Source organism: Megalops cyprinoides, chromosome 16, assembly GCF_013368585.1.
Source record: "Megalops cyprinoides isolate fMegCyp1 chromosome 16, fMegCyp1.pri, whole genome shotgun sequence".
NCBI lineage: Eukaryota > Metazoa > Chordata > Actinopteri > Elopiformes > Megalopidae > Megalops > Megalops cyprinoides.
Window position 1 is genome coordinate 6,139,973 of NC_050598.1, and position 60,948 is coordinate 6,200,920.

Sequence of the window (60,948 nt, forward strand, 5' to 3'; positions counted from 1 at the left end):
AAATACAAATATAAAACATAAAACCAAATATACTTGATTACAATCTCATTTTGTAAGAAAGCTAAATATTTTAATTGTGTTGTACAGAAGTCACTCACTAATGAAGCTGTGGACTAGAGGTAGGAGAAGATTCACTCATCTGATTTTACTGGAACCAAAGGTTGATGGTAGTGATGAAGTAAAGCTAAAATCATACACAGAACACTTGAATGAAGACTGGAACCTCTGAGTGTGACTCCAGTTCTGGCAAAAAAGGATTGGGTCCAAGGTTTCTGAGGACTAACAAAAAAGAGGCATTTCTAAAATTCACTGATTGGCACGTCAACAATACTGTTCCACACGGAATCTGCCATTCTGAGCGCCGAGGACTTAATTTTGTGAAGCTTGACTCGTCATGCTACTTAGATTTTTACTTGAGTAGAATTTACACAGTATGATACATTTAAATATAGTTAGAAATAAAAAAAGACATTGATAAAACACTGTCACTCGAAAGAAGTACATATGAAAACTGCACAGCAGTTTCTGCAGTCATATGTTATCCGTCGGTGGCCGCTGACCTCGGAGAGTCGACGCTACGTTCTCTTCAGGGATTCTAGTTCCCATCGTTCGCGTAGTCGCGTACACGACACAATCAGTCACGACACGCCCCTACCCCCTTCTGCGGATACAGATCAAAATACTAGGGTTTACTGTGTTATAGTGTGTACTGCCACCCAGTGGCATCTAGCGGAACTTTGCACAGCAGTTCAAAACATGAGAAAAGCATAACGAAAAGCATTACTCGCAGTTTTCTGGCAAGCCCAATTTATTTCAGCATGTACCCACTGGCTGTGAGGATATTGTTTCACATACAGACCTATTTGTGTAAATATAAATCTGGTTAAAAAACTGCCATGTATGTTAAAATAATAATTGTGTAATATTACGACTTGAGTCTTTGTACATGACACATGAGACCTATGTTTTTGTTGTATGTGCGTAACTGGAAATTTGGAGTCTTAGTACCATACTCGAAAATGATATTTCAGCCGATTTGACTGCTAGTTGAAGTTAAACTCGAGCTTACTTGTGCTTGTATGATACAGATTCATTCAGCCTGGCCATGTTGATATTTTGTGCAATATACACTGTAACAATAGCATTGTATAAGTGATAATGCAGGGCAAATGTGCCGCAGTCCATACTCGCTTTAGACATAAAATTACATCAGCAGAAGGCAAGGTGCGCATCAACGAAACTCGGGGAGTCGGGTACCCTAACAGGTGTTGAATGGGAAGTAGTTCCGGTCACTTGGTTGACAGTAGATTTTACATTTGCCAGTTAACTGGGCAAGAATAAGTTAATTTACACGTGTACTCTCGAGATTACTTTGAGAATCGTTTGATTATAAGATAGAACTATAAGAACCTTAAGAAGACTTGAAAAAAACAGGGCGTCTAAGATATTATGCATTTACAAATTCGCAATAAAACTGAGGAACAATATGCTCTTCAATTAGTTTGTCGGATATCGGAAATAAATTAAAGTAGCTTCTGCTGCTGCTGAAAATTGTAGTAAATTAGGCAGTTCGCTCGTAAGTTAAATAGATAATTCTGCCGGCAAGCTTTTTTTGTGATGAGGAAGCGGTGTTTCCCCTCTCTGACGTTGTGATAGGACAGCGTCGCTGTGCGTGGGATCCCTACGCGGCGAGCGAAAAGGAGAGAGTGCAGAAGTGCGTGAGTGTTCGCAGCCTGCTGGCTAGCTGGCACTCCGGGTGGAAAAGGATTTCCTCTTAGAAGGTGAGGCAAATGTCAGTTTTATCGCTGTTATAAAGCATTATGGCCCATTCTCTTTCTTAAGCGCCTATTTTGTGGAATAGGTAGCAGTTCCTCCAATAGTATCAAATCGGAAGTATGCGGTTCGCTAGCTTGCTAAGCGGTACGAAATCGATAGTTTCTGGGAACCACACAAGCTAGCTGGATAAATTAGCTAGCTGGCTAACAGGGGTTTTAAGGTTGGGCCTAAGGTGATGAAATTGTATTATCGATAACTGACATTGACAGTACTTCATAATTGTTCTCGCTGCCAGTCGCCCTGCTGTTTTTTTTGACGAATGTCAAGCTTAGCTAGCTAGAATACTTTTGTTTGGTCAGCTGATGTTTGTGCTCGTAACTGGCTCGCTGGTCAGCTAGAAAAACAAAATACCAACACCATGGCTCGCTAGCCGCCGCTGGTACTGACCACTGACGATCATCCCGCAGTTAACGGGAGCTACTGCAGCTTGTAAGTGTATGTAAGTGTATGCGGTGGATTCCGAGCTAACAATCTAGATTTGCTAACTAGCTAGCTGCGTATGTGGTTGGAGTAAATTAGCCCGCGAGCAAGTGTTGAGATCAACATTTATGCGTTTATTAGCTAACTAGCTGGCTGTTATTGGTATCTAGGTAGGTGCTGTTGGCTGTATGTGCGTTGCAGCTTGGATAGCTGGACTCCTAAACCTGTTTTGAATATACTATTTTATTTCCAGGTACATTTACCAACAGTACCCATGCCAGGAGCTCTATGATGATCGCCTGCCATTTAACCATATTTCGGTAGCTAACGTTGACGCCAGCTAGCTCACGGCTAACGAGCTGACTGAAGCTTTAACTAGTCGTGTAGGTAGTTGGCTAGCAGCTGATGTTATGTAGCGATAACAAGTATGCACGTTTCTTAATGGCGTCAGCGCTATGTAATTTAGCTAACGCATATGTGCTAATGTATTTCTGCTGGTGCATGCACTCGTTGTAATTTTATTTGGATTACCTAGCTGTCACAGCGCAGCATGTGTATGCGCGTTCGGACGGTGTCATACTGTGAATGGGCGTCGAATAGTGCGGCAAGACCATTCGCTGTAGGTAACGTGCCTGAGCTTGGTGCAAAACAGCAGGCTAGGTATCGTAGGCATCCCAGTCATCACGGGAAGATAACGAACTGAGATCGGTTCAATTAGTGAATCACAAACTGATTTATTTAGGATCACGTTCTGTCAGTGGATGGTGGTTTAAGGATGCGGCTGTGGTGCGCTGTCCATGGTGCGTTCCCCTTGGTCTACTGGAAAAAGCAGGCCCAAGCTTCTGGCATAAACTCGTCTTTCCACGTGTGTGTGTGTGTGTGTGTGTGTGTGTGTGTGTATGTGTAGCAGTGACCAACTGCCTCGCAACCATAAACGGTATGGTAGTTTTTGTTGCTGCCGTAATTGTCACTTTTACCGTATTTCAATCAAGAAGTAATTGTACTGACAGTTGTGTATGGGTTGCATGTTCTTGTTAGACAAAATGATCTCTAGGGTTTTCAGCTGTCTCACTCTGATGTTCATCACAAACATAAAAGCTGTCATTTCATTTGTAGTTGCTGCATAAATATACACTAAATGCACTTGCCAAGAAATATTTCTTACATCCACAGAGAGCGCATTTTCAGCAACGCAAAGCTAAAAATGCAGTTTTTTTTTCCCCAATGGCAGCGTTTTCATAAATGGAATCAAGCAACTCATACCGCTGTACTTTTCCTCTGATTCTCCTTTTTGCAGCTTTGATGACAGTTGTTATGAGCGACTGTTTAACGCCTGATTGTCGTGCCTTTTTCTTTCGGCGGCCCTGGTGTGTCGTTGCAGCTGTTTACGGTGCTGTGTGGCAGGACGCTGTTTTGGGAGTGCGCTCTCAGTTGTATTCCGTTCCCAGCAGAGTGCGCGCCTCTCTCATGAAGTACACCTGCGTTTGTGTCAGGGCCTCCTTTGATAAAGCATGCAGGCTTTCCTGTTTTTATTGGGTTTTTTTTTCCCCTTCTGCACAACTAGGCCGTTCTTCAGAAACATCCAGTAATTGCACAGAGTGATAATTTATTGAAACGGTGCCAACAGCGCATGTTGGAGCAGCAGATACGAACCTGTTGCTGTTCAAGGCTGCTGTGCGTTTGATGGAAGAGGTGTGCTGCTAGACTGGGATGAACTCAAACTCCTGTTTGTGTCGGTGGATATATACAAACCACTGTGTGGGGAATGGCGTGCGGAATCCTGAATCTGCAACTAATGTGACATACAGTAGTGGTGGGCCACATCAAGAATTTTGAACTGTGCAGATTTAATACTTGACTGTTATCCTAGGTGGATGATGCAGCCAAATGTAACTATTTTTGAGGTTTAAAAATCTGTCTTGTATTAAGGAAGTTATCGCATGTAGACACGCTGCGGTCTGGCAAACTGTGCTGTAAAAACTACTCAGTGCCCTCTTTGTGAACGTTAGGTGTTGGCGCAGAATGGATTCTGAGCTGCACCCATATCTGCTGCTGTAGCTATGTCTGCCGTGTCTCCTGGTGTGCTTATTTTAGCTTTCATTATTGTATGCCGTTGGAACAGTTGAGTCTGTCCACACTGTCTGCTTTGTGGACGAGGCAGGTTTTAAAGTTATGTTATGGACTTTATGTATGTAACTTGAGTGAGTTTGTCAAGGGTTGGATTGACTCCACTCCAGCCTTGGCTGTTGGGGATGGGTCAGTATTTACAACCACAAGGCACAGGCTCAGCCCAGGCAATGCCCAAGCACAGATATTCTGCTGGCGTCTGTGCTCCTGCTGTCCTCTGTACTTGTGTGGCTGGTAACAGAAGGCCCTGGCGCTGCCTGTGTGGCTGCACCAGCTGTGAATGCTCTGTTTCAGGCCACGCCCTGTCAAGAATGTTCGTAATGAGCCAGGAAGTTGTACAGCTTTGGCTGCGGGAGTGGCGGAGGTTTGTGCCCATTATCTTGTCCTATTGTAGAATGTCTGCGGCCCAAGAGTCTGTAGGTGGGTTTTCCTCTGAACCTCAAAGGCATCACCCACACGCAGCTCAGGCCAGCGTTGGAGCATTCTCCACAGAGGGCCGCACCAGTGTGGACGCCCCTCCAAAATGCCCCTGGTGAAGCCGGATAACGCACATCAGAACTGGCCTACGCCGCGGCTGGATCAGAAGGGGGGGGGCGCGCCTGGGATCCACGCTCTAGCGGTCCCCACGGGCCGGTCCATTTCTTTACACACGCAGAGGCGCTAATTAGCCCGCGCCGTCTCCAGGGCACGCGGCAGAGGCTATCCATAGCAAGAGCCTTTTCTGAGGCCTCCCGCTTGGTGACGGCAGGCACCGTGGGGGCTGGGGGCGGCTGCCCTCCAGGGAAGAGAGCTTGTTTTTGTACTGTGTCGAGGGAAAGGTTGGGGGGGGAGCTCAGTGTTGCTTGGGGAATCATCATTAGAGGTACGATTCTGCAGCACAATGTTTAGCGTGGGTGAAATTAGAGTGCAGAACGCTGACATTTCACCTGTTGTTTTTACTTTTCTCTCTGGCTGTTTTTTTTTTTTTTTTTTTTTAAAGAAGAAAAAATAAGCGATTACCGGTAATTTGCCGGCTCTGACTGGCTGGGGAGAGCGGCGGGCGGCGGGGCTGGGAGCAGAGAGCCGGCGCCGCTCGACCCGTCGAGCGCGGTGCTGTTTTGGCGCTCCCTGTGGCATTGATTTGACCTGTGAACAGTGGCGACGGAACGTCTCCTCTGATCGATTGGCCGGCGCATCGTGTCAGCATGGGGGCCAGCGTCAGGGAGGGAAGGGAACAGGGCTCCTGCCGCCCCCCAGAAAGCCCTGAGGCGGGCTGTCAGCGCTCATCAGGGCCACTTTGCGCCCCATAATCAATAAAGCCTTGACTGCAGCCTCCGTAACCTCCCCGGGCACCGCTGACGAGGTCCAGGAGCACTCAGCCCGGCCTTTCTCATGCACGTTTCCCAGGTGTGAGGCGATCCCACTTTTAACCCTTGGTTTCCTAAACCACCAAGCCACACAAAGGGAAAGTTGCTCACATTAAAGGTTTGCTTGTTCTCGTAAGAGCGGTGGCTGCCCTGTATATCCTTTGAACACAAAGCAATGTTTACCGTCCCCTGTGTCTAATTTGCATGAGAGCTTTAGAAAGGATTGTTAATCTTGCGGTTGTCACGACTCTCTGTCCCCAGGACCGAACACAGAGACACACACTGAAGCGATTTCGGTAGCCACCTTCAGGACGGACTTTCTGGTTACTGACCTTTTTGCAGGTGAGTATGAGGACGAAATGCCTATTTTGCCCCTCAGCTTTCAACTGTATAAATGGATAACATTGTAACTGATGTAAGTTGCTCTGGGTAAGAGCGTCTGCTAAATACCAATAATGTAATGTAATGTAATGTAACTGGATCCTCGCCTTCTGTATGGTAGCAGCTACGCTAATGTGGACGCGTGCTGCTGAGTGTCCTGATGGAAGGTGAATGAAGTCCCTCAGCAGTGGACACGGTCTCAGCCGTTGTCTCTCTTGGACCGTAGATGCCGGTGTTTAATTGGAGCAGCGTGTAGAGAGCAGGGCACCAGGTTCCAGCCATGTTCCCGCTTTGATGCGAACAAAAATACAGATACAGATAACAAACAAGGGAGCACCTGGTCCAGTTTGCTGCTGCATTTCATTTGATTTGCCTCAGATGTAGATCAGTGCCCCCAGGATTAACGGTATATTCACGCTTCACGTTGTATGGTAGCTGTTTTGATGTGAGCCCAGATGAATTAAGCAGAGGTAGGTGTATTTATTCAGTGTTATATAGTATATTGTGATAGCACAGTCAATATAGCAGCGCGCAACAAAAGATTTAAATTGTTAAAAGTAACCATCTGCTTCACCCAGAGGATGGATAAGTCAGACAGAAAATTCACTTTTTTAATGGAAAAAAGTATTAGTGGCGACCACATAAATAAGTAAGATGCTTAAATGTGCAGTCGGTTTGTTCTTGGGTTTTGATCCTCAGAAACTGACGACTCTCAAAAGGGCGGCATTGTTGGGAGAGTTTTAACAGGGATGGTGAAAGCCATTTTCAACCTCACTTATAGGGAGAATATCCATCTTTCGTCCTGCTTTTGTTCACTTCTTTCTTGAGTTCAAACCACAAATGTTCTTTTGTTTGATGTCTGGAGGTAGTGATGGCTGGGCAGAAACATTGATTTTTTCCTTTTTTTTGTCTTCACTTACCTCTTTGAAGATTTGTAGGCGTTTTATGGATCAGCTGTAATGCCCAGTTAGGCTTGTGCTTCCTGGTAGACGTTTGCCCAGAATATCCTGGCGCACGCTGAAGTCTGCTGCTCAAGGACAGCAGGACCAGAAGAAGCAAATCAAAGCAGGTCCACCTCCACATGCTGCACAGGGGTCAGAGTTCTTGTCAGCAGGTGCCTTTTCAGTGCCAGACGTAATGCTGCAGATCATGTCTGTAAAGCTCCGCCTTTGTTTCCTGTGACCATCAGACACCCCAGCCGCCCTGAGAAGCATTTTGGCAACGCATCTTCATGTTGAGTCCTCGTAAAGACGCTCCTTTATGGCAACTTTGAGATGAACACCGGATTCACACAGCTGATGTGGATTAGCAGCTTGTATTTTCATAGTGATGGACTTTAATGGAGTTGTCCAATATTTAACCTTGGGTTTTGAGTTGGCCTCCCAAAACATTTTTCTTACAGCATGTGCTGGGAGTGTCTCTCTTTACCAACAAAGCAACTGTCTCACTGGCCATGAGCTTCTGAAGGATGGTCACTGGGGGGAAAAGCTGGATTTAGATTGATTGATTAGTCATTACCCAAATTGTGGTGATATGCGGCTCTTTGCCTGGGGTTTTTGGCCAGTTCACTGAGCTAAGCCATGATGATGGCTGCTAGGTAAGAGCTTCCTTGCTGCTGTGGGACTTCCTTTTATGCCCCATAGAAATGGGTGTCCTTTGAATGCTTTTATAGGATTCCAGAAGCTTCCTGTGACTCTTGAAACAACTGATTAGTTTTGCAGGATGCTGTTAGGAGGCAGTTAGGGGATGAATCATTCTGAATAGGGTACTTTTTTCTCAAGGACATATCATTCTTTGGAAAACACGATGCTGCTCTTTTCAGAGTTGTTATTTTCACTGTATCTGACCCTAAAAAAATTCCACAGACAAGTTTTGTATTGAATCTTCTTTTTTTGTAATTTGTAAAAGCATTTGTAAATTTGTAAAAACAGTTTTTACAAAAACAAGACCCAACACAAAACTTGTTTTTTTGTGTTTATCTGAAGTACTTACTTCGGAGTACTTACAGAGTGTTTCTGATCTTTCATTTTTATGGCTGTGTCCCAATACTAAGTCAGCTGCCTGCTACCTGCATCCTTAGAAGTGAGCTCCCTTATAAGGTAGCATCCTAACGGAAAAGGAACCTCAAAAGGCAGCGAAATTGGGACACACTTTGAAGGCAGGATGACGTCATAGATCATTCGCATCCCTGGAGAGAAAATTAGTTTATCGTTTGTGTAACTAAATAACTAGCCACCAGATCAGTTACTTTTTTCAGTTTAATCAGATTGTCATGTTAAGTATTTCAGTAGCTGTAAAAGACTTCACCTTTGTTCAATGGACAACCAAGCTACCGCTACGTTAGCTAGATAGCTAGCTTGTTCTATTGGAAAGTAATGTGATTACTAGCTAGCTAGCTAGTTCACGGAAAGCTCACTGAGGCTTAAAAACATTACGCACATTATTCCAGTGTATTAAATAATTACAATGTATTTTTTTAGATATAACTGCAACAAATTGTGGAGTTCACTGTATACAGATTTATAATTTATAATGAGCTCCTCTGCTACCACCGAATTTACTGCTGTGGTGTTTTCAGCCACCATTAATTTAACGGAAGTTGAGAAGCCTGAGGTAATCACAAAGACTTATGGGATACCCTACTTGGTGAAGGATACATCGGATGCTGCCTTTAAATTTAACCGAAATAAGGCACCTTAGAAGGATGCATTTTATGATGACTTCGGTTTGGGACATGCCTACGAAGGGCAAGTGTGCAAAATTGTGAAGATAGTGAAAATGCTCCCTTCAAATGCTGCCTTCTGAGGCAGCTGGTTTCGTATTGGGACACAGCCTATGTCTGTTGTTCACTTTAGAAGGTAAAACACTTAACCACTGTCCCATTCTGTACACAGCATCCCCATATAATCAGCATCAATTATACTATTAATTTACCGAAAGCCGGAGGCAGGTTTAGGTCATACCAGAAAGGTTCTAAAGATGCTCCGGAATGAGGAACAATTAAGCAGGAAGTGAAGCTTGATTAGTTGGAATGTAAAGCATCAGGTTGGGTTGCATTTGACTGGTGAGCATGCTATACAGCTAAGCACATGCCACCAGCAGAGCACGGTGAAGCTTCGCGCTAGGCTGCTGAAAGACCCAGGACTTGTGTTGTACACTGGCCTTCATGCTATGACTGCCCCCCCGTTTACATATTGAGGAGTCATAGGTTTGGGACACTAACTCCCTCTGTCTTTCACAGCGGAATAGCGGAAACTCTTCAGCCATGAGCTCGGTAGCTGTGTTGACCCAGGAGAGCTTTGCTGAGCATCGCAGCGGCCTGAGGGACGAGGAGATCACAGGTGTGATGGGGGTGGGATTCTGGCGTTGGAGTAGAGTAGGGGGGTAGGGTAGGGAGAACAGGAGAGTGGAGGAAGGGAGCGGTGAAAAGAAGGGGGGGTGGAAGGTTGTAGGGGAGGAAAGGTTTGGGGAGAAAGGGAGGGTGCAACGTTTTAGGGGAGGATGGATTTGGGGCGAGAGGGAAGTGAAGAATGGCCTAGGGGAGGAAGGTGGGGGACAAGATTTCAGGGTAGGATAGGATGGTGTTCAGGCTACAGGGACGAAGGATTTTGGGGAGGAAAGAAGAGCAGAAAGGAGGGGAGGAATGGGGAAGGGGGGGGGCACAAGGACTTGGGCGGAAGTAAGGGCAGAAGGGTTTAAGGGAGGAGAGTTTAGGAGAATAAGCAAGGTTAGATGGAGGCAGTACCCTGCACACACTGGCAGTATCTCAGACACAGGCAGTATCTCAAACCTCTCTCTCAGGCGGCACCCCGGAGGATGAGGCCTACATCCCGACCTATCTAGAGGCCTTCCCCCCTCTCCCTGAGAAGGGGGCTCCGGGGGAGAAGTCAGGCGAGCCCACGGGAGCCTGGAGCAAGATACGCCCCATAAAGGCCTCTGTCATCACCCAGGTGAGCCACAGACGGGGAGTCTGCTCTAGCATGCCTCTAGCAACCGCTTCCCCTCTGGAACTGCTGCTGTTATTCCTCTTGTCCCTATGTCCCTGTAAGAGGCCTTTTCACCATCAGTATGGTGGACAGTTCACAAGCATAGGGATTGGATTTAAACTCAAGTCTTCTTCGCATGTTTTCCAATATGCTATGGTAATGCAGGTTAAGCACCTTGTTCAAGGAAGTGACACTGCTGTACTTACCCTGAATTGCTTTCAGTAAAGTAAATATCTGCTGCAGATGGGTATGATTTAAGCTACACAAACATTTGCTTGCATAAGGAGATAAAGGAGGGACAAATGCATTTCTTACCTCTTTTTCATTTCCGCTCTGTTTCATTCCCTCCTGCTCTTCCCCCATCTCTCTCTCTCTCTCTCTCTCTCCCCCGCCTCACCCCCTTCCCCAAAGGTTTTCCACGTGCCCCTGGAGGAGAGGCGCTACAAAGACAACAGCCAGTTTGGTGAGGGCGAGGAGGCCAAGGTGTGCCTGGACATCATGCAGCGGACGGGGGCGCACATTGAGCTGTCGCTGGCTAAGGACCAGGGCCTGTCCATCATGGTGACCGGCAAGCTGGACTCGGTCATGAAGGCGCGCAAGGAGATCGTGGCGCGGCTGCAGACGCAGGTGCAGTGCCTCCTTTTGCCACTAGGTGCCGTGTTCGTTGACGCCCCAGACAGCACCTGCTTGGTTTTTGTTTGAGTGGCGGCAGGGGGGTGTAACGGTTAAGAGCAGGGCTCATAACCGAAAGGCTGCTAGTTCGATTCCCACTGGGGCACTGCTGCTGTACCCTTTGGCACAAGGTACTTGCCCCACAATTGCCTCAGTAAATATCCAGCTGTATAATTGGATAAAATTGTAAACTATGGAAGTCAAAATAGGAGCGTCTGCTACTTGACAGTAATGTAAAATAATGGTGATCAGACAGCTCTTTATTCTCTGTCTCTCTCTCTCTCTCTGTCCTTAGGCCTCGGCCACGGTCACCATACCGAAGGAGCACCACCGCTTTGTCATCGGGAAGAACGGGGAGAAGCTGCAGGAGCTGGAGCTGAAGACGGCCACTAAGATCGCCATCCCGCGACCCGACGACCCCAGCGCCAACATCCGGATCACCGGCACCAAGGAGGGCATCGAGAAGGCCCGGCACGAGATCCTGCTCATCTCCGCAGAACAGGTGTGGGGGGCAGGTCAGAGGTCAGGTGTCAGGGGTCAGAGACAGCCAGAGAGTGACAGAACCCCATCTTTCAACGCGGTTTCTCATGTCCGAAGGAGAACCTCTTGTAGCGAACCCTGGAAAGTCTATACCTGATGGCTTTAACGCTATTAGTGTTTCAGTTAGATATAAATGTGATTATAAAACCCAAAACAATAAGCAGAGGATTGGTTTGCAGTTGTACATGAGAGTGTAGTTTTCATTTTTTATATTCACCAAGATATCAATGTTTACTTGTTTTCCAAGTTCAAGTGTGTTTTCATACGTGCAACAAAAAAGGTATGGCTTATAATAGAAGCCTTGGTTGAGGTGGGGAACAGGTGAACACTGTCCCCTGGTACAACCGTCATGATAGACATTATATTGTAGGGTAAGACTGGATAAGATTGATTGGCCAGGTAAGATGTGTGGAACTGGAATTCTGATGAACGAAATCAAGCTCTCTCCTTCTCCCTCCTCCTCTCTCTCGTGCTCTGTCTCTCTCCTCTCTCCTCTCCCCCAGGACAAGCGGGCGGTGGAGCGGCTGTCCCTGGAGAAGGCCTTCCACCCCTTCATCGCCGGCGCTCACAACCGGCTGGTGCAGGAGCTGAGCCAGGAGACGGGCGCGCGCATCAGTATCCCGCCGCCCAGCCTGCCCAAGGACGAGATTGTCATCACCGGGGAGAAGGAGGCCGTCGCCCTGGCCATCGCCCACATCCGAGCCATCTACGAGGAGAAGGTGAGGGGGAGGGGGCAGGGCGGGCCGGGGGTGAGGGTGGTAGAGCAGGGGAGCCATCTATGAGGAGAAGGTGAGGGGGGACGGGAGGGACGGGGCTGGGGAGAGGGGAAGATGGTTGAAATGAATTAGGTAGGGGTGCTTGGTGTCGCTTGTAAAGAGGGGAGAAAATCAGAGGAGACGTATATTTCAGCGTAACAGAACAATAAGTTAATATGGACCATGTGTGCTTGGAGAGGTACACACTGCACATACCCTCACATTCACCGCTGTTTTCCCTCTGCCGCTCCCCAGAAGCGCAAGACGACGACGATCTCGGTGGAGGTAAAGAAGTCGCAGCACAAGTACATCGTGGGGCCCAAGGGCAACACGCTGCAGGAGATCATGGAGAGCACCGGCGTCTCCGTGGAGATGCCGCCGCTGGACTCCGGCTCCGAGACCATCATCCTCAGGGGCGAGCCCGACAAACTGGGCCCCGCCCTCACACAGGTCTACGCCAAGGTGAGAGATCGGCCGACCAACCGATAAAATCAGCGATTTTTAACAGACCACTTTCCACGAGTGTTGAAATAAATGTAAGTGTAGTGTGTGCATAGTGTACTAATACAAATAAAGGGGATGCTGAGAGAAGGGGTGTCAGGAGAACAGAGCTGGTGGGTCTGGAGCTGGTTTTTAACGGGGTGTCTCTCTCGCTCTCTCCCCCTCTCTCCCCTCTCTCTCCCTCCTCCAGGCTAAGAGTGTGATGGTGGTGGAGGTGTCGGCCCCAGCCTGGCTTCATCGCTTCATCATCGGGAAGAAAGGACAGAACATCGGCCGCATCACGCAGCAGCTACCCAAAGTGAGGGAGGGAACGAGGCAAAAGAGAGAGAGAGGGAGGGAGGGAATGGGAAGACACGACAGAGGGGAGGAGAGAGGGAGCAAGAGGAAGGGAAAGAGGGGGGCAGAAGAGAGAATAAGAGTGAGAACAAGGCAAAAGAGGGAGGGAGTGCAGGAACGAGAAGAGAGAGAGCAATATAGTTATATACTTACATACTTATTTACTTATACTGTAAATTTATGACATCTGTGTGCCTCCTGCCTAAAAAACAGTAAACAAATGCTTGTCACATGCCATCACTGGGAAGGGATGGATGCAAAACAGCTGTCAGGGAAAAGAAAGGTAGAGGGAGGGGGAAGCACGCAGGAGGGTTAGTAGGAGGAAGGGGGAAGGTGGAATGACAAGCAGCTGACCCCTGACCCCCTCGGCTCCTGCAGGTGCACATTGAGTTCACAGACGGCGAGGAGAAGATCACTCTGGAAGGCCCCACAGAGGAGGTGGAGCAGGCCCAGGTGCAGATCCAGGACATGATCAAAGACCTGGTCAGTACCGTGGCATGCTGGGAAACACACCTATAGCTCTTAGTACAGGTCCAGGGCAGAAGACAAGCCATCACTAGCTCCTCTTACACTCCAGAGCTCCTTTCATCAGAGATACAGATATGTTGTGAATCTTTTTTTCTATCACTGCTCTGACTGACAGCGGATCCAATCCTCTGCTGCTCGTATTGCTGGGCTCCATTGCTGATCTCTCTTCCTTATTGCTCATATATCCTACAAATGGCTTCTTCCTGACTTACGTTTTCACTGCTTTTCTGCTGACATGGAAGTTCCTGTGTGAAAACCATGGAAATTGCTCTGAAAGTACTCATGAAAATTACCCTACAGTTGGTAAATTACTGTAAATTGCAGAACTAACCATGAAAATCTATTAAGGCCAGGCTAATGGCTTTGATGGCGGTAAACAGCTGGAATACAGTCTCTCAGCAGCTGAGTCTGATCTGGCAGTCTGAACATGCTGTGATTGTGAGTGGCTCAGGGGTCAGTGGTGTTGACTCTTTAAGCTCTGCCTGCTCACAGATGCTTAGGATGGACTACACTGAGGTGAACATCGACCAGCGCTTCCACAGACACCTCATCGGCAAGAACGGAGCCAACAGTGAGTGCACATACAGGCGTGCACACATACAGGCACACACACACACGCAGATGCACACATACAGTCGTACACACGCTGATGCACACATACAGGAACACATTACACTCATATACACATCGCTGCACACACACACACACACGCGCACACACACACACACACACATAAACACAGACACACACGTACAGATCAATATGCATTCACGGGTTCACATGCTGTTACAATATTAAAGGCAAATATGTGCACACACAGACAGATGTATGCATACAGACAAATATACAAACACACATAGACGTACATGCTCATATTCAGGCACGTTCTGATGCACACGGACGCATCGAGAAACACGTACACACACTCACACTCACTCACACACACACACACACACACACACACACACACACACACTCACACACACACTCACACACACTGATGCACTCATACACAGCACGCCATAAAACATACGCAGAACACGCGAGTGCAGCGCTGACAACTGCCAGCTCTCCCACAGCCATAATGGAAACATTGCAGAGGAGTGTAATTATGCCCCAGGCGTCTGCTGTAGTACAGACCGCGGCACTGATGACAGCAGCAGATAGGAGAGTGTGACTGTGAGAGAGCCACGGACTGAGCCCAGCGAGCAGATTATCGCTGCAGCGGCCCTGTGCTCTTCTGCCTCCGCAGTCAACCGGATCAAGGAGCAGTACAAGGTGTCTGTGCGGATCCCCCAGGACTCGGAGCGCAGCGGGCTGGTCCGCATCGAAGGGGACCCCCAGGGGGTGCAGCTGGCCCGCAGGGAGCTCATCGAAATGGCCCAGCGCATGGTGAGTCTTGGGACGGGTGTCAGGGTGGCCAAAATAAACTGCCCTGTTTAGCAAGGTTGCGTGTGGGGGTGGGGGGTGTGTTGGGAAGGTAGGGGAGGGGGGGCAGGGTTACACTGCAGTGTACAGGCTGCCCTACACCTTGATTAAATATGTTACATTACATTACTGTTACTTAGCAGGTGCTCTTCTCCAGAGCGACATAGATTACAATTATTCATGTATTCATCTGGATATATACTGAGGCTGTAGTGGGTTCAGTACCTTGTCCAAGGGTACAACAGCAGTGTCCCAGTGGGAAATGAACCAGCAGCTTTTTGGTTATGTGCTCTACTCCTTACCACTATGTTACACTGCTGACAGTTTTGCCATTGGAAAATGTCCTTATGCCTCTGCCTCTTTCTCCCTTTCCTCTCCTTTGTCTCTCTGTCTCTCTCTTTCCTTCTCTCACTGTCTTGTCCTCTCTCTCTCTCTCTTTCTCTCTCTTTCTCTTATCCCCGTCCTCAGGAGAATGAACGCACCAAGGACCTGATAGTGGAGCAGAAGTTCCACCGCACCATCATCGGGCAGAAGGGCGAGAAGATCAAAGAAGTGCGCGACAAGTTCCCCGAGGTACCGCGTTCCTCTCAAGACAGCCCCACCCCTGCTCCCACCCCGCCCCTGTCCGTCTGCCTCTCACGTTCTCTTTCTCTCTGTCTCTCTCCATCCCCCTTTCAGGTCATCATCAACTTCCCCGACCCGTCCCAGAAGAGTGACATCGTGCAGCTGCGGGGACCCAAAAATGAGGTGGAGAAGTGCGCCAAGTTCCTGCAGAAGCTCATCGCCGACCTGGTACGCCCCCACACCACCCCGCTGCAGCACTCAGCTTCTTTCCTCTGAGAAGCGCCAGCCGATTTTGACAGCTTCCTCTCTCCTCCCTCTCCCCATTCCGCCCCTCTCTCTTCTCCGCAGATTGAGAACAGCTACTCCATCTCCGTCCCCATCTTCAAGCAGTTCCACAAGAACATCATCGGCAAGGGAGGCGCCAACATCAAAAAGGCGAGTTGGCGCGCCTTTTCACTAGCATGAGGCTGGCGATTTTGCTGCAGCTTCAGTGCTGGAATATGTGCTGATCCGTTGTTTCATGGTCTCTCTCGGTGTCCCCGCCAAACAGATCCGGGAGGAAACGAACACCAAGATCGACCTGCCCACGGAGAACAGCAACTCTGAGATGATCGTGATCACTGGCAGAAAGGCCAACTGCGAGGCGGCACGCGACCGCATCCTGGCCATCCAGAGGGATCTGGTGAGAGAGGGCCTCATTACGTTACATTACTGTACATTAGCTTAGCTGATGCTGTTATCCAGAGAGATCTGGTGAGAGAGGGCCTCATTACGTTACATTACTGTACATTAGCTTAGCTGATGCTGTTATCCAGAGAGATCTTGTGAGAGAGGGCCTGATTACATTACATTACATTACATTGGCTTAGCTGATGCTGTTATTCAGAGAGATCTGGTGAGAGAGGGCCTCATTACGTTACATTACATTAGCTTATCTGATGCTGTTATCCAGAGGGATCTGGTGAGAGAGGGTCTCATTACATTACATTACATTACATTAGCTTAACTGGTGCTGTTATCCAGAGGAATGTGGTGAGAGAGGGCCTCACTACGTTACCTTACATTACATTACATTACATTACATTAGCTTAACTGGTGCTGTTATCTAGAGCACTGATTCTCAATCCTGCTCCTGGGGTCCCCCTGCTCTGCACATTTTCCATCTTTCCCTGCCCTACCTACCTGACTGAACTCATCAGTGGCACTTTTGATTAGCTGAGCACACCTGATTTAATCAAGAGCATGTTAGTCATTTCAATCAGGTGTGTTTGGAGCAAAGATAGAAGATATGCAGGACAGGGGGGCTCCAAGAGTAGGATTGAGAAATACTGTGATAAGAGAGGGCCTCATTACATTACATTACATTACATTAGCTTAGCCAGCATGCTTATCCAGAGCGATGTACATCATTTATACAGCTGGAGGTTTACAGGGGTTATTCAGGTTAAGTACGTTGCCCGAGGGTTCAACAGCAGAGGCCCAAGGGGAATCAAAGCGATGACCTTTGTGTTATGAGCCCTGCTCCTTACCCGCTGCTACCCACGCAAGCAGCCGGCCGTGGCGTGCACTCAGTGCCCAGAGCCCGGGAGGGGAGGGGAGGGGAGTATCGATTCAGCACACTGTGCCTGAAAGGACCGCTCACGAGAGGACCGGCTGCAATCAGCACAAGCCTTAGCGCTAACCAATTTCAAACCCCAGCAAAGCGCTCCCTCTAGGAGTCCAACGCCCTCACCAATCAGGGCAGGTGGGGAGTTTTATTAGCGGCGGGAGGTGTGATTAAGAGTTGTATCGACTGTTTCTCAGAATTTCTCTTGGTGTTTTTCCCAAAACAGCCTGTGTCTCTGCAGCTGCGGCAGTGACAGGGCTCACAGTGGTCTCTGCGCCGCAAACATCAGACACACCTCATCATATCTGTGTGATTCTCTCTCTCTCAGTTCAGTTCACTTCAGTTCCAGCTTTACTGGTGTGACAACCACATATTCACGTTAGAGACACAAAACAAACATTCTGTAATTTCTCCATTTTTTTGTCAGTTGCTGTGGTGCGCTGTCTTTTCAGGGCCAGATAGCACTGCATTTAATTAGTGCTTGAGTTTGTGCCCCTATAGATGAGGTGGCTGTGTATTTGTTGGGTTGTAATTTTGGTTGACTCCAGTTGATGTTAGTGATTTTCTCCTGAGGTGGTGAGGTATTACTGTGGGTTAATGAACTGAGATTCTCTCTCTCTCTCTCTCTCTCTCTCTCTCTCTCTCTCTCTCCCTCCCATGAGCAGGCGAACATTAAGGAGGCGGAGGTGACGATCCCGGCCAAGCTGCACAACTCCCTGATTGGCTCGCGGGGCTCCCTGGTGCGCTCTGTGATGGAGGAGTGCGGGGGTGTGCACATCCACTTCCCCTCGGAGGGGTCGGGCTCCGACAAGGTCACCATCCGCGGCCCCGCCGGTGAGGTGGAGAAGGCCCGAAAACAGCTGCTGCAGCTGGCCGAGGAGAAGGTGAGGGAGGGGGAGAGGGAGCGGGAGAGGAGGGGGGAGAGCGGGAGAGGAGGGAGGGAGGGAGGGAGAGAGCAGGAGAGGAGAGAGCAGTGGGGGAGAGCGGGAGAGGAGGGGGGAGAGGCAAGGGAGGTGGGAGAGTGGGAGAGAGCAGGAGAGGAGGGGGAGAGGAGAGAGAAAAAGAGAGATGCTGGTTGAAGGGGAGTCAGGGAGAGAAAGATTTTGAAGAAGGAGCCAGTTGCACTCACAGAGAGCACTGAGAAAGTGAGATGTACTTTTTCTCAGAGTGGAATTCCCACAATTCTTCCCCCTCCCCTCTGCTTCCTCTTGAGAGGAAGAGGTATTTCCATCATTCCTCTCTCGCTCAGATTTTACAAGCCTCTCTACGTCTTCACTCTTTCGTCTTTCCTGACTCCGCCCTTGCTTCGCATTCTTTGGTGCATCTCTGTCCCTCCCAGCAAATCAACAACTTCACGGCGGAGCTGCAGGCCAAGCCCGAGTACCACAAGTTCCTGATCGGGCGGGGCGGGGCCAACATCCGGCGCGTGAGGGACCGCACAGGGGCGCGGATTATCTTCCCCTCGCCCGACGACCCCGAGCAGGAGCTCATCACCATTGTGGGCCGAGAGGAGGCCGTGCGGCTGGCACAGAAGGAGCTGGAGACCCTCGTCAAAAACCTGGTACTGCTGGGGACAGGGGGAGAGGGGGGGGGGGGGGGGGGAGACGGGGGAGAGGGGGAGACGGGGGGAGGGGGAGACGGGGGAGAGGGGGAGAGGGGGAGAGGGGGAGAGAGGGGGGGGGGGCAGGGATGAAGGGAGGGACGGACAGAGACATCATTAGTGTTCCTTTGTGTAAAATGATTTGTTATTTTTATTTCTTAATTATCCGTTGTAACCCAGCATTGGACACCATTTACGTTAATGTCACTTCATGATTATTTTCTTGCAGTCGTGACTTGGCAATATGACTGTGTGCACATGTGTAATTGACAGTGAGGGGGGGGGGGGGAGAGGGGGACAAGGGCAGATAGAAGGACAAGGAGAGAGGTGGGAGGGGGAGTGGAGAGGGAAAATGGTGACATGTGATGGTGATGGGTGCTGGGAGAGTTCAGGGGAGTGTGGTAGAGGCTTGGTGGTGGGAGGGGGCAGTGTGGGGTCTGTGGTAGAGAGTCTTAAAGGGGGTGCGAAAGAGAGAGGACATGGAATGGGGAAAGAGGCTGGGGGAGGGTTAGGGTTAAGGTTAGACGAGAGTCTGTGGCCTCTGAGTGATAGCCATTCCCTCAGCCTCCCTTTTCCTCTCTCCGATCACTTGCTCTTCCCCCCGCTTGTCCAAATTCAGATTCATCTCAACTTCATTGCTGTTCAAATACGTCATGCTCTCAAAGCAGTTCACATTGCCAGCGTAACCCTGACAAAGCGCACCGTCAGTGGTACTGTTGGGATCCCAGGAGGAGAGAGGTTTCTGTCACGGGGCTGAGGTGCTGTCTGCAACACTAATGACCTGTGCCGCACTGTTTCGGTCTCGCCCTTGCTCAGGACGACGTGATCGAGGACAGCATGGTGGTGGAGCCGCGTCACCACCGCCACTTCGTGTGCCGCCGCGGCCAGGTGCTGCGCGAGCTGGCGGAGGAGTACGGGGGCGTGGCCGTCAGCTTCCCCCGCACCGGCACCCACAGCGACCGCGTCACGCTGAAGGGGGCCAAGGACTGCGTGGAGGGGGCCAAGAGACGCATCCAGGAGATCATCCAGGACCTGGTACGCTGCACGCCACTGTGTGTGCTTGTGTGAGAGAGAGAGAGGACAGAATTCCCATTTCTCTTTGTCCGACTACAGCGGAGTGAGGGTTTTTGCCGCAGTACCTCATCTCTTTGCCTTTGTCTCCCCCTGCTGGCGGCTGCAGGAGGCGCAGGTGACGGTGGAGGTGGCGATCCCGCAGCGGTACCACCGCGCCGTCATGGGCCCCAAGGGTTCGCGCATCCAGCAGATCACCCGCGACCACGAGGTCCAGATCAAGTTCCCCGAGCGGGAGGAGTCAGCAGGTCAGTCCTCCTCTCACCCCCGCTGCCGAGGTCTACACTGTGCTCTCATCTTTGCTGTCAAAATCCCCTTTCTCATTTAGTCTAGTGCGACACATTGGTTATATTAATTTTATTTTTTGGGATTTCTGCAATTCTGCTGTTCTGTTCTCTTCTGTTTTACTCTGAACCATTTCAGAAGCTGAAGAGTGATTCATTCGAATGGTGTTCACTCATCTGATAAATATAACACAGATTGAGAGGAAGTTCTTTTGTGGCCGTTTGGCTGTTGACTAACTGTGACTGTTCTGTTGTCATTTATGTGCCCAGGGGCAGAGCCAGCTCCACAGGAGAATGGTGAGGCCAGCCCAGAGGCGGAGTTTGTCCCACGCAAGTGTGACATCATCACCATCTCCGGGCGGGCGGAGAAGTGCGAACTGGCAAGGGCGGCCCTGCTGGTAAGAGCCCTCCCTCCCTGAAAGCCAGCTACCTTAAAGCCTTGTTTCACCCTCATCTGTCCCACCTCTCTTCCTGTCTGTCTGACCTGTTTGTCTGTCCTGTCCTCTTTTCTGTCCACTTGCCCTGTCTGTTTGCCCTGTTTGAATTTCTCATTTTCTTTCTGCCCGCTTTTCTGTGTCTCTCTCTCATCTTTCTCCCTCTCTTGCGTTCCCTCCGTTCTCCCAGGCTCTGGTCCCGGTGACGGTGGACGTGGAGGTGTCCTACGACCTCCACCGCTACATCATCGGGCAGAAGGGCAGCGGGATCCGCAAGATGATGGAGGAGTATGAGGTAGGGAGGGGCTCCATGCTCGTCTGCAGGCCTGCCATTGGCTCAGTGTCAGCCTGTCTGTCAGTGCGGCTTCAGAGGAGCAGAAGAAACACTGCATCTGTTTACTGCTCTTGTATGTTTGTGCAAGACACCAAGCCTGGATTTCCTCAGTAGAATATTCAGCTATATTAAAGAATAACGTAAAAAAAACAATAATCTATGAAAGTCACTTTAAGAGCATCTCCTGAGCTGATATAATGTGTGTGTGTGTGTGTGTGTATGTGTGTCTCTGTGTGTATGTGTGTCTCTGTGTGTATGTGTGTCTCTGTGTGTGTGTGTGTGTGTGTGTGTGTGTGTGTGTGTGTATGTGTGTCTCTGTGTGCGTGTGTGTGTGTGTGTACAGGTGAATATCTGGGTGCCGCAGCCAGAGCAGCAGTCGGATGTGATTAAGATCACAGGACAGGTGGCCAACGTGGAGCGCGCTCGTCTGGGCCTTCTGGAGAGGGTCAAAGAGCTGCAGGCCGAGCAGGAGGACCGGGTAGGACCACAACCACAACCACAACCAGAACCTAAAAAGCACAGCACGGGGCCAGGCTGGGGCAACTCATCGTTTCGTACGCATTAAGACACACACCGTAACACTGAAAAGTAGACCCATCAGTATGGGCAGGTCACAGTCATTAGGTGCTGTGATGTTAGTCTGGTGTCTGTGGCAGGACAGGCGACTCCAGCTCTGTCAGCATATTCCACTCCAGCTCCTCTCTCTAAAGCAGCATGTCAGGTAGGGCTACCATGAGCCTGTAACAGTGTGACCTGTTATACTGCGTACCCAGGTGCAGGTGTACTCCTCAGCTGCTGCTGAAAACTGGCAAATCAGTTCATTCTGGTGTGTATATATACTGCATGCTAATAGTGATTATTGACCTGGCAAGCTGTTCTTTGGAGAGTTATAAAGGTCTTCTGAGAGTGAGTTTGGTTTCTGCACACGCTCAGTGTATTTCCCTTCCCTGCCAATGTCCAGGCCCTGCGAAGCTTCAAGCTGACCATCTCCGTCCACCCAAAGTATCACCCCAAGATCATTGGCCGCAAGGGCGCCGTCATCTCCCAGATACGCAAGGACCACGACGTCAACGTGCAGTTCCCTGACAAGGGGGATGAGCAGCAGGTACTCAGACCTGTGTGTGTGTCATATACACACCCACCTGCTAATGGACTCATAGATTTTTTTAAACTAGTATCACATTATCACTATCTCTCTGTCTCTCCACTCCTCATTTTTCTTTATTTCACTTCATCCATCGTCCCATCCTCCCACTCCTCCTTCTCTCCCCCGATCACCCTCTCTCCCTCACCCCCCCCTCCCCCTCCAGGACCTGATCACCATCTCGGGGTACGAGCGGAATGTGGAGGAGGCGCGGGCGGCCATCGAGCGGCTGGTGTCGGTGCTGGAGGAGATGGTGAGCGAGGACGTGAAGCTGGACCACCGTGTGCACGCCCGCATCATCGGCGCCCGGGGCAAGGCCATCCGCAAGCTCATGGAGGAGTTCAAGGTGGGCGGGTCTGACTGGAACCAATCACACTGATTTGCTGTGGGCAGTAAAGACTTTTGATTGGTTCAGATAAGGTCATTGAGAGCGCACGGCAGCCCTAAAGATTACCAAGCCCCAGTCATCCACACCTAGCAATTTCATCAACATGAAAATGCTTTCAAAGCATAATATAATGGGGATATTTTTATAGATCAACAGGAGCAATAGCATTACTTCATCTTTTGTGTTTATAATTGTGTCTTTGTTCCCTCATAAGTTTACTCTTAACTTACCATGTCACAGTGAACTTCCATGGTAGATAAATCTACACTGCCTGAGCAAAAAAAAAAGTTGCCGTTTGGATTTAAATAAGCAAATGATCTGGGGTTGCTTCAATTGGTCAGGTCTAGGCTCAGCAACGTTATGTGGCAATAAAAATGAAGTCAGCTGAGTACCTCAATGTACTGAATGACCAGGTTGTCCCAACAATGGATTTTTTCCTCCCTGATGGCACGGGCATATTCCAGGACGACAGTGACAAGATTCATCGGGCTCAAATTATGAAAGAGTGGTTCAGGGAGCATGAGGAATCATTTTCACACATGAATTGGCCACCACAGAGCCCTGACCTTAACCCCATTGAAAGTCTTTGGATGTGCTGGAGAAGACTTTATGGAGTGGTTCGACCCTCCCGTGGTCAGTACAAGATCTCGGGACAAAAATTAATGCAACTCTGGAAGTAAATGTTGTGACGTTGCATAAGGTTGTCAAAACAATGCCACAGCGAATGCGCACCGTAATCAAAGCTAAAGGTGGTCCAACAAAATATTAGAGTGTGCCACTTTTTTTTGGCCAGGCAGTGTACTATGCAGTACTGTGTACAAGCATCTTCATGTTTACCCAGGTCTTAGCCTTGGAGTGTGAGAATATAGCCGGCTTTTGCATTAAAGGACTTTTTGACACATGTATTTTTTAGAGACAGTGTACTTTCAGAAGTGTTAGTTTCAGGGATAGCAGTGTGGAAAGGCTGAGCGTCATTTTCAGGGGTGTCATCCACTTTGGAGGCTTGTCTGCAATGCATCATGGGCATGTCTTTGTCATCCCCCAGGTGGACATTCGGTTCCCACAGCCTGGTTCTGATGATCCGGACCGGGTCACGGTGACCGGACTTCCGGAGAGTGTGGACAACGCCATCGATCACCTGCTCAACCTAGAGGAAGAATATGTGAGTGAAACATACTGAAAGGCTGCTCTGGCTACTTAACTTCATATTTCTGTGTATTTATTATGTATTTATCAGGAACTCTTTTCAATGACGAAGTACAACAACTTGCATCGTGGCAGCTTTGATGACTACATTATTCTTGTGTCTGGGGATGGGTGATTCTGTATTTGTGTGTCTGTGTGTGTCTGTGTGTGCAAGACCGTGACTCTGTATCAGTGTGTGTCGGTGCGTGACTGTGATTCTGTATCACTATATTTTACATTTACATTTATTTATTTAGCAGACGCTTTTATCCAAAGCGACGTACAAAAGTGCATACAGTAAGTATAGCGACAGTACGGGGACAGGATGTGTACAGTTCTACAATGAGACAGTTCTCAGCTGAGAGCAAGGTCTGTTTGAGGACACAGTACTATCAGATTTGTACAACTACAGCATATAGGGCAACTAATACGATACACCTTCAAACAGCAAACTTCAACAACTTCAAACAGCGCAATGAGCTTCAGGGTAAAGGCGGCAACAAGAAACAATTTAAAAAGCACAGCAATTTACGACAGCACTATATGTGTGTCTGTGTTTGTGCGTGATTGTGACTGTGTCAGTATGTGTGTGTGTACGTTTGTGTACGTGTGTGTGTGTGTGTGTGTGACTGTGACTCTGTATAACTATGTGTGTGTATCTGCGTGTGACTGTGATTCTGTGTCTGTGTGTGTGTGTGTGTGTGAGTGAGTGAGACTGTGATTCTCTGTCTGTGTATGTGTATCTGCGCATGACTGTGATTCCCTCTCTCCCTCCAGATGATGAGTGTGACGGAGACGGAGACGATGGCGGCCTACATGAAGCCGCCGTCTCGGGGGGGAGGAGGGGGAGACGCTGACAGTGGGGCACCGGCCAAGGGCTTCGTGGTGCGGGACGCCCCCTGGAACGCACCCGGGAACAAGGTCCGTGCAGGAGGGGGGAGAAATTCAGCTGTATCCCAAATGATGGGATACCCTCATTCATAATCATTAACTTTGACCTGCAAACAAAATGTTTTTACATTGTACAGCTGCAGAAAAATGCTGGTGGACATAACAAGTCATCCAGCTGTTCGGGTCATAATCAGAGAAATGGGAAGTCTATTTGAGGACAAGTATATTCCCCATATAGACATGTCAAACAGCCCCTTTAGGATTCTTTTTGCCCGGCAGCCAATTACACGTCAGTCTGAGACGTCTCCTGTAGAGAGGAGTAGATCCTGCAGTTCTGTACCCCCCTGCAGGGGGCAGCAGTGTGGCACTGTGGTAAGCAGCAGGGCTTGCAACCCAAAGATTGCCATTTCAGTTCCCAGGTGGGCCACTGCTGATTTTTACTCTTGGGCAAGGTGCCAGAATTACCTCAGCTGTGTAAATTGATGATGTGAAAACTGTAAGCTATGCAAGTCTCTCATGGTAAGAGTGTTTTCAAAGCAAAAATAATCTAATAAGGAAATGGAAGCTGAATGAGAGGATAGATCCTCAAGACCCACTATCCTCAATTACTCTCTTCCTTTGAATTCTTTTACTGGAAATCTTCGCTCAATGCTACCATCTAGTACATTATAAATGAGCATCTAGGCTTTCCAGACTGTTGTGAGCTAAAGCAAGCATGTGAACCAAGAACAAATAAAGGGCAATCGGCTAAATTTCTGGTCATCATCTGCCCTGATGTGAGGGGCCACTAAAAATTAGCCAAGCACTTGGCTAAACTGTCTGTAGTACTGGAGTTGTTATGATTGTGAACAGGCAGGGGCTCGAATCAGCTTCGGATCTGCTGCAGTGCATTGTTGGATTTGTAGTGTGTAAAACAGCCATTGGCAGTGTCCAGGTCACATGTTAGAGGATTGAGACCTCCTTCACTTCACTTCACTAAAAATAGGGAGGGCGTATAATCAAGACTTCCTGACATTTGGGCCATTATGGTCTGTCTTAAATTCTGTCCTGACAATAAGCTTGGGAAGAATCCCATTGGGTTGACTGGTCGATGAATGCTGCTCTGCACAAAGTAAAATGTCTCCATTTTGGTTCAAGCTTTCTGATCCGGCAGCACAAAACACAGTGAGAGGCCTCTGCTGTTAACAGAAATGTAAGCATTTCCTACAGCTGCCAGAGGGGGCAGGCTTGCACCAGGTCATATCCTTCATTTTTTCAAGGGTGGTGTGGAGGAGGGGCTGCAAGCCGATGCACAGACTTTTTCTACCTCTCTGTTATCATTATTGCTCTCATTAACCGAAGCGACATTAGTAGCAATTAAATCAGATACATACATTCAGGCTGGGGTATTCTGTTATTGATGCTGCCGTCATTATCAGCATCATTAAGATTTATATTGTATATTTCTGCACCAGCGGTGTAGTTCTGTCCCGCCATTGGGATCACTGCTGTCATTAGCATTAGTCATTATGTCAGATATTTTCGGGCTGTTTTCATGTGCACATTCATTTCTGTGTTTATTATAATGATTATTGTCCTATAGCATCATCAGTGTGGTTCTGTCTCCCCCCAGGCCCCTGATATGAGCAGTGCTGAAGACTTCCCAACCTTCGGGGCCGGTGTGGCCCCCAAACAGATGTCGGCCTGGGGCCCCAAGAAGTTCTGAGGCTCGGAAAGGGAGAGAGAGAGAGCAGAGGAACTGAAGATACCCCTGGCTCTCGGAACGCCTCCCCCCCCCCTCCTCCTCCTTCATCCTCCCCCTGCGTCTCTCCCTCTCTCGGGTGCATCACCTCACCGTGTCACTCAGGAGGCTAGAGGATGAGGTCCCGCCCTCTTTTTCCCCCCATCTCCCCCCCGCTGTGTTTCTGTCTCTCCTTTCAACACAGTGCCCCAACCCCCCCCTTCCTCTGTCACGCGTGCCAGAGAACCTGAGAGCTGTCAGAACTCTGTAAAGCAGGGCAGTCACACCCAGATCCCTCCCCTCCTTTTCCATTTTTTCGGGATTTTGAAACCACTGATGTGGGCAAACACGATCCAGCAGGCTCTAGAGCCATATAAGTCTCTGCCTACCTAGGAGGTGAGAGGGGCAGGCATTTTGGAATATTTAGGAAAAGATGAGGGGAGCTGGGCGAGGTGTCCCAAAGTCCCAGCAGTTTCCTGGGTAGAAATGAGGTACAATATTTTACTGTGTCATGAAAACTGATGGCGCCTAAAGAACAATGTCTTTCTAAGCTGTTATGTTGGTGTGGGTTTCGTCTGTAGCTGGTCCTTCCAAGCACATATTTCAGGGGGGGGGGGGTTTACTGAGAATATTGGGAGGGAGGGGAATGCTGTGTCTTCACTCACTGAAAAAAAAATGGTGTGTATAGTTCCTCTTTTTATTCATCTTTCTGCAGAGATGAGAAGTAGCACTTCAAGTAGAACTTTCATGATGGGTCTTAAAAAAAAAAAAAAAAAAAAAAGCTCTGAAATTGCGTGATGCTGGATCGCGGATAGCGAAGGGGTGTCTTTGTTTTACTGTTATTTATTCATTTGTATTTCGTCTCTTATTTATTTGGGTTTTTACTTTTTCATTTTTTATCCAGGCAGAGATTTGATTAGTTGGAAGGGTAGCTTTTTTTGGAGATTCGCTTAAACAATTCAAGAAATGTTCTCATTTTTAAATCCTGTATCTTGGTTTATTTGAAGGACTTGAATTTGTTGCTTTGTGTCTGTGAGAGTGTGTGTATGTGGGAGGTGAGTGTCAGCATTGGTCCTAATCATGCGCCCATGTCTGTTAGTTGTTTGCTGTCTTGTTTTTTCTTACCTCCTTTCCCCCTCTTCCTCTTTATCTCTTTTCCTCACTCATTTTGCCAGCTTGACTTCTGTTTACAGTTACAATGTAAGAGCTCTGTCCTGATGCTCAGTTTTACTGGCACTTTCAGGTTGTTCTTGGGGAAGAGGAGTTATTAACCCCAGCTCACACTGTTACGGCTGAGCGCGCTCGGCAAACGGGAGACGGGTTCAGTTTAGCCATGAGGAGAAAGTGAAGGAGTAAATCAGACTGAACCTTGAAGGGACACGTCTGACTGCATCAAGCCAAGCAGATGGGTCTTGCACTGCTCATTGTGAAGGGCGTGGTCCAGCCATTTATACATGATCCCTAGGTTTTCTCCTCAGAGTACTGACGCTGTTTACAGCCAGGGGTTACGTCCCGCTTAGTGTTAAAACTGCAGTCTGCAGGACAGGTAAACCGTGACCTGGCTAGCACGGCGGCACGTAACACAGAAGAACCTGACGTTTGAAGGAGCGGAGACACAGTTAATCTTCAGCTGTCACACGCAGACAATATTAGGGGGAAATCTATAATCCCATCAGTTTTGACACCAAATATCCGCACTTCCCAAGTCATTATCGTTTTTTCTCGATTGCGCACAGAAATCAGAGCTCCATGCGAGCGCGTAGCTTCGGTGTCGCGCTTACAAACGGACGGGTGAGAGGCGTGGGGAGACAGCGGGACGGTGCAGTACCGCGGGTCAGACATCCCAATCACCGAAGTCACAGTGGAGAAGATGGCAGCTATGGGCTTTCGCTCTGGCCCAGACTTTTGAACCCAGAACCCTGGGCTTCAGAATCACTTACCACAGGGATTGGCCTTTTTATAGTCAGTTATCATTGGCATTTTTTGGCGAGTTCATTTTTGTGTAGGTGGCTTATGATTTATGCATAGTTTAAAAAAATACAGTATCAGTTTGGATCTTTGGACCCACTGAAGGATCAGGAACAGCATAGTAACAGTCTCTGGTACTTGTGGGAGTGTGTGTGTGTATGTGTGTATGTGGGTGTTGGTGCGTTTTGTGGAGTGGGGGGTGTCAAAGGTCATTTGATTGCCGAATTCTTTCTTTCTTTCTTTCAATCCTGTGACAATCCAGATTTTGTTTTGCCTCCCCCCTCGGCTCGGGGCGGCATATACAAAAGACAGGATATGCAAACGGACGCAGAAACGGCCCCCTCCACTCCTCTCACTGTGGGCGCCCGCACGTCTGCGCTGGGGGCGTGTGCAAACGCACGTCATTCACACGGAATTCGCCCTCTGCGTCTCTGTCACGCTGCTCTCTGTCAACACTCGCATCCCTCCCTGATGGGAAATCCCTCCCTCATGGGGAATCTCTGAACTCTTCATGCTGCCCTGGGTGTAAGGAGTGCAGAGGTGAATCTCTTGATCCCGAAAGCATTGGTGTGTGCGTGTGTTTGTGTGTGTATGTCCAGGTACATACGCAAGTATGTACATGCGGTGTGATCATTGCTGGCGAGTGATTCAAACTATTGATTTTCAAACCAGTAGAACGCTATTGGCCTTAAATGAATAATAAAAAAATTGTTATAAAATATTTTGGAAGATGTGATTGAGTAAATATGCAACACTGCAATAACATGTCAGTGACTGGACTTTTCCTACTCCAAATAAAATATGAAAAAGAAACATAATTGCTCCGGGCATTTTGTCCTGAATCTTGTCAGGTGAGTGACTGCATGCATGAAGTGACTGAGGGCTGTTTCTTGCAAGAGGGTGAGTGTGGATCCTGCTAGCAGTTGACCATTGGTGCTGATGTAGGATCAGTCCTCCTGTTTATCTTCCAATGTGTAAGGTCAGAATTGTGGTTGGAGAAGGTGGTCTTAGATCAGAGATTATCAGAGATCACAATCTCCCGAGCAGAAGTGACGGTGTGTGTAAAGAATTTGTTAGAGCCAAATTGAAAAGGCAAAGCAAGACATGCTGCATATGATACTGTATTTTGCATAACAATAATCATCTGTGTGAAATGAAGAGGCAAAAGCCCACATCTTAATACATCTCCAGTCTGCTCAACTGCATTAAATGCACAAGTTGAAGCACCAGCACCACTGGATGGCTTTTCATTGGCTGATGCCTGTTGCTTTTGCTGCGTCATTGTTTTTACATTTCGTATCTGTCAGTTAATTGCTAAGGGTGATGAGATCTAGCTTATTTCCTGAGGGGAGGTCATATACATATATTTCTTGCCTGAATTGCTACAGAAGGGTAAAGCAGTCATTTTTTGGAATCTATATGCATGTCCTGCACCCAACAATGGACCCGCATTCTTTAGTGTGTCACCTACATTATAATACCCATGCGCATGTCTATCTGGAGAGGCAGGTTGTAGAAGTCTATGTGAGAGTGAGTTATAGTTTGTATGAAAATGTATGTGTAGAAGAGTAAACATTCAGGGTAAGAGTGCTTGTGACAGCGTGCATGAGTGAGTTTCTACATCTGACTGTACGAGTGCGTGAATGAGGATATTAATGAGGGGGAAAAAGTTGAATAGCTACACTAGAGTGACCGTGTGTGCAAGTAACTTGTATGCAAGCGTATATGTATGTACTGTGTGCAAACTCAGTGACTGTATGGGAGTGCCTGTGAGGAACTATGTATAACAACAGATGTGCACATAGTTATATGTGTTGAACAGTTTGAGAGTGCTTGTGTGATTAAATGTGTATGAGAGTAGTTTATGGATGTATGTTGAGTAATTGTTTCTCTGAGTCGTGTGCATGAGAGAGGGTGTGACTAATGGCATCGCTGAGAACACACATAGTGATACAGTAGTGTCCACTCATGACAGCTTTACTTGATCATTTGGTTTGATGCCAGTTTTCCAGTGACAGAAGAGAGAGCGGAGCCTGTATGTTATTCTCATCCAGACTGTAAAAACCAACATGGTGAATATTTTCCTTGTTTGGACTCTTCTTTGCAACCTCTATTCCAAACACAAAATGGAGAAACAAGAGGTAGCACTTACAGATACCCTATTTAGGCACTGGTTTTACACGTCTTCAAACTTTTCTTGAGGAAAAAAGGTCCCATGGGTTCACAGCTAAACTACTGAGTCTCCATCCATTTTCTGAACTTATCATTATCTCACCACCATTAATCAAAGTGGAATTAAAATGTGTTTGAACCGATTCAGTACTGTGAACAAACCGGGCAAAAATAGCCAGTGGGATTTCTCAAGTATCGAGAGCATCTGGTATTCCTCGACTGGGAACAGACAGGAAAAGGTTGCTTGGGGCACTACCTGAATGAAGAGGTGCCCTCTGGTGGACAGAAGATGCTCTCTGGCTATGAAGGGGTTTACTTTCACAAAAGACAGCGTAGCATGAAGACGGTGGGTAACAAAGACGCACACAAACGAGTCGCTAAGCGGTGTCTCATTCTACACCTACGTCACTGTGGTTCTGACATACAAAAGATGTATTTAGCTGAATATGAAACACAGATTACAGAAGTAAATGGACAAAAAGACAAACGGCAATAGACAAAACGGGACAAGACAGATAACCACTAATGTGACACACAGCATGACAGCGAAAACAAACAAAAAAACGGACCAGACACTACTTGATTTCATACAATGTGCATACTTTCTTTGTTCTTTACAAATCAGGAAGATATGATTTATGTAATGTAACAGTCTGTACAACATAACAAATAGAGAGAAATAAAAATAAAACAAGAACAAATAATACAAATTAATTCTTAAAAAAAAGCAGCGCTGGGCCTCAATAACCCACTTTTTCACATTTTAATTGGACATTGCAAGCACTTTTTATTTCTTTACCCCCCTTGCAATAAATTAGAGCACACATTCTCTGTTTGAGGCAACCAATTAAACTCCATTACCCAGACAACCCCACTTCTCTTCGACTGGGCTGACAATGGCATTGCCTTGAGACTCTTGGCAAGACCATGGGATTTCACATGTAAAATATATACTAATGTATATCAAATTGGCAACAAAAAACAGAATGAAAGACACAAAAAAGTGCGGTTTTAAATTAAGATATGCTTTGGAGATCAAGGAGGAGCATTCAAATTCCAGATACAATCAAAGTTTTAAAAGTGAAGTTTTGGAACTGGATCAAACTCTTGTAAATCTTGCGTTGCATGTCAGCAAATGGCATTAGTTAAACTGAAGCAGAATCAACAGACAGTATTGTACTCAAGTATTAGTTATTCAGAAACAAAAAATTGTAAACTCTAATATCAGGGCCACAATTCAAAAAGGACTCCATTTCCCAACATTCCTTGCATGTCAGCACCTAGGCACACCATTGGAGCCAAGCCTCCTCATCGTGCAACAATGACAAATGGACAAATGGAGACGCGGAGAGGAGGGCTTCAGCGCAAGCCTACAGTGTAAACGTATCAGGAATACAGGAGAGTGTGCAGATGTAAACGGAAAAGATGTAACCTGGCAAAGGTGCAAGTCTGATCTGGGATCAGTGAGTGACTGCCCTGCTTTAGACCGACCAGATCAAACCGCGGTGCAGTAAATGTGAGACAGTGAACCGGAAACAGCTGAAACGGCGCTCTGAGCCCCCTCTCCCAGAAGAGGGCCCAAACCAGAAAGGAACACTTGATGCTGACTCTGAGTAAGGTGCTGGAGTCTAATTTTACCTTACCTCCACATTCAGCGAAGGAACTATTCTGAAACTATTCTAGTCCTGTTGAGTTTGCAGTGTGAAAAAGCACCTCCAGCAATCCTTCACAGTTTCATAGCTTACCCTTGCTGTGTTTGAAAGATGCATATCTGCACATCACTAGTTTCCAACTCAGCTTTGTAACTGAATCACCTGACCTTCCCTCCCCAGATCTGGGAGTGTAGTGTTTAAATAGTCTGCCTAACAACAGGGCCAGAGTCGAGCTGGGCCACCCGATTTGCCCTACAGGCTTTGAGGCCCGCCAAGGACCAGGGTGGAGGAGCCCTGTTGAATTGCTGCCCACAAGGGTTGATTTGCCCTGCTGCAAATACTGAAAGGCCCCCCCCCCCTCAAGAGAGATGAGTCTGTACGAGTGAGGGTGTGTGAGCATGTGTCTGTGTGCGTGTGCTCTGTAACGGTAAAGAGAAGACAGGAGGGCAGAGACAACGCCGGCATCAAGACAAAACAAACTGGACACAAAAAACGCAAAACGACAAAACAGCAGTGAAGGCTGGGGGGACGGGGAAGAGGAGAGGGGTTTTTGCCTGTCCCTCCCTCCTTCTCCTCTGCTGTTCTCCGGTCTCCTCCTCATTTGAGCTTCGTACCCCCCCCAAAAAAAAAGTCTTTTGCTTTTTGTTCTTCATATCATTGGACAGTGTCTTGTATTCGATTGTTTCTCTTCCCCTGGTGAGAGTCTTTAAAAGGCCGAGAGTACGGACCGCGCTGAGTGAGTGGAGTTGATGGCATTTCAGTGTTCGGGCGTGGAGCTGTAGCTTCGCCTCTCTCTGCCACTCTCTCATTGGGGGAGGATGACAGATTGTGCCCTCAACCACAGAACGCAGCAAAAAAAAAATAAAAAAATAAAAGCAAAATTAGGAGCAGTTAAGTTTTTGGTGGGAGAGGACCAAGAGAGCAACGAACAGCCGGGAATGAAAGGGTGAAAAAGAGGACAGGTTTTTGGAACCGGAAATCCGAGGGAAGAGAGAGGAGAGAGGAACACTGTGGGGCGAGGACTGCGTGTGTGTGTGTGTGTGTCAGGAAGAGAGAAAAGAAGAAAACAGCAGGAGCAGTGCAGAAAGCGCAGTGGAGTATCAAATCGATGGAAAGTTTTAAAAATCGCCCCCTTGTGTCCAAAACATAAAGTGCAGGCAGTGTCTCTCCGGTCTGGATCCGCCTCGCTCCGCCCCGCCCCCGCCCTGCCCCGCCCTCCCAAAAAAAAAAAAAAAGTGTTCAAAGCGAAACAGTACGGGAACAAAGAAGTGAGAGAAACTTTGTCTTTGTTCGCCGACACCATCCCCAGCGAAGAATTCCTAAAAAAAGTCACAGGTTTCAGGGGAGGGGGTGGGAATTTTGGAATTTTGGTTGGTGTCAGAGCAGGAGGCCTTGGGGACCCCCTGCACCCCCCCCCCACCATCCCGTCCTTCACTCCACTCGGATGAGCAGGCCGTACAGCAGGGTGCCTCCCTTCTCCTTGGTGATCCACTCGATCTCAGCGTTGCTGAAGCGGGGGTCCAGGGACTCGCTCAGCCCCAAGCTCTGCGGGCCGGCCTTGTAGGAGCCCGGCCGGACGCACACCTGGAAGCCCACCTGCGCCTGGTGGTAGCGGTGCGAGCGAGGGTCCCGGAATCTGCGGAGAGAGCAGAGGCCGCGGCTGAGAATGGAGTCATACTGCATCACATTACATTCCCATCCACACAGTGAGGTACATAGGAACGTCTCATATTACGCTGCAATCTGCATGCTGGAGTGGATAGGAACTCGTTATATTTCCCCAGGGACCCAAATGTACTGTATAATGCATTCCCATCCACTCCGTCCTTCTTCTCCCTTGGTGGATGGGAATGTAGTCTTTTTTCATAGTGGGGGGCTGCCGTCTATCCAAATCCACTTTAACTCTCTGGTGCCATCACTCCAAACCCCTGTACGTTGTAAAGTGATGAAGTAGCCCTCAGCCCTCGATATGGACTCACCCTCTTCCCCCTCCACTCCTTATACCTCAGGGAACTCTGGGAATGAACATCTCCCATCCCATACCCCGCTTCCCGAACTCCTCCCACCTCCCTGTTCTTCGCCACCCCTCCCCGGGACTCACTGCACTTTGGGGGCGAAGGTCTCCAGGCCGGAGTAGCGCATGGTGGGAGAGAGCTGCACTCTGGGGATGTCTCTGTCGGGGGCGCTGTTCTCCTCCGGCCCGCTGTAGCCGTTCTGGCCCTCTGCCTTCACCTGCGACACCGAGAAGATGGACGACGTCCCTGTGGAAGACGCCAGAGCTGCCGTGAGACACACTGCGCCCAGAGGCTTTCTCATATCTCTCTCTCTCTCTCTCTCATGAGTGCTACTGATTGCAAGAACACAGTTCTTCATTACAACACGCCTTTCAACCAAAACATTTTTTTTGGTTTGGCCAAACTGGTCATCTGAGAAACCCACAGGAACCACATTCAGGGCCATGTTTTAAAGGCCTGGTATTTATTCCACAAACTGGCTGGATTTAGATACTTTTTTGCAGTTTGGGGTGGATGGGGAGGAAGTGAGGAAGAAGAGGTTAAAACAGGTTAAGTTAGTTTTGCTGGGAGGAATCATATGCTAATAATGCTGAAGTGGCCAGAGGTGGATTAAGGGAAAATACAGACAGAGAAATAAAGAATAATTTCTATTCTATGGAATTTGAATATTATTTTTTCTTAATTTTAAGCTCAGACTTCAGAGATATATTTCTCCATCAAAATAAGAAAAGACAAACTACTGGAAATTTACCATGTTTTTTTTTTCTTTACATCTTATATAAGTATATCTTACACAGATGTGTTTTTATACAGTGACTGTTGTGATATCAAAGAGGTATCTAACTGGAGCAGAGGGTTGTTAAGTCATGATGTTTAAATTACGATTTGTGTGGCACAACGTGAAAGAGGGAGAATGCAGCACACCACTGTCGTCCATGTTTTAAACACGCGTCCACATCCTACTGATGCAGTACAGACGCTGTAAGACTCTCTCCCACACTGTATCCATCCTTCCTTCCTTCTTCCCTTTCCCCTCACCCAATCGCACAGCTGCACACAGCAGGACGACACCTATGAAAGCGTCCGTAAGGAACGTCTGTTACGTGTCTGTTAGAAAGGGAATGTGAACGACCCGGCCGAGGCATCTCAGGGCTCTGTGGGTCGGCGGGCTCGGCTCCAGGCTCTGAGACTCCTACCTGACAGCAGCTGGCTGTGGTCCAGGGTGCGCCTCAGGTTGCCCACAGAGGTGCCGTGGTAGGCGATGTGCCACTTCTTCAGCGCGTTGGACACCTCGCAGTGCGGCTTTATCCTGCCAAGAGGGAAAGAGCCGTCACCCTGCATCTGCTGCTGGTGGCGATGCCGGCCAGGCTGCCATTCTGACGGGATTTTCTCGTGGCGGGCTACTCCCAGCCTCAATTGCCAGGATGACGAATGTTCTAGAAAGCAACTTTGGATGTACAGTGTGCTGTGATCTGAGTGCCAGATCACAGATAAAGATCAGAATCAAACCCTTGGCAGGACCTGCCCGGCTAAGCACATCAAAGGACAAACAAACTATTCCTTAATGACTGTCTCAATCCTACGTGGGAAATGCAACATTGGGATGTGAAGCTGTATCTCTAGCCTACCTTCCTCTCTATCTATCCTCTAGCCCTATTGTGTATTTTTTTAAAAAAGCACTCGACACTAGTTTAGCAGTTAACTCAGTATCTTACTGACCTCTTGTACTTTTTGATAACTACTCTTAGCATAGTGATGCACTTATTTGGAAGTCACTCTAGGTAAGAGCGTCTGCTAAATGACTTAATGTAATGTAATGAGTATTGCAGGGAGTCTGTGTGTGTGTGTGTGTGTGTGTGTGTGTGGGGTGTTGTAACCGACCTGAGGGCGAAGCGACACCAGCCGAAGGGCAGGGCGTAGTCCCGGGGAGGCTCCCCGCGCTTGTAGTATGCCTCATCGCCGCGCAGCTTGTGGCAGGACTCACAGTAGCACAGGTTGTACTTGGCGTCCTCATTAAAGTAGCCATCTGCAAGAAGGAGGAGAGAGCGAGGGGGGGGGGGGGGGGGGGGGGGGGGCATGGGGGGGGCAGAGAGAGCGGGCAGGGAGAGGGGGAACGGGTACAGGGGGAGGCAAAGAATGAAGGAAATAAAATGAAAAGTGAACACCTGGAACTATCAGCAGTACAGAGGGAGGAGGAGGAAAGGCTGAACCCACTTCCCACAATTCAACAGTTCCCTCCTCGTGTCTGAGGTAAGCGGACTCCCACAGCCTCATTCAGTGGTCAGGTTCATCATGATTGGCCAAATGAGGACACAAGTAGACGGGTAGAGTGGGGCCGGCGGAGAGGGCCACTGACTCCTGCATAGGATGCGTGCCTGGAAGAGCATGGCATGCTGGGAGTGGGAGGAGAGTACAGCCAGTGAGGGGCAGAGAGGGGACAGAGGGTTATGTGATGGGGTGTGGCACTCACCAGGCAGAGTCAGCAGGTCTTTAAAGCGGGCACAGAGCGCTTGGTACTCGCAGGTCTTATTTGGGTTGACTTCTGGAGGGGGCGTCCAACACACACTCTCTTTGATCCCTGGGGAGACAGACATGCATAGCCATCATTATTATTTTTATTTCATTATTTAAAAAAAAGTACTATTTTCTGTTATTCTGTTCATTTTTCTTTTGTTCATGTATGATGATGATGACGATAGCAAATAATAACAATAATAATAACTAATGTTATTTTTCACTCCAATTTGTTATTTGTTATTTTCCACATATGATTTGGCAGTTGAAGTGTGTATTTTTTCATGCCAGCGAGGCCAACTGTGTTGCACTGAGAGAGAAGGAGAGAAAGGAGGAGGAGATCAGGAGGGTGAAACGGAAAGACTGAGAGGAAGACAGAGCGGAGGAGGAGAGGAGGAGGAAGGTTAAATGCATCGTCCTGTGGAAGCGGGGCTAACAGTGCAGGCATTGTGTCTGCCTGTCTCCGGGACGCAGCCCACAGTCGGTCAGCTGACTCTCCCTGGCAGAGGAACGCCTCCCTCCACGCTGCTTATTAGTCACACAGAAAGAATGTGCCGGCCTCACTGGCGGAACGGCGCACCGGAGCACCGCTGTCCCCCGAAGCTGCACACAGCTGCCGAAAGCTGCCCTCTGACACACACAACGAGGGCCTGACTGGAGAAGCCCTTTCGCTCTGAACAGGACTTTTTTTCTTGAAAGAGGATTTTACTACACCAGAATACTATACTACACAATACTACACACGCAGAATAAGACATAACAGTGATAACACTATCATTATGTCCTGGTAACTGGAGTGGAAAAATCACTAGAACAACTATTATTAGCAAGAGCCTAAGTACTAGGAGTAGTATTAGTAAGAGTAGTCATGATACTGGTAGCATTACTGGTAGTAGTAGCAGTAGCAGTAGTAATAGCAGCTGTATTTGTTTCTAGTGCTTCACAGTCCTTATGTTACTACCACTGGTACTACTGAATAAAGATGTCTTACCATCAACCATGTCAGCCTTCTCCATGTCACCCTGGCAACGCGACTCTCCGCTCTCCCTTCCCACCGCTGGCACATCGTTGGTCACTATGGTAACCTGCCATGGCAATATGACAAACGTTATTCCCCCGAGATGAGGTGAGCGTCACACCATGTGACCTGGTCTGTTCGCTGCGGCGCGGGGGGATTAGGCCTGGGGTGCAGATTTGGGCTGGAGACCCGTCCCGGCGTGTTTAAGTGGGATTATGGGCGCTGACGCGGGGGTATTCTGGGAACGAAAAGCTTCCGGCAGCTTCAGTGTGACTAATGAATGCAGATGCACTTGCTCGCATGGTGACAAGGAGATTCTCAACTGACACTTCCTCCTTCTAGTTAATACAGGCTTAAAGCAATACCATATTAGCTCAAATATAAGGTACCATATTATTTTACCAGTTTAGGTATAAAAGCATGCCTTCATCACTCTATGTTTGCAAAAAAGACAAAATTATTAGCACTAATTGGCTGGGCGTCTAAAGGTGGCGCTGGTAGCCAAAGCAGCACCAATGGATAGCAAATGCGTTCATCAGATATGACTTATATAATAGCTCCTTCCCCTTTTCACACTGACGCTGACCACACAATGATGCTTATTCTGGATAACCCTCCAAAAAAATTCACCCACTGCCACTGGTTATTTTACACACTACAAGTCCCACAGCGCCCTACATGAAAGCCAGTGCCGATTGATAAATTTGGTGCATCTCTCGCTAGTGATAACTAAAAGGTGCCTGACAAAGAAACAACTGTTTTCACAAATGCTGAGGGACTTACTACTGATACTGATACTGTTTTTGCAAAACAGCTGTAAACCGTTTTGGGGGCATATTGTAATTTCAAACATTTTGATGTAATTGGCAATTTTCTATTGGATTACAAATCTCTTATAAACACTGGCTCTACCATATTACTCACACTTTCTGCTATTAGTAAAAACTGTTTTCCCCATTTATTGCTCAGATTTTTGGTTTGATTAAAGTGCATCTTTCTCTTCTTTTCCCCAAATTCTATTTCAAAATGGGTGGTCACCTTATAAGCAGGACATATTCCAGCCAATACGGTTACAGCCAAGTATAACCTGCAAAATCCTGATTGATAAAGAACAGTAACATTACGCTGTGAAATTGCTTATGTACTGAAATAAAAAGCAATGCTAACATGGTACATGTGTGCATCTGTAGCGGTTTCAGTTATCAGGGTGTTTGACGACAATTATGGATCCCGTGGCTTTGCTGCAAATCTGTGAGTGGCAGAAGTGTATTACTGTCTTGTAGGGGGCAACATTCAGCTCTTTCAGAGGAGATGTGGGGAGAGCACACAGGGCCTGCAGGTGTGTGAGCGGGGTGGTGCAGGCGTCCGGCGGGGGTTTAGAGAGAGGATTGATGGTTATGGCGCTCACCTGCTCGCACTGGCCGTACAGGTCGATGAGGGGGTAGCAGGGGCTGGGGATGTCCTGGGCTGCCACGCCCTGGTCCATCCCGTTGACGTAGAGGTGCAGGCAGTTGTTCCCGTCCACCAGCAGGCCCAGGACCGTCCCCTCGGGGCAGGTGTCCAGGTTGGGCCCGTAGTTCTCACAGATCTGTCAGAGAGAAGGGAAGTCAGACAGGTGTGTGTGTGTGTGTGTGAGAAGGAGAAAGAGAGAAGGATTTGTGAGTGTGAGATTTGAACCCACTTCTCTCGTAGTGAGGTATGGGTTCCGCTTACAGTAATAAAACCTGAAATTTCAGAATTCAAATCTGGAAAAGAACACTTTGGAAACACTTTAAAATCAGGAACCGCACTCCTTTTAACACAAAAATGCCAAAAAAGAAATTGTTGGTCCACCAGCCAGGGTTGCTAGTAGATGAAAAGATTTGCCAGCCAGTCAAATTTTTCATCAGGCAAAATAATTTACAGCAAATCAAGATACATTTCAATTAGATCTTGCAACAGACATATTTGTATACCATCACCGTACATTACTATCTAAAACAAACTAGCTAGCTAGTTAGCCATTGACCCTGCAGCTTTAACCTGCCAAAGAGGAAATCACCCTGCACTTGCAGGCTGGCAGAGGTTAATTTCAGACCCTGTGATCATAAGCCCCTTTAATGCCGGCAGCTGAGCCCAGAGAAGAATTTGCTCAGCTACCTGGTCCTAAAGCTCACTGCAAAAACCCACTGACGCCTCAGCACAGTAAGATTCAAACACGATTAATTCATATCGTCAGTGGCACAGGAACAGAGCTACACTACACGTCTGTCAGCAAATGCCCATGAAAACACAACATAAATTTGTGTGCTATCTGGTCCCACTCAGCTGGCATGCCACAGCTAATTATCTGACCACAATGGCCGAGAAAAAACACTGCACTTCATTAGAGAATGAGAAAAACACAAAAGTACTGAAGTATTGGCTTTAAACTACCCAGAGCTCCTTGCAGTGGAGGGCATGAAAAAACCATCCTCCTTGAGGAGGAACAGACATGCACTGTAGAGCAACCTGTCGCACACAGTCACAGTGGGAGACATACATAAACTACGGATACATGTGACATTAGCCCGATAAAGTGCCACTATAGTTTTATCCCATTTATTCCCCTGTGCCTCCCAGAGCGCCCAACTTCATGTTGTGTCTGAAGAGCTTGTTACCATTTGCCTTCTGTTTACTTTTCTGATCACCTTTCATGGGAGAAAAAGAGACCAGTGAGAGGGTACCTTGAGGGAGTTGTGGAAGAGGTAAGCGCAAGGGCGTAACTTTGGGTTGAATATTGGGGGGGTTGAGGTCTCCATGAATATGATTATTTGGGGGGGTTGTATTGGCCAGTTTTGATTATTGGGGGGGTTACAACACCCCCATCCCCCCCGTAATTTACGCCCATGGGTGAGAGAGTACCTTGAGGGAGTTGTGGAAGAGGTGAGAGGGTACCTTGAGGGAGTTGTGGAAGAGGTGAAAGGGTACCTTGAGGGAGGTGAGAGGGTACCTTGAGGGAGTTGTGGAAGAGGTGAGAGGGTACCTTGAGGGAGGTGAGAGGGTACCTTGAGGGAGTTGTGGAAGAGGTGAGAGGGTACCTTGAGGGAGGTGAGAGGGTACCTTGAGGGAGTTGTGGAAGACCGAGTCTCGCTGTAGCAGCCAGGCGGAGCGCTTCAGACAGCAGGCTGTGGAGGGGAAGTTGAGGCGGTCGGGGGAGTGGCCAATCACACCCAGCGACAGGGAGGACGTCCAGGATGGGTTCAAGCGGTCAATCTGAAACTGAACCCACATGACCAGGTCAGGACCACACAGCAATCACAATTAAACCACCTTCACTTCACACACACGCACAAACACACACAGATATACACACACAGATACACACACACGCACACCCGTGCAGAAACATGCACACACACACACACAGACACACACACACAAACACAGTGCTGAAATCACTGTACCTGGAAAAGCTGCTGTCGGGCGAGGGGCTGTGCTGTGACCAGCAGGCCCTGGTTGTAGCTGGACACCCGGGCAGCTGTCAGATTCTGATTGGACAGCTGGATATTCTTCCCATGATTCTCCAAGAAGGCCATGGCTGCAGGAACCAAGGCAGCCTCGTTCTCACACTGCAAAAAGAGTGGGGTGAGGGAGGGTGCACATGGTCAGAGGGAAAGACAGATGTTCATGCCTGTGCAAATTTTCTCTGTATGTGTGATGGAACAGACAGTAAATAACAATGCTGACTCTGAGTAATGTACATTACACCACTAAGTAGAAAAAGCTCCTTCCACCAGCTCTCCAGGAAGAACCCAATCCTCTCTTACCAGCCGGCACGCTCTCCCTTCCCTCTCAACACTGAGGCTGCTTCTCCCTAAATCTCCTCTCCTCTTTGCCCTCTAGCCCTCCCTTCCCCATTCCCCCACTCCTCCCCATTTTTTCCCTGACATCCTCTTCTACTCTCTCTCTGTCCATCCCTTCCATTCTCTTTTCCTCTCTCCCACCCTCATCCCTCCCTTTCTCTTGTCTTCTCTCCCTTTCTCTCCCTCCCAACCTTCCTTTTCTCTTTATCTCTCCCTCTCTCCCCCTCTCTCTGTCTCACCGGAGTGCTGTCGTCCTCGCCCTCGCTGCAGCTGTCGGAAGAGAGCGATGGGGCCTTGACGCTCTCCGAGTCCTCCAGCACCGTGGAGCTGACGATGGACACGGCCGTCACCCTGCCGTACAGGTCCAGCACCGCGTACACGTTCTGCAGAGGAGAGGGAGAGAGAGACGCTGCTCAGCTGCTGTCTGTGCCTTTGTGTGCCATTCTGTGTGCGCCTGTGTGTCAGTCTTTCTGTGTTGTGTGTTTGTGTGTAAGACAGTTTGAGATGGCGCATCCATCTGTGTGGATGCGTGGGACAGCAGGCACAGCTGTGTGACGTGTGTGCGTGTGTTAATGTGATAGATACGTGTGTGTGTACGCTATAAGGGACAGCAGTGTTTTAGGGCAGGGACAGGTGAGGGGTGTGTGTATGTGTGTGTGTGTGTGTACGCTATAAGGGACAGCAGTATTTTAGGGCAGGGACAGGTGAGGGGTGTCTGTGTGTGTGTGTGTGTATGTGTGTGTGTGTGTGTACGCTATAAGGGACAGCAGTGTTTTAGGGCAGGGACAGGTGAGGGGTGTGTGTGTGTGTGTGTGTGTACGCTATAAGGGACAGCAGTGTTTTAGGGCAGGGACAGGTGAGGGGTGTGTGCATGTGTGTGTGTGTGTGTGTACGCTATAAGGGACAGCAGTGTTTTAGGGCAGGGACAGGTGAGGGGTGTGTGTATGTGTGTGTGTGTGTGTGTGTGTGTGTGTGTGTGTGTGTGTGTGTGTGTGTGTGTGTGTGTACACTATAAGGGACAGCAGTGTTTTAGGGCAGGGACAGGTGAGGGGTGTGTGTGTGTGTGTGTGTGTGTGTGTGTGTGTGTGTGTGTCTGTTATAAAGGACAGCAGTGTTTTAGGGCAGGGACAGGTGAGGGGTGTGTGTGTGTGTGTGTGTGTGTGTGTGTCTGTTATAAAGGACAGTAGTGTTTTAGGGCAGGGACAGGTGAGGGGTGTGTGTGTGTGTGTGTGTGTGTGTGTGTGTGTGTGTGTGTGTGTGTGTGTCTGTTATAAAGGACAGCAGTGTTTTAGGGCAGGGACAGGTGAGGGGTGTGTGTGTGTGTGTGTGTGTCTGTTATAAAGGACAGCAGTGTTTTAGGGCAGGGACAGGTGAGGGGTGTGTGTGTGTGTGTGTGTCTGTTATAAAGGACAGCAGTGTTTTAGGGCAGGGACAGGTGAAGAAGTACCTTGGCCACCGCAGTGGCAGCGGGTCCCATGTCCTCTCCATCAATGAGGATGTGCATGGTGTCATCACTGCACCGCTTCACCCCGACGCGGTTCCCCACCTGAAACCCCCCAGAAATACGCACAGGCAACGTCAATACACAGAGCACATACCACCCTCATCTACAGAGCAGACCACACTCATATGCAGAGCACAGACCACACTCATACACTCACTACACACTCGCACAGTATCTGTTATTCTCAGCTGGGATTACTGCCTCATGCCTACCATACTCCCTTCCCTGTAGCATTTAAACCATCTGTCTTACCTCCTATCCAACATCCCGTGCTTCCCTTTCTCCATCCACCCCTCTTACCTTCCCTCCATCCATCCTACCGCTGTCTCTTCTTTCTCAAGTCTTTGCCAACACCCTCCCTTGACCCCCCTGCTTATTGCTGAGTTCCCTCCCTCCCTCTGCTGAGCCTACCTCGATCCCCCTCACTCGCTGTGTGACCCCCTTCCCCCACTGCCCCTCTGCCCCCCCGCTCTTCAATCAGACCTCCGAATCTCCCTCGACCCCCGACCCCCGCTCTCCCGGGTCTCCCTTGATCCCCTCCGCCTCCCATCCGCTTGCTCTCCCCTCTGAGCCCCGGATCCTCCCTCGCCCCCTGCCCCCCCCCCCGTCTCTCACCGCCAGCCGGTCGAGCGAGCAGCCGTAGTTCTGCCTCTGCAGCGAGCCGTTGCGCCGCACCTCGGAGCCGGCCAGCAGCCATGTGACCCTGGCCCTGAGCTGGGGCAGCGAGGGCGAGAGGCCGCCCATGGGGCAGGAGGGCAGGTCGGCCGGCTGCAGCGTGGTCAGGCCCACGTGCAGCGAGCCGGACCACTGCTCGTCCACCTCGTCGATCTTCACCTGCGCCAGACAGAGCCGCTCGCTAAATCATCAAAGCGCTGTACAGCTGCCCCTCGGCATTTCCCGATTCACATGGTGGGGTCAGGCAGCAAAACATCCTGGCTCCTCTATCTGCTCATGGGCCAAAAACCTGAGAGCTCTTACGTTTATTTTACACATTACACACACTTATAACATAATTATGTAAATATATATTTTAACCACCTGTTTATTTACGATATTGTTTTATACACCGCACATTGTGGTGAAACAGCATAACAGTCTAAAGACAGAGGATGGGCTGTAGGGTCTGTGATCTCTCTGACTGTGGTGTTTTATCCTTCTAAGACACTAGACAATCCTAGATTTTCCTGGACTAGACACTCCACCAAAAATTTAATGCACGAGGTGGGAGCTCTTTGGATTGACTTTTGTGAACATTTGATTTGCACTGTGACCTTGTATTCTTGTGTCCTTGTATTTTCTGTTCTGCCAGGTCGTAACTAAAATTACAACTTGTCCTTAAAAGCTCACCTGGTTAAACAAGGGTTCAACAAATATCACCTCCCTCCTCCTTCACCTCATTCACCTCCCTCACCCGCTCACCTCGAAGAGCTCATCCGTCTTGAGCTCCTTGGCGCTGAAGACGATGCCGTGCGCGTACCCGCCCACCCTCACCGCCTGGCAGCCGTCTCCCAGCAGCACCACGTTCTTGCCATGTTTACCGTGCAGACGATGAGCCACCCCGGCCACTAGGGGGAGACACAAAGGGGCAGAGTGAGAGTGCGCTGATTTAATGCAAAGTGCACTTGCAGTAGGTTCAAACCGTGTGCAAAGGTGGGTCTCATGGCAGCTCCAGAGTTTCACTCCCTCTGTGAAATGCTACCTCTGAATCCTGAATAACAGGAAACTTGTAATCAAAGCAAACAGAAAGGCCTAAAAACGGAGCCTAAAAAAGCTACATTGTTAGTTTTAAATGGGGATAGTAAGTATTTGTTATAAAATATATAGAGTAATAAAAACATTTGTCATCTTCTCAGAGGTCAACAGGGAAATCTGCATCAGTCTCAACTTCTGCAATATATATAAATTCAATTTGTGCAATAAGCACACTTAACGGAAATTATTGAATTACTACAACTTGTTATTTTAATGGTGCAGTTGCATTATTTATTGTCCTATTGTTTTATGCTGTGTACCTCCATTCCCCACATGCTTGACTGTTCGCAAGGCAATTTCCTTTTTGGATTAATAATGTACTATCTATCTATCTATCTATCTATCTATCAATCAATCTGATTTCTTTTTACTAGGGGTCAAACCAATGATTCATTTTGTGAAAACTGGCAGCATCCAGTTTTGAAACCGCTCTACATTTATGCTGAGACGAGGGTTCACACTGAGGCTGTAATTAGTGGATCTTTCCAGTTAAAAACTGGTCCACCCCTCAAATTCCCTCCAGCGTGAACAGATAATTTTATTCACAGGCACTGCAAGCACACAGATGCACAATGAAGGACACACTGACCGGTGCGCACACGCTCACACGCACACACACGCTCACACGCACATGCACACACACACACACACGTGCAGTACCTGGCGAGTGGATGGGGAAGCTCTTCTCCGTGATGTTGCTGGTGCACAGGCTGTTGTCCAGCGGCCCGGAGGCGCTGGTGATGGACACCTGGACGCACTGACCGTACAGGTCGATGACCGCGAACACCTCTGATAGACAGACACACAGGGAGGCGGGGTTTACCGGGTTCACCGCACAGCTGCAAGCTGCGTACATCACAGGTAGCCCCAGACATACAGTGTGCTATGTGTGAAAAAGTAAAGGCATATCTGTGCGTTTCAGGTCCTAAAACGTGACGTTTGTCTGTGTGGTCTGTCTGTCATTGTACGCTTTTCCAATAAAGCTGTCAGAATTTGAATCTGAAATCTTGTAAGATGTGCTTTCTGCGGCTCTTTGGGAGGCCGGTGCATGGGCAGAAGGGGAGCGTTGGGGTGTTTACCTGGTGGCAGGCCGGTGCAGGCCACGCCCTGGTCCACGCCGTTGATGTAGTAGTGCAGGTCTCCGGTGGCCGAGCGCATCATGCCGATGCGGGAGGCCGTGGTCAGGGAGTCCAGGTCACAGCCGTAATTGTTCCGCATGGTGTTACCGTCCTGCATGATGGCCGTGCCACTGAGGGGGAGCAGAGTGGGAGCGAGAGGGAATGGGAGAGGGGAGAGAGAGGGAGAGAAGAGAACAGAAGGCAGAGAGAGAGGGAGAGAGAGGAACGGGAGATGGGAAGGGGGAGGGAGGGGAACAGGAGGGGGAGAGGAGAGAAGAGAGGCATGGAGCAGGGGAAAGAGGTGGTGAGACATGGAAGGGATGGAGATGATACAGAGAAGAAAAAGCAGGAAAGAAGAGGGGAAAGGGGGGTGGAGAGGATGGGGGGAAGAGGCAAAAGGAGATGGGGAATGGGGGAAGGAGGGATGACAAAAAGGAAAGGGGAGGAGGACGAGAGGAGGGGAAATGGGGGTGAAACAGGGAAGAAGGACAGGTGGAAGAGAAGAAAGGGGGAAGAGGTGGTTAGAGGGAGAAGTGGACATTCTACAGACATAATTCCTCTGCTATGTGCACTACTCTTCATAGGATAGAAAAAGCACTGCAATAAACAGAGCAACACACACACACACACATTACCTCAGCATCCATGTATCATAGTCAATGTCAGTCATGGTATTGGGGAATTCCAGTTCCTCTGGCCTGATTGCGGTCACCCCTGGTAATACAAATCCACAAACACACATTAGACATCCCAGAGAGCGCGCAGAGGTACAGAGCAATGGATGTTTTACCACACAGAGCAACAGCCTTCACAGCAGCAGCTTACAGCGCAGCAAAACTGCAAAGGGCTGTGATATAATGGCTCACGACAGGTTGAGCGAGGTACCAGAAGGCTCTCAGCGGCGTTTAAATGGTGGCAGTTAAGCAGGTGTCTGCAACATGCGTGAAATGACATTTCCAGAGGGGCAGCCTTGATCACTCATACTGTCTCTGTGATTGGCAAGTGTGGCAATCTGAGAGCACCGTCGCCATAGCAGCACTCTGTCCTGGAGCAGCTCAGGTAGTATGAGTATGGCACAGATGTTAACTCTAATTCACTGTGTTATACAGTGTAAGACAGTAATACAGCAGTAAGACAGCTTATATTGTAAATGGTATAAAAAGATGACTATAGCCTCATTCTGTGCTGATGTGGTGGTTTTAGTACAATGTGCTGGTGGAACTTGTGCCCATAAGATGGAGGTCCTTTACCTGTGGGCTCTATACCAGTGCAGATACGTCTGCTCTATAATTTGTACCAGTGGACTCACCTGCCTCAATTGATCCTGACCAGCGATCCACCATCTTCTGAATGATGATTTCAAACAGCTCCCCATCTCTGAGGCACCTGGACCCACCCACAAACACACACAAAGTGCATTAGATTCAGTTCACCTAATTAGCCATGGCAAATCTGGTAACCTCTCAGAACCGCAGACAGATGACTACTGCTCTTTGAACCTGAAGTCTTCTGTCAGCCTATGCACTTGTCCCCCTACCCTGTTTGAGACTGCTGGAAGTGATACTATCCCCCTGACCTATTGGGAGGTGACACTGTTCCCCTCACCTGTCGGAGGTGACCCTGTCCCCCTCACCTGTCAGAGCTGACCCTGTGACCGTCCCCCTCACCTGTCGGAGGTGACCCTGTGACCGTCCCCCTCACCTGTCGGAGGTGACCCTGTCCCCCTCACCTGTCAGAGGTGACCCTTTTCCCCTCACCTGTTGGAGATGACGATGGCGTCGTTAAACTCACTGCGGCAGTTCTGCCGCAGGGCGGTGCGCCCTCCGTTGGTGATGACTGCGTTGGTGCCGTGGAGCTGGTGGAAGCGCAGGTCACTAGTGCCATTGGCCCCGCCCACGGAGCAGGGGCTGCCGGGGGACATCGCCGTGGGACCCTCCGAGCTGTCTTCAGGAAGGGGGGGCAGGTCGGCTGGGGGGGGGGGTGGAGGGATGGGGGTGTGAGATTTGGTGAATCGTCTCGACGGAACTAACAAAACAGAAAACCCCTCTCCCACTTAAGTCTTCCGCTCCCCCCTCCTCTAAGTGACCCCCTCCCCTTAGTCCCACTCCACCCTGTTCCTCTCTCTCTCGCTCACCCATGTCGTCCATGATGGTGGCCTGGGCAGCCTGTCCGTACAGGTCCACCACAGCGTAGACGCTGGGCGGGACGTTCCAGGCGGCCGGGCCCTGAGCCACACCGTTCACAAAGAAGTGCAGGCTGCCGTCCTCCTTCCGCACCACGCCCACCGTGTCCCCGGCCTATGATAGGCAGGGAGAGAAAACAACGCTCATTAACACTGGCCAATCAGAAGCCAGGGAACAGGGGGGCGGGGTGTGGGGTGTGTGAAGGGGAGGAGACAAGGGTGGGGTGTGATCAGTGAAGGGTCACAAGGGGGAGGTGACAGAGGGCAGAGGGCAGAGGGCAGAGGGCAGAGGGCAGGGGGAAAGAGAGTGTGGGGAGGGGTTGAAAAAAAAAGGAAAGAACCTGGGTGTAGGGAAGGGCAGAAAGAGTGCGAGAGAGAGTGTGGGGAGTTGTTAAGAAGGAAGGAGGGGTGAGGACAGGAGACCGGAGCAGAAGCGTGTGGAGAAGGGTAGAGACGGGTGGGGTCATGGACAGGGGTGGGAGTTCCTGCACACACCTTTAGCCGGTCCAGATTGTGCCCATACTCGTCCAGTATCGTGGTTCCGTTGTGCATCACGCCATTTCCTGTCATCATCCAGGTGCCTGATGCAAAGAGGGAGCGAAGGAGTGAGTGAGAGGCAGAGAGTGAGAGAGAGAGAGAGAGAGAGAGAGAGAGAGAGAAAAGATGGACAGAGGTTCCCTTGCATCCTGTCAAATAAAACCCAACTTTCTTTGCTTTCCAAGTTTCATCTAAGCACAGTGATATTAAACAGTCTTAGACTGAAAAGGGAACTGAATTTTCTAGCCGAGACTGCTCTGTCGAAAGGCAAAGAGCTTGCAGTAATTGTGACCTCTGAGCAGAGGACCAGAGGCTATCGGTGTGAAAATATGCTGAGCAGGCACCATCTTGGTGTGTTTTATGATTAAGCCCAGCATGTGTGACCAAGCATGCAGAGCAAATCGCTTCAGATTCCACCCAATGACCAAAACAGACCACATTTGTCAGACTGTACCAGATGGCCCTTTGCAGACTGTACTACTAATGCCATAGCCCAGTTCCAGTCATCCATGGTTGGATAAGGAATAGCATGTCTGCGTACACACGTTTGTGTGTGTGTGTGTGTCTCCGTTACCTGAGCGCAGGTTGGTCATGGTGGAGGGCAGCTGCAGGTAGGCGGGGTTGTGCGTGGTGACACCAATCTCAATGGACCCCGCCCACTTGTCCACCATCTTGTCGATGCGCACCTGGAACACCTCATTGGAGCGCAACGGCCGGCTGCTCAGGACCACCCCGTGGTTGAAGTCGTCCGTCGCGCTGCCCGCATGAAAAAGTAGGAGGGGGGGGGGGCGTGGAAGGAGGAGGATTAACACGTTTTCACGACCTCTGCGGTTTTCACACTGAAAATTTCACCCTTCTCCACACCTTGAAACTTTCACTATGGCAGACAAACCTTTACTGCTAAACATAGTAAAGGTTTGTGTGATATATGGTAATGCATGTGTGCGTATACATATTTTATGTATAAGTATATGTATATAAGAAATGGTGAGCTTAGTTGGGCCGAATGGCCTGTGCTCGTCATAATATGTTCTTATATATTAATATATAGGATACGCATATATAAGTATAATTATGAATATATATATAAATATATGCTCACACTCACTGGTCTGTTGTTAGACTGGTCTGACACTGTTGTTCATTTAACTTGGATGGACACCCTTCTGCTCTCCTGTGCTGGAAATCACTCTGGATAAATGAATGTAATATGTAAACGTGTGAGGCACACAGAGAGGCCAGACTCACTGCGGCCGCAGGGCGGTCCGCCCGTCGCTGATTATAGCCGCCTTCTGGCCACAGTTGGGGTGGAAGAGCAGGCGGTCCTGGGCGTCGGGGTCGGGCGTGAGGGAGAGGGCGGGGCGGGGCCGACCCACGTCGGGCGACAGTGCCCGCATGATGGCGTTGTTGCGCCGCAGCCGGTCGCTGTGGTTGTGGTTGTGCACGATGGTCACCTTCACCGCCATGCCGTACAGGTCCACCACTCCGTACACCACGGCTGGAGTCTGGGCAGCGGCCACGCCTGGGGATGGGGGGTCAACACGGGGTCACCAAGAGGTCAACGAGGGGTCGGCGGTGGGTTCACAAGAGGTCGCCACAGGGTCAACAAGGGGAAGACACAAGGTCAGATGGGGGTCAGTGTAGGGTCAGACAGAGGTCAGCGATGGGTTCACACAGGGTCAGCATCAAAAAGTCCTTTGTCCTGACAAAGTCAGTAAAATTCTAGCCTGACACAGCAGCAGTTCTGCTCGGATGACACAACCACCCCTAACGATCGAATTTCAATATCATCTTAGGCTCGACTCAGCATCAGGCTGAGAAATCAACACCTAGTAGTCATAAGACAGCACATCAAACTGAAATGATGGTCTGATCTGTACTAAATGTGCTACAAATGCAAACAGATAGGTGCATACCATGGCAAGTTGTTATGGTTAGCTTCCACTTAAAGTCTTGTGACAGATGCACCTGCTTTTGTGTACAAAGACCAAGTGCATACGAACATAAATCGATTTTGTTAATCAAAGTGACTCACTGATTAAGCACTTTATGTGTACTGTTTCAGAGTGTATAAATTAGCACGTGTATACAGTGTCATCTTTCAAATATACCTTCAGTAATGCACTAACAACAGACTGACAAAAGACCTATCCTGATCAAACCGGTCACAGATGTATATATCCAGTCATGTTTTTAGGACCCATGCAAATTTGCACTGTGTTTAGGAGGGAACTGAACACTATGGCATGACAACAACAGACCGCAGGAACAGTGGAAGTCTGGTCTTGGTCTGTGGCGAAACAGACAACCATGCTAAGAGCCACAGGCATGTTTCTGAGAACTTCACTGATGCAACACTGGCTCACTCGCTCAGGGAGACTGTGAAAGCCAATTTCATGCAGCGCCTCTGTGAGTATTCACCTGCTGTGCGATACAACAGCCATGCTGTGGCACAGCAGAATGCTTGGGTGGTGCTAGGACTTCAAAAAAGGACATTTTATGTCCATCTTTCGCTGATTAAATGCTGTTTTGACGTATGAAAAAGAAAAAGCATGGCAGTTTCCATTTGCGTTGGAACGGAATGATTTGCCTTTTTTCTTCCCCACAACAGGCAGATTACACTGAGATACTGCAGGTGTCCGTACACAAGCCAGAGTGATGAGGCAAAAGTCAGTGAGGTTTCCTTCAAACCTGCTCCCAGAAGCCAGTGAGGAGACCACAATGGCAACGTGTCAGACTCACCTTGGTCAATTCCATTAATGTAGAAGTGCAGAGCTCCACTGGCTTTTCGCATCAGGCCTATGTGGTCCCCCTCCTGAAACAGAGATAAGGGGGGGAGTGAGTGAGAGAGTCAAAAGAAATTTATACGTATTTTTTTGGGGGGAGATAAAATGTACAAAAAGAAAGGATAGCGGGGTGTTAAACGGAAGAGGGTGTAGGACAAAGAAATATATAAACGGACGAAGTGAAGGCAGGAGACGTGGTTGCTGACGTTATAACACTGAACTGATTTACAGCCAAACGCTGGGTTTCAAACAGACGCGATGCAGACTTAGCCGCTGTGAAGCGACGTAATCCACGGTTATTGCTGACGGCACTCAACGGAACCAGCCAACCGTGTTCCCTGATCTGAGCCCTCCCCCCCCGCGAGACCTATTAGGGGGTGGGCGGGGGGCAGCGAGAGCGGCAGCGACTGACCTGCAGCTCGTCCAGGCTGAACTCGCAGTACTCCCTGCGGGTCCCCTTCCCGTTGGTAAGAATCCCACAGCCGCTCATCATTATCGTTCCTGAACAGAAAGACACACACACACGTAAACACACACATAAAAACAGACATGCACGTATGTGCCCGCACACAGGCATGCACGCACACACGTGCGCGCACACACACACACAATATATCAATCTAACGGTCAGAGGTCATACATGACATACATGACATTGTCACTGTGTCTGTAACAGAATCAATCCATCAGATTTTACTGCTTTACAGCTCCCAAAGCCAATGACATTGCCAGAGAGTTCTGCATTGAGTACCCAGATTGCAAGGCCAAGCTGTATTCAGAGTAACACACTACACACAATAACAAACTAAACAGTGAAATTCAATTACATTCCACTGGCCACTGATAGACTCTGCTGTGTCTCATTAGCTGGAGAGCAGTCTTACTATATCTGGTTCTAAGTGGTTAAGTGCGTGTCTAAGCTAACCGAAGCACAGTCTCTCGCTGATACACAAGGGAAAGCTGTACGGCTATAACAGCACTTTGCGAAGCATAGAAAACTCTACATTGCACACACCGATGCAAAATGATGAACACCATCAATCAATCAATGGTTGTATCAGTCAATCGTCTAACCAGCCAATCAATGAAGTGAATTAAGCAGGCAGCTTTCATGAGCTCACATTTCACAGGATTCTCCAGACCAGGAGGTGTACACGTGAGCTCCGTTCAGTACCTGAGCGTAGGTTGGTCATGGTTGCGGGGTAGTCCAGATTATTAGGATTGTGGGTTGTCACCCCGATCTCGATTGAGCCCGACCACTTGTCCACCAGCTTGTCGATCCGGATCTGAGGGAGAATAAGGATAAGACGATGGCAAGCCCTCCAGATTTCAGATGTTGCTGCTGAACCACTGACACATATGTTACCTTATTCCTAAGTGCCATGCTTAATTTCACAGTAAGAGCATACTTTAACTTTACAGTTCCAAATGCTTACTGGAGTATTCAGCCAAAGAGTGGCTATATGCCAGCTACAGTATGCTCTGAGTCCAGCTTCTGTGATTAACTTCCCCAATGTCCGCACTACAACTACATCATCACGCACTGACTGATCCTAACCCCGGCCCTCACCTCAAACATCTCGTTGTGCCGCAGCGGCCGGTTGGTCATGACCACCCCGTTGTTGAACTCGTCGAGGGGTCTCCGCCGCTCTGCCGTCTTGTTGTTGTTGCTCAGCTTGATCAGCGTGCCGCACTTCTCGTGGAACAGCAGCGCGTCGTTGGTCGTAACTCCGCCTGACCCCGCCCCCTGCCCGACCACGCCCCCTCCGCTCCCGGCCGGGCTGCTGCCGTTGGTGCTGCCGTTGGTGCTGCCCCCTCCCCCGCCCCCGTCCCCTTCCCCGCCCCCGCCGCCGCCGACTCCCTCGCCCCCTCCGCCGCCGCCCCCCGCGGCCCCCCTCGACCCCTCGGGGGCGCCGCCTCCTGCCCCGCCCCCGGCATCAGCCGTGCCCTCCTCTTCCGAGCGGTACAGGGACACTATGGCGTTGTTGAACACGTCAAACAGCTGGTGTTCTGTCAGCACTGGGGAGGGGACAGAGGCAGACACAGCGGTCATGCTGAGAGGACAGCAGTGACACTGGGAACAGCTGCTGTAATTAGGACAGACTGCAATGACACCATAACGATGTTAAACACTTACTATGATGGACTGATTTAATGATATCATAATAATGTTAATCACTGTTAAAATGATGGACTGATGTAATGATGTCATAAAGATTTTAGTCTGTAATTATGACCAACTGATGTAGTTACAACAATGATGTCAAATTATGACAGACTTACGTAATGGTATCATAACGATGGTAAACACTGTAATTATAATGGACCAATGTAATGACATCAGTGATGTTGAACACTATTTATGAAGGACTGATTTACTGATATTAATGATGCTAAACACTGTAATGATGACAAACTGATGTAATGATAATCATTATGATGTTAACCTCTAATGATGGTGGACTGTTGTTATGATATCAGCACTGTAATTACAATGGAATGATGTAATGATATCAATACTAATGTTCACGGGAGTGCTTCCTCACCTGGCTCAGGCTCTAAGGTGCTGGGGAACTTGTCTGGTCGACTCTGACTGCGAGGAAGCTCAGGGGCTGAGAGGAATAGGGATAAGAGAGGAACGAGGAAAGGAGGAGCAGGAGGAAAGAGGAGAGGAAGAGCGAAGAGAGAGAAGTCAGAAGACTGAAAGCTGACATTTCTTTCTCTACGACTCTAGCCCTAGATTTTGTCCTTTTAACAGCTACTACAATAAAATGCTACTTCGGTTTAGCGCCCCACTCAGCACAGTGTGTCAGGTGCACCTCTGTGAGGCACGCTGCCCTGCATGAGCTCCAGGCAGCGCCGAGCGCATTTCTAGCAGGCTTCACGCTCCCGCCAAACGCCCGCTCAGGGTCCAGACCCGCCATCCGCAAGGGACAGGAAACGGTCAACGAGGAGCAGACACTCAGAACGGAGGCGTTCCAACAAGAAGCAGATGCTCTGCTTGAGAGCGGCTTCCCGTGGAGCCGCAGCGCGACGCAGGCAGTGCGCCATGAAATACGGGAGATAAAACGCAAAAGAGGGAGCGCCAAAACGCAGGATGGAAAGAAGCAGGAGATACGGAGCTCGCCAAGCTGCGGGGAGAGCAGCAAACTTTATCTGACCTATCCGCACACAGGTGCCTATTGCCGCTAGCAGTGCCACAGCGATAAGCGGAATGAAACAGACAAACTGGTGAAAATATTTGGTGATTTTGTGTGGCCTGGAGTTCTGGTCGGCGTTTCATACACTGTGGCAGCAGCACTGAGGGCTGAGCACACCCATGTGGTTTGGAAATAACCGCTACGTACTGAGGTGGTGACATGCAGCAAGGTTCCATGATTTCAAAACCAGAAACTTCCAAAACGGGTGTGTGTCAGGCCCTCTCAAAGTGTGTACCAGGTACACTCCAAATGCACTCATTTGTGATTTATCAAACTGCACTAGGCAACACAAATACACCCCTCAAAAGCTTCCTGTCCCAAAACACGGAATGCAACACTAGACAACCTATTCAGACGGTGTCTTAAGTGAGTAAAAAGCAAGAAAAAAAAGGATTTTTAACTCACAGAATAATGCATTTTTTGTATTAAAAAAGGTACAGGCCAGGCTTTCCCCTTACCTTCCTCCATGTCCCCGTTCACAGCGCCGGCGCCCGTGACCACGATGGCTCCTGCCGTCCCCTCGTCCCGGGCGGCCACGGTGGTACCCGCCTCCTCCTCGGCCGCCTCGCCCTCGGCGGCGGGGGGCGGCGGCTCGCAGCTGACCACCGTCACCTGCGTGCACTTGCCGTACAGGTCCACCACGGCCCAGAGGCGCGCGGGCAGGCCGCTGGCCGCCGCGCCGCAGTCCTGCCCGTTCACCCACAGGTGCAGCTCGCCGCGCCCGCTCCGCTGGATGCCCACGCGGTCGCCCTCGCCCAGCTGGTCCAGGTCGCGGCCGTACTCCTCCAGCACCGAGCGGCCGTCCTTCAGCACTGAGCAGCCAGACACGATCCACGAGCCGCCCTTCAGCCCCGTGGCGCTGCTCGGGAACACCAGGCCTGCCGGGTCCTGCGTCGTCACGCCGATCTCGATGGAGCCGCTCCACGAGTTCACCTGAAACAGGGGGGGGGGGGAGGGCAGTCAGTAAAAACAAAAGGAACTTGGTGCAACGCACACACCCCTCTGCAAAAGAGGGCCAGAGAGAACAGTGTTTGTGAGGTCCAGCAGAGCAGAACTTGCATGCGGACTGGACAGGTCACACTATGTGCTGTTATACTGTGCTATGTCTATGAACAGCAACCCACTGAACTTGGTAGAATGCACAGCAGCTGCCAAACTAAGTGCAGCGGGTACATTATCACCCATATTTGCATGTTCATACAGCCAGGCAGGCTGAGTACAGATTTGTATGGAATTGAGGGGAAAGATGACCTGGAGGACAAGACAAAGACAAAGATGAAAAGAATAGTGAAGAGGGGGGGGAAGAGTGTAATGGGGAAGGAAGAGAAGGAGGGTGCACATGGCTCACAGAGCCAAAGGGCCGGTGGAGGACACTGAAGGACAGCAAGGACTGTGTGACTAATGTACATTACACTACATTATTGTCATTTAGCAGATGATCTTATCCAGAGAAACTTACACAGGTTACAATTTTATCCATTTACACAGCTGGACATCTACTGAAGCTATTCTAGGTCAAGTACCTTGCCCAAGGGTACAAAGGCAGTGCCCCTGCATCGAACCAGCAACCGTTCAGTTACGAGCCCTGCTCCTTACCACTACGCCACCCTGCTCGGGAAACGGGGAAAGTGAAGAGACGCTTCATACGAGGCTCCTGACAACATCACCACAACGCTGCTGCAACATTACAGGCTGTGATATTTCACAGCAGCATTGCAGAGGTGTTGTGAGACCCTTGTGCGTTCTCCGAGACAGAGGCATAGGCGGAGATGATAGAAGTAAACAAGAACAGCAGGTGGACAGCCAAAATTGATACAAACACCACTATCAACAGCTATGGGGAAAGCTGCGCTGAACTGAGGCTAGCAGATAAGGTACAGGGCCAAAAATGTGCACATGCCCCACCGCTCCCCTCCCTTTTGTATTAACAGAGCACTTCTTCAGGACTCATTTGTATACATTTCTTTTTCTCTTTCTGCCAATCTGATCTCCCATGCTCCATGGCCGAGTTGCCACTGACCTGAGGTCAGCTAGACCAGTGGCAATCAGCAAACTCCACGCACTTCTACAGTAGACTGAATTTGGGAAACAGCAGGTCGGCCAAAATGGACTGGGCCCGGAAGCATGCTGCCCAACCCCAGACAGGACAAGGGTTAGCGCCAAGCCTAGACGAGTCAAGCAGACGTTTGTCCTGTAGAGCACCACAGCCACAAAGTATCCTTAACAAGGCCTGCTCCTAGACGGGCAGCACAAACCCCTTCACATATCAATAATTCATGCTCGGAAAAAAATCCCATGCAGCTCCAACACTGTTTGAAGGATGAACGCTCTATCACGACTGTTTGCCATGGTCTCTACAAATTGTGTACAAAAAAAAAAAACATAAGCGCTACATCTCCCTTCCTCGGCCCACAGGCCTGTGAGCAAAAATGTTTATTTACAAAAAACAAATGCGACATTGCTGGGTGTAGACGCTACAGAAAACAGCCTGGCACTGAGAATGTCCCGGGGTCAGCTGCACTTAAGTGGTTGGTGAGGCTGGCTTGGTATAAAATGCAAACTGACATGCTGGGCTGCGTTGGAACGGCAAGCTGACAGCTAAGGTGGGTCAGTGGAAATGAGGCTGGAGCCTCCCTCTCTCTCTCTCTCTCTCTCTCTGCTATGTAAGGCAGTGTTACAAAGGCCTGCAGATATAGGTTAAATAACAGGAGATGCCTACTGGCTGCCATGTGGAGAGGCCTCTCTCGTCAGGTTATGTAACACTGTAAGAGGGGCAGCCCCTGTGTTAGTTACTCTCTGTATGTACCACCGGCACTATGGGGAAGACTAAAATATCTCTCCTGCCCTTTCTGGCTCCTCGTAGCCAGTGTCAGTGCGAGTGCCGAGGTCCGGCTGGCCAATCCCTGTTGGCTGTTTTTAAATGTGCCACCTGGGGGCAGATGCTTCTCTATGCAACTTCTGTTCACATTGCTGCAGCTAATGTGTGGTGAGCGTTCTGGTGCAAATGGTTGCATCACTCAGGTGGTAGCTGAGGTGAGTGACCCTCCTTTGCTGTAAAGCACTCTGAGAATCCAGAAAGATAGTATACAACGTACTCCCTTATACTGTGACTGAGGGTCATTGTTGACGGCTCTGAACTTGTAATCAGAAGGATGAAGGTTTAAAATCCAGATTGGCATTAGACTGCCATTAGACCACTGGCCAAAGGAATTTGAGCACTGCAAGCGCTGTTCTCTGAAAAACTTCATTTCAACTATGAATCTCTCACTGAAATGTGAAATTATTGTCATGTTTCAAACCCTATATTTGGACATTCACTGTCCACCAGCTCAACATCCCTTTGAAAGCTGACTACTGCATGCAAACTGACCATGGGTTTCATTTCTAGACAGAATTACTCTAAGTGTTTTTAATCCTCAACTTCCTCCATCAACATCCAACTGCACTGGTAATATATCAATAAACTTCTTACTAATAGTTAACACATCAGTAAAATATCAGCTATATAAATACTCCTATGCAAAAAAAAATGCAATGAAAGCTTCAAAGCTGAACTGTGTGTCTACAAACCCCAAATCCATATTGCATCTACGTGCTTACCGAGTTACAGTGCACATTTTTAAATCTGTGTGAACCAATATGTGGGCCTAGCATGGTATGAGGTAATGTTATGAAAGAGTAACACTGCTGAAATAGTCAGTTGTAAACATCCAATCACAGTCAAAAAATGGGGCCATGTTTAGAATGTACTTGTCTGCATTACAATGAAAATACGGCTGGCTTTTAATAAACTGCCATGTTATTTAGATGGTTGCATGGCAAAGCAGAACGGCGCTCGAGCGCTTCTAACATAGAACAGCAGGACAGGCAGAGGAAACATGCACTTCGTGTTTCTGAAAGTAAAATATTCATCTGATCCAAAATGCCCACTGTGTCAATCCCATCATTTTAATGAAAGCTGAACAACTTACTTTCAACACGACGATTCGATGTTTGTGCGGCACAGCACTGACAATGCCGCACAGTAGATATCGGCAAACCTCTACAAACACAGCGACAAAGTGAAAAACAAGGCAAAAATTACAGCCTTCAAAATAGACAATGATTACTTTAAGATAAGATACAACCCGTTCGTGGATTCAGGCATACAGCCCACATCCCAAACATCATAACAAACCGTTAATCATAATGGGGTTCGCTGCGCTGCTCTCTGCAGCTGACGAATCTATACGCGATGATGTCATACTTCATTTTCCGACCAAATGACTTCTCACTGGGACTATCTCACGGGGACGACCGGCTGTTACAGTTTTTGCACGTAACTTTATGTAGTAGCATTTCTATGTTTGACGTGTGTGCTCTGTTTACCACGCGCACATTTATGGTAACAGGCCGGGGTGCCACACGCTGTGCTCTTCATGCTGTTCTGATTGGCAAGGCCAGATACAAAATGCGCGTGGCGATTCTGCAAGACCTATTATGGGCACGGCCAGGTTACTATAAGCGTAAAGTGATTTGGAGCTGGCACCGCGGTTGGCACGGGGACAGGCTTCGGCCGGAGCCATGCGTCGCCAGCGACGGGCAGGCAATGGAAGGGATACGCGCTGGCATGTTGTTGACACAGCGGCACAGATCGGTCTGTCATCACCGAGACGGCTCGGTGGCATGCAGTCTATTGAGCGAGGGGCACTAACGCAAAAAAAGGGAAAACCGTCATAGCCATAAACACAGCCACATACAGCGAAATGAATTCATACTGATAGGAATCTTCCAACCCAAGCATTTACAAACAACTCTAGCCAGCTAACTCGTGAAACACAAATCAGCTGCCTACAAACACAGCCGCGATAAATGTCCATTTAAAAGCGATACCATCCATTATCATTTACAAGGTCAATCGCTGTTTGGACTGGGTCCTTTCAGTCTGTCTATTTTAAGAGTAAGAAAAAGAAAATGAGTGAACACAGTGTATTAACATTAGCAAATGTATACAAAGATGGATAACTATGAAGGTTGACACTACTCCATGGCCAAAGAGCATGTTGTTTACATTCTTGGCACTAGCTTGTCTCGATCTTACTCACTCACTGTCAGATTAAGTACACGCGGTATAACGTTCACAGCAACATGAATTGTATGTATGAAGAATCAGAGGGAAAATTCATAAATCAAGCAAGCTAGACACAGACCTAGCCAAGTCAGGCGCTGCAAGGGAGACGATCACACTTTTCATAGTTATAATAATGGCACATTTTCTGACTCTGCCCATCTGCAAAGCAGCTACATTTGGGTTATCTTGGTGCACAGCAATTTGAACCATGCACAATCAACATCCACATCTAGCCCCACCTCAATCCCTTACTCTAAATTCCTTCGTGCTGCTGCCACAACACAACAACATGCAGTAAAGTCAGCTATCTGGAGAGGAATATGGGATTTTGCTCTGGCCGTTAGCCACGATTAACTAGCCAACTAGCCAAGTTAGCTAGGGGGAAATAATAAACATTGTGATTACCTCACAAGCTATATGCGTTCAATATCCTCGCCTGAATATTACCAGCGCCATTAAACACCTGCAATGGGTGCCGGATCACCAGCAAAACGTCAGGGACGATGCACAGTCGGCTAGCAAGCCACCTCATTACCTTTCAAAAAAGACCCCTCGTAGCGATGCGGACACACAGTTGCTATACAGCAAACGAGCTAGCTAGCTAACAAAACAGCATTGCTAGCGACCAGTTTATCATTAGCTATTGGTTTACTAAGGTTAGGCCGGTCCGTTGCCAGTTATTCGTTGCTAACGCATTCTCGTGCCCCACTAATCGTCCTCCCCTCCTTCGCTAGTCGGTTGTCAAAGCCATGCACGCCCCGCTCCGGCCGGATAGCAACCGCACACTGACCCCCGTCCAGTTCACTTCGTGAGATCTGTCTCTAACAACACTCCGATCTCTGCTCTCCGCCCAAAGTTATTTACCTTCTTGTCGATGCGGACTGTAAAGACATCACGGTCTCTCAGCGGCTCTCGACTCAGAACCAAGCCGTGGTTGAATTCTTGGACCGGCTGGTTGCGCTGAGCGGTTCGGTTCGAGTTCGATAGGCCGATCAGTTTTCCGCTGCGCGGGTGCAACTCGGCAGCCATCTTCACTGGGGCGGCGCGTTTCACGACACTGCTGCGAGTTTTGCCCCGCTCCGTTGATTTCAATGGTGCTCTGGCCGCGCAGCATGCGCCACAGTTAAACGGTAGAAGGTCGATCACACACTGTTGTCCTTTACGGCAGTGTGGCAACGCTGATGATATGTGCAGGGCTGCTGACAGGCTGTGAGCTTATGATACCGTAACGGGCTGAGATACTAGCAAAATTAGAATAACGAGGAAGGCGAGGAAGCAGTTACATATAGTTGTACTAATGTGTGAGTTTTCCTCATTAAGGCAATACGTGAGCGCTAGTAAGGTGTATGCCAAAGCAAAGCGAAATAGCAAGCAGGCAAGCCACTGTTGCAACCGTAAATCTGTTATGATGAGTCTGCAGTATTTTTGTTTCCCCAGCAGTGCAGCTGTTTATTGATTGCTAGAATAATACACCCACGGCCTATATGTTCTTTGCAAAAGACCAGAGCTACAGAAGGTA

The 60,948-nt window shown here is 49.0% G+C and overlaps 2 protein-coding genes across 2 annotated transcripts; one reads left to right on the forward strand and one right to left on the reverse strand.

Annotated features, from left to right (window-relative positions):
* The first annotated feature begins 1,707 nt into the window (after positions 1–1,707).
* Positions 1,708–26,290, forward strand: hdlbpb (high density lipoprotein binding protein b). Its single transcript, XM_036547971.1, has 28 exons — positions 1,708–1,781; positions 5,991–6,071; positions 9,352–9,451; positions 9,912–10,060; positions 10,508–10,723; positions 11,064–11,270; positions 11,812–12,027; positions 12,319–12,525; positions 12,755–12,862; positions 13,279–13,383; positions 13,921–13,999; positions 14,681–14,820; positions 15,325–15,429; positions 15,535–15,648; positions 15,769–15,855; positions 15,971–16,102; positions 17,692–17,910; positions 18,366–18,587; positions 19,443–19,661; positions 19,807–19,945; positions 20,252–20,379; positions 20,606–20,710; positions 21,093–21,227; positions 21,711–21,854; positions 22,060–22,239; positions 23,327–23,443; positions 24,244–24,387; positions 25,970–26,290. Exons 3-28 carry the CDS (start codon positions 9,376–9,378, stop codon positions 26,060–26,062), a joined length of 3,786 nt encoding a protein of 1,261 aa, XP_036403864.1. The 5' UTR covers positions 1,708–1,781; positions 5,991–6,071; positions 9,352–9,375; the 3' UTR covers positions 26,063–26,290.
* Positions 26,291–33,225: 6,935 nt separating this feature from the next.
* On the reverse strand, positions 33,226–60,473 carry neurl4 (neuralized E3 ubiquitin protein ligase 4). Its single transcript, XM_036548721.1, has 29 exons — positions 60,294–60,473; positions 54,778–55,252; positions 53,666–53,731; positions 52,690–53,138; positions 52,294–52,405; positions 51,532–51,620; positions 51,076–51,148; positions 49,582–49,855; positions 48,908–49,089; positions 48,292–48,377; positions 47,749–47,911; positions 47,372–47,582; positions 46,924–47,000; positions 46,250–46,328; positions 45,576–45,745; positions 45,157–45,285; positions 44,164–44,309; positions 43,360–43,578; positions 42,688–42,786; positions 41,480–41,623; positions 40,842–41,006; positions 40,498–40,656; positions 38,825–39,004; positions 37,390–37,483; positions 36,355–36,462; positions 35,766–35,910; positions 35,081–35,193; positions 33,971–34,130; positions 33,226–33,505 (listed from the first exon to the last, which is right to left on the reverse strand). Exons 1-29 carry the CDS (start codon positions 60,456–60,458, stop codon positions 33,301–33,303), a joined length of 4,737 nt encoding a protein of 1,578 aa, XP_036404614.1. The 5' UTR covers positions 60,459–60,473; the 3' UTR covers positions 33,226–33,300.
* Between the last annotated feature and the right edge of the window lie 475 nt (positions 60,474–60,948).

Coding starts and splice junctions, on each gene's coding strand:
- neurl4 (XM_036548721.1), bottom strand. CDS start 60,458: ATGGCTGCCGAGTTGCACCCGCGCAGCGGAAAACTGATCGGCCTATCG. Junction 53,732..54,777: donor GAACGGGGACATGGAGGAAG/GTAAGGGGAAAG, acceptor TATTCCTCTCAG/CCCCTGAGCTTCCTCGCAGT. Junction 45,286..45,575: donor CTGCACCGGCCTGCCACCAG/GTAAACACCCCA, acceptor TCTGTCTATCAG/AGGTGTTCGCGGTCATCGAC.
- hdlbpb (XM_036547971.1), top strand. CDS start 9,376: ATGAGCTCGGTAGCTGTGTTGACCCAGGAGAGCTTTGCTGAGCATCGC. Junction 9,452..9,911: donor GAGGGACGAGGAGATCACAG/GTGTGATGGGGG, acceptor CCTCTCTCTCAG/GCGGCACCCCGGAGGATGAG. Junction 13,384..13,920: donor AGGACATGATCAAAGACCTG/GTCAGTACCGTG, acceptor GCCTGCTCACAG/ATGCTTAGGATGGACTACAC.